This window comes from Saccostrea cucullata, unplaced genomic scaffold (assembly GCF_032062105.1).
Source record: "Saccostrea cucullata isolate Sc308-1 unplaced genomic scaffold, CSIRO_AGI_Scuc_v1 ctg220, whole genome shotgun sequence".
In the NCBI taxonomy this organism is placed as follows: Eukaryota; Metazoa; Mollusca; class Bivalvia; order Ostreida; family Ostreidae; genus Saccostrea; species Saccostrea cuccullata.
The window spans coordinates 347,785-419,873 of NW_026931323.1; the positions used below are offsets into that span (position 1 = coordinate 347,785).

The 72,089-nt window shown below is 35.0% G+C and overlaps 6 protein-coding genes across 7 annotated transcripts; 4 read left to right on the top strand and 2 right to left on the bottom strand.

The window, feature by feature from the left end:
• The first annotated feature begins 21,902 nt into the window (after positions 1-21,902).
• On the top strand, positions 21,903-26,103 carry LOC134232195 (solute carrier family 22 member 15-like). The gene is made up of 9 exons (XM_062714141.1): positions 21,903-22,245; positions 22,499-22,920; positions 23,032-23,262; positions 23,411-23,545; positions 23,765-23,847; positions 23,997-24,114; positions 24,935-25,007; positions 25,523-25,673; positions 26,013-26,103. The coding sequence occupies exons 1-9, from the start codon at positions 21,931-21,933 to the stop codon at positions 26,033-26,035; spliced, it is 1,551 nt and encodes a 516-aa protein (XP_062570125.1). The 5' UTR covers positions 21,903-21,930; the 3' UTR covers positions 26,036-26,103.
• Positions 26,104-27,035: 932 nt separating this feature from the next.
• Positions 27,036-30,526, bottom strand: LOC134232188 (solute carrier family 22 member 4-like). Its single transcript, XM_062714133.1, has 8 exons — positions 30,148-30,526; positions 29,562-29,983; positions 28,779-29,003; positions 28,332-28,466; positions 28,041-28,123; positions 27,661-27,778; positions 27,447-27,519; positions 27,036-27,315 (listed from the first exon to the last, which is right to left on the bottom strand). The coding sequence occupies exons 1-8, from the start codon at positions 30,463-30,465 to the stop codon at positions 27,118-27,120; spliced, it is 1,572 nt and encodes a 523-aa protein (XP_062570117.1). The 5' UTR covers positions 30,466-30,526; the 3' UTR covers positions 27,036-27,117.
• Positions 30,527-46,122: 15,596 nt separating this feature from the next.
• Positions 46,123-51,346, top strand: LOC134232196 (solute carrier family 22 member 4-like). 2 transcript variants are annotated; one of them, XM_062714142.1, is made up of 9 exons: positions 46,123-46,310; positions 46,702-47,024; positions 47,342-47,763; positions 48,344-48,571; positions 48,938-49,072; positions 49,697-49,779; positions 49,925-50,042; positions 50,808-50,880; positions 51,109-51,346. In XM_062714142.1, exons 2-9 carry the CDS (start codon positions 46,707-46,709, stop codon positions 51,280-51,282), a joined length of 1,551 nt encoding a protein of 516 aa, XP_062570126.1. In that variant the 5' UTR covers positions 46,123-46,310; positions 46,702-46,706; the 3' UTR covers positions 51,283-51,346. The 2 variants fall into 2 exon arrangements, with proteins under 2 accessions (XP_062570126.1, XP_062570127.1); XM_062714143.1 differs by lacking the exon at positions 46,123-46,310 and having other exon boundaries at positions 46,621-47,024.
• A 2,968-nt stretch (positions 51,347-54,314) lies between these two features.
• LOC134232189 (uncharacterized) lies at positions 54,315-57,892 on the bottom strand. Its single transcript, XM_062714134.1, has 2 exons — positions 57,789-57,892; positions 54,315-56,497 (listed from the first exon to the last, which is right to left on the bottom strand). Exon 2 carries the CDS (start codon positions 55,927-55,929, stop codon positions 54,418-54,420), a length of 1,512 nt encoding a protein of 503 aa, XP_062570118.1. The 5' UTR covers positions 55,930-56,497; positions 57,789-57,892; the 3' UTR covers positions 54,315-54,417.
• A 2,963-nt stretch (positions 57,893-60,855) lies between these two features.
• LOC134232190 (COP9 signalosome complex subunit 6-like) lies at positions 60,856-66,938 on the top strand. The gene is made up of 10 exons (XM_062714135.1): positions 60,856-61,155; positions 61,405-61,536; positions 61,928-62,016; positions 62,248-62,310; positions 64,132-64,179; positions 64,485-64,599; positions 64,923-65,015; positions 65,466-65,566; positions 66,037-66,105; positions 66,708-66,938. Exons 1-10 carry the CDS (start codon positions 60,999-61,001, stop codon positions 66,777-66,779), a joined length of 939 nt encoding a protein of 312 aa, XP_062570119.1. The 5' UTR covers positions 60,856-60,998; the 3' UTR covers positions 66,780-66,938.
• A 3,373-nt stretch (positions 66,939-70,311) lies between these two features.
• Positions 70,312-70,731, top strand: LOC134232177 (tripartite motif-containing protein 75-like). Its single transcript, XM_062714124.1, has one exon. The coding sequence runs from the start codon at positions 70,312-70,314 to the stop codon at positions 70,729-70,731; it is 420 nt and encodes a 139-aa protein (XP_062570108.1).
• Positions 70,732-72,089: the final 1,358 nt, after the last annotated feature.

The window sequence follows — 72,089 nt, forward strand, 5'->3', positions numbered from 1 at the left end:
AATATCATATAAACATGTATCTCTCAATTAGTACATTATACTTAAAACAAACATCACACTATATTGTAAAATATATGTTTTCATTTATTCTATAAAATCAATTTATATATGGACAATCATCATGAACAGTTGTAAGATTGTACAAAAGAGCAGGATGCATTTCTATTTACATACATCTCATATCTAATTATGTACAATACACAAATCACTTGAAATCCACTATAAACTTTAAATTCTGTCCATTTCATTTTAGATCTAAGTGGGAGATAATTTTAAAATGTATATATGTATGTCATCAATGGATTTGGCGCACATCATCACCACGGTTTTAATGCCACTGTCTGATTAACAGAAGTTCCTGGCTTGAATTTTTCACTATTTTAACAGATAGAATTTCATCAGCTGGATTTAGGTCCATAGAGAAGACCAGCATACTTTAAGGAGGAATTTCTGCTTTGTTTACTCTGTCATGGGCCTGAAAAATATGAAACAATAATTAGATTAATTTCAAAAAATGCCAAATATCAAAAAGCAATGCTATACATGTAATACAGTTTTAACTACAGTTGTTAACTTTATACAGTGAGTAATGTGTACATCACACAAATATACAAAATACAAACTTGAGGAGGAAATTATTTAATATTACACATTTAGAGCAATTAATTTTTTTTACAGGTAAAAGAAAATAAATTGTCACTGAATACTAAAACTTATGCTATGAAATAGGGGCACAATGACAATAAGTAACTTTACAACTTGAACATAGTTTGGCTATTTAATATCAAAGTAATGATCACAGTTTCAAACACTCATCTTTTCTCTTTTAACTCCAGTAAAATTTAAAAGGAGCCATTGAGGCTGAAATGATTAATCAATAATAAAGATTCTGTCTGAGGATTAAGTACACGTATATCAATATGTATGTAAAAATATTTAAATATCGCAAAAAGAATAAGGCATTTTTTTTTGTTTATACTTATTTTTTGTGTTAATAATATATTTACGATAAACATATTTAAATTCAAAATTTTTACATAAAAATACATACCAGTAATAATTCTCACCACTTATTATAGTATATAAAATAATTTTGTTTTACAGCGGATATACCATGTATACAGCTTATTCTTTTAAATCAAATGAAAATTATTCATAAATAATTGTGAAGAAATGGTTTGTTCTTAAAATTTTTATGCCCCCGGATCGATAGATCTGAGGCGTATATTGTTTATGTCCTGTCTGTTTATCTGTTCAGCTGTTTGTCCATCTATCTATTGTCAATTTGAACATTCGCCATAACTTTTTAACTCTGAGAGGTAGAGACTTGATATTTGGCATGCGTACTCAACTTAAAAAGTCCTTCCAAAAGACACCAACTTCAATGACCTTGTGACCTTGACTGTGATCTACATGCTTAAAATAGTTCTTTCGAAATTTTACCATAACTTTTGAATCAGAGGTGATGGAGACTTCATACTCGGTATGCATATTCCACTGATAAAGTTCTTTCAAACGACATTGAGATCTATGACCTTATGACCTAGACTGTGACCTATATGCTAAAACAGTTTTTTTTTAACTTTGTTACCGCCAGCCGCACAGTGTTTCAGAAACACATCTTGTTCAATACAAAAAAAAGACTTCCTGATCAACAAGACCAATTCAAATATTTGATACATATTGACATTGTATTGTAGCTCAAATATCACGATAGATACATATCTGCCTTCTGAAAAAATTATATATCTGTTTAAAGCCTTAAGTACAATCTAGATTCTACTCGTAAACTAGACACAGGACAGTACTTGATAGGGAACAGCCTAACTAAGACTGCAAAAATAAAATCCGTAACCATGCATACTATTGTTTAAGAGTTGACTTCTAGATTGGTTCAAAAGTTGAAATACATGTACTACGTTTGAGTGAAGTACATTTGACTGATGATTTGAGTGGACTTGGTTATTAGTCGGTCAGGTTATATGTACATTACCACACTGTTGTGAGCGTGAAGCTCTCCTGCTCATGGCTGCTTGATAAAAAAATTTCCTAATCTTTATCTTGATGCCTCAATCTTATTGTGACGTCATATGACATTGTAAGTGAACATGGGTTTCTTTCCATCCCAATTGAAATGAACAATTTACATTCATTCAACGGTGTTTCTTACACTGCGACTGGGTATCATGATCAAAGTAAAATATCTTACTTTGCTTTATTTGCAAATGGTCATTATTTTAATGAGCTACAAAATATTAATGATCGAGCTACAAAATATTCTTTCTCATTTGACCACGGTCAAAATGGGAGAAGGTTGTACATTTTGGCCGTAGTTGCAACAATGGGTTATGTATAATTTGACTTGATACTTTGTGGATTAAGTACAGAATACTGCATCTGCAGATTCTAAATTTTAAAAAAATCATTTATTTTTTACTCAATTGTAAAAATTGATCTTTAAAATCACATGGGTTTACCATGTTTAAATGCCTTAATCGCTCAGAATTTTGATTTTTTGTAGCACTAAATCTGTTTCACATGATCTTTACCATTTTTATATAATCTTGTTTAAAAAAAAAACATTGTTTACATACCCTCTGAGTGGTTGTAGTGACTGTACTGATGATGTATTGGTTCCTTGGATTACGACTTTTCCATTTAGGCTAAAGCATAATAATTTCGCTAAAATATTCACAGGACACGCAATAAATATTCATCTGGATTTGACATAAACTTCATCATGTTCATTGTCCATCACGTTTCCCTGCTTACACGTTGCACACACTAGGGCTATTTCACCTACTGAAATCGCATCACAAAAAGGATAAATCATCGCATTTTAGCTGCAATCAATATCAAATAACTATGTTACGATAACTTCGCAAGATGAAGATTTACTTCCAACTTCCACTATGTCGCCATTTTGTTTCTTTACGATTGCAATACGACAAAACGAAATTCGTTAAAAATCGCTAATTTTTTTGGTAAAAAGTGAAAACAGATAAAGGAAAGTCATTAAATACATATTACAAATAAAAATTACACAAAAAATAATTTTTAATGGCTTAAAATAGCGATGCTGTTTTTGAATTATCCACTTCCGGCAGGATAATCCTACTTCCGGTAGCATTACTAGCATTGACCTAGTTTCAAACCAGCATCAGGATAAGGATCAAACCAGGATCAGGATAAGGATAACTAGCATCAAAATCAGCAAGCAAAGGAAGCATCAAAATCAGCAAGCATAGGAAGCACCAAAATCAGCATTGATGCTGTGACAAAATTATTTCCCTGCACTGTAGCTCATAATTAAAGGCTAAAGTTTTTTGGTTCCTTATATAATTTTGCAATATTTTTACCAATACAGGTATTATACTTGGTAACAAATTCTGCTTTTCCTTTTAAGAGTTTGAACAATGAATGATCTTACTCAAGTTTACTCAAGTTGTTCATGGAGCCAAAAATATTGTTTGGAGTTAGTTGCCTATATGATGTTGGTAAAATATTGTCATTATATGGGTACACAAATCGTGTATGATTCAAATTTTCAATTGTTGAATCAAGATATAGTGTACGTGGGACCACATACACATTTATCACATAAACTGTGCAGGTCATAGGCACAGCTTGTACATGTATATAAGTAGAATGATTTACATGATTTAATGCTGATATAGTATTGTTGCTAAGGGTGCACACCATAGTTTCAGGTGACCTTTTACTGAGAATTAGTGTAGAAGTGAGGTCCACATACACTACTTATGTTTACCATGCAAACCCACCACTGATTTACACGTTATGTTGTATTTTATGATTGTGAAGGACCATATTCACATTCATTTCACTGACACATTTGGTTGACTCTTGTAGGAACATATACGCATATTTTGTGGACATGTGCAGAACAATATGCATATGTATTTTGTTGACTTGGACAAGACCACGTGCACATGTATTACCTTTTGACTCATGAAAGATTATATGCACATATCGACTGATGCAGAACCATACATAGTTATGCCAAATTGACATACATTATGTTTTGTTGACTTGTACTCAACCATATGCACATGTATTTTGTTGACTTAGTCACTTGTGCAGGACCATATGCATATGTATTTTGTTGACTTAGTCACTTGTGCAGGACAATATATGCACATGCAAGTTGTTGACTCATGCAGGTCCCTATGCACACATTTTTTGATGACTTGTGTAGGACCATATACACATGAATTTTGTTGAACTTTGCAGGGAAAAATGTGCAGGATCAGATGCACTTGTGTTTGTTGACTTGTGTAGGACCATATGCACATGTATTTTATTGGATTGTGCAGGACCATATGCACAGTAATGCACTTGTGTTTGTTGATTTGTGTAGGACCATATACACATGTATTTTATTGGATTGTGCAGGACCATATGCACAATAATGCACTTGTGTTTGTTGATTTGTGCAAGACCTGCATGGTAGTATATTATGACATGCAAATTTTGAAGTGCTTTTTTGGTAATATAATGTTATAATGAGAATAATTTATGCTGCATATATGTAGACATATTCTCATGTTGGAATTTACATAACCTGTTATTCCCTGTTGATTTATTGCAGCTGTGCAATACCCAAAGTAAAATAATTATGTCATTCTCTAAGAATTTATCTTGCATGTTCTGATTGTTCAGTTGTATAGGACATGGCTTAAAATATTGATTTAGATAAGAGCACTTGATTAGAAAAATGAATATCATATACTGGATAGTAGTTTACACTTTTATTTTTCCAGAGTTACCTATCCCACCAAATTAGAAACAGACACTATCCACACTGGGTAACACTTGCAGAAGCTATATAGGCCATGTGGAAACAACAGTCAGAAATCAGATATGCATGCACAGACAACACAACAGTGGACAAACAAGTGCCCATTACCAAGGACATTGCCTCAACATAGCAAAGTATTGTGGCAACAGCCACTTTAAGTTTGGGTGGTGTATTGGTTCATGTTTCTGGGAACTGCTCTGTCAACAAGTCCATTGAGTAAGATAATATCATGATCAAATGGTTTTTCACTTAATTCAATAGTTTCTGTAAAAAAAATATATATATATATATATATCCTAATTTTGAAATAATGATTTTTATACACTTCATGTCTTTTTTCAGTACATGAAGCAAACTTTAGTTTATTCTTCTGAAACAGGGGTTAGAGATATGCAGCAGGGCCCAAAATTTTAAATTCCAATCACTTTAACTCAATTGACCGACGCATTAAAAAAAAAAAAAAAAAAAAAACTTTAATCTAAAAACTAACCTCATTCAGGATAAAGAGATTCATTTGAATATTTCAAAGCTTTGATCAAGATCTAGTAAACTGAAAGTCATGTCAGAGGGATATTTACAAGTTTTATGTCAGTTGGTACTAAACTACCTAAAATAAACTTTCTAGAAATCAAAGAAGACTTAGGGTGATCATAGGATCATTAATATATATATTTTTAGATGGAAAAAGAAAGAAAATGGTAAAATCACAGGTCCTTTAAAAGATACACATTTTGTTGAAATCATATCTCCTATAATAGCTGTTCTACAAAATATGAAACAAAGGGTGAACAAAGTTCATGAATCATCTCTATAATCAATCTCTGCAGAGCTCAGTAGTCGTCGAGCGGGACCATACGTTTGACAAATGCAAATTACCGTAGCATAATGTTATCTTAATGAGGATTTACTGTCATGCAGGATAAAATAAATGCTTATTAACCTTGCAATTTCTATTGATGATGCTTTTAAACTTATGCATTCGATTGTTGTATGTAATGTTGTTTCACTATACATGGGACCATACATGTTAAGAAAGTTGCATCACTTGGTATACGGAATATCTCAGTTAACACAGGACCATATGTGTTAAGTTGTTGCATCATGTTGTATATGGAATATTTCTCTAAACACGGGACCATACGTGTTTAGAAAGTAAATGTTTTGTACATGAAATGTTTTACTAAACACAGGACCATATACATGTTTAGTAGGTTACATCATGTTGTAATAGATATTGGCTAAACACAAGACCATATGTATTTGAATAGTTAGATCATCTTGTACATGGAATGTTTCACTAAACACGGGACCATACGTGTTGAGTGGGTCACATGTTGTAAATGGAAGATTTTCTAAACACGGGACCATACGTGTTTAGTGGGTCACATGTTGTAAATGGAAGATTTTCCAAACACGGGACCATACGTGTTTAGTGGGTCACATGTTGTAAATGGAAGATTTTCTAAACACGGGACCATACGTGTTTAGTGGTTCACATGTTGTAAATGGAGGATTTTCTAAACACGGGACCATACGTATTTAGTGGGTCACATGTTGTAAATGGAAGACTTTCTAAACACGGGACCATACGTGTTTAATGGGTCACATGTTGTAAATGGAAGATTTTCTAAACACGGGACCATACGTGTTTAGTGGGTCACATGTTGTAAATGGAAGACTTTCTAAACACGGGACCATACGTGTTTAATGGGTCACATGTTGTAAATGGAAGATTTTCTAAACACGGGACCATACGTGTTTAGTGGGTCACATGTTGTAAATGGAAGACTTTCTAAACACGGGACCATACGTGTTTAATGGGTCACATGTTGTAAATAGAAGATTTTCTAAACACGGGACCATACGTGTTTAGTTGGTCACATGTTGTATATGGAAGACTTTCTAAACACGGGACCATACGTGTTTAATGGGTCACATGTTGTAAATGGAAGATTTTCTAAACACGGGACCATACGTGTTAAGGAATTTATACCACTTTGTTTATGCTATATGTCACAGAGCACTGGGCCATACGTGTTGAGGCAGTTTCATTACTTTAAATATACACAGTATTTATTAATTTATTTTAAATGTCTCTTGCTGACATCAGTTACCTATAGTTTATCAGAGCGTTATACCATATGTATGACATTATCTGTATTGTCAGATTCCGCCAAGCCAAGCCAGAAGTGGTCTGTTGGTTCCTTATACCTATCCTCACAAATTCAAACCCTCAGTTTGGTAATCTGTTTTTCCTCTCGAGTGGTCAGAAGTTGTCTGCAGTTAAGAGGAACATTTTTATAAGTTTGACATCTCGGTTGACTGGTCAGAAGTTGTCTGCAGTCATGTGACACATTTTATGCAGCATGGTGTATGTTTGACACCTTTGTTGACTGCTTCAGAAGTTAACTGTCTGCAGTCACGAGGCATATTTTTATGTCTATGCAGCATGGTGTATGTTTAGCAACTTTGTTGACTGAACAAAAGTTGCCTGCAGTTAAGAGGCACTTTAAGGCTGCATGGTGTTTGTTTGATACCTTTGTTGACTGGTTAGAAGTTGTCTGCAGTAAAGAGGCACATTTTGATGCAAAATGATGTAAGTTTAACAACTCTGTTGACTGCAGCATGGTATATGTTTGATACCTTTGTTGACTGTTCAGAAGTTGTCTGCAGTCAAGAGGCACATTTTGATGCAGAATGATGTAAGTTTAACAACTTTGTTGACTGGTCAGAAGTTGTCTGCAGTTGACAAGGTCATTGTCCATGATTATAAATTCCCATTTTGCTGTCTGGTTAATATTTACTACAGACAGGTGTTTTGTACACTTTTTAAAATTATTTGATGTTTTGCCCTTTGTAATGTTTTCACTCAGTCTTATTGGATGTTTCCTTTTCTTGTTCACAATAACTATTGTATTGTCTTTTGAACTGATTACATGTCAATTTAAAAAAAAAAAAAAAGATGTTTAAATGCTTTTGTATTAATCATCCTGTTGAGGAATTTTGCGTCTCCTGCCAAGACGCCTTTGGGTGGGTGGATCCAATCTCTGATTGGATTGTGGCTGTTTGTTATTTTGTTTTCCCACCTTTTTTGATGACAGGCAGCAGTTTAGAGCATTTTGTATATGTCTTCCAAACTTATGATGTTTATAAGGGGGTCAACTTAAAATGCATGTATATTGTACCTTGTGAAAGATTACAGGGTTGGAATTATTATTCTAGTCTGGTTGACCCCCTTTTGCCTATGTACATCATGTTACAATGTCATTATGGTGCTGGGGGTCAGATTGTGTAATATTTTGACTAAGATGTGTAATACTCTATTATTGAGTCCTCCTTTTTCTGACCCCCAATTTGTTAACTGTGTTTTACTTTTCCGTCATTTACTTTAATAAATGACATATTTCACTTCAGCATGATGTTATTTGTTTTTGCCTGTTTATCAAAAAACAAGCTCAGTCGTTTGGCAGGAGAACTAAGGAACATAAAATAGTTGCAAATAATTTCATTTATGTGACATGTTCTTGTTTTATTATGTTATTATAAAACAGTGTCTGTATTGGACATAGTTTTATACTAAGTAGCTATTCGGTTCCTTTTTTGAACTAATTTTACCCTTTTCCACGTGATCATTATTGATCCGTTTACCAAACGAGAAAGCATGGTTTATTGAACTGCTGAATTTTTTGAACCCACCATCCACCCCTTCTGCCACCAATGCTTGTAATTTCTTTCAGGTTGATATTTTTGTTGTTATGTTTTACCAATCCTTTTTGATAGTGTTTGAATGGGTTTAAAAGAGATTTATAGTACTTATTTCTACCGCAGGTTCTTAATGAACAAGTAAACTTTTTGTACATTGTAATAAATGGCAAATCCATGTATTAGGTTACTGAGAATGAGTCCGACAATTATTTTGTGTACCTCGCAATTTTGCTTATGTCTGCAGGTTTCCATATGATTTTTCAGCATAAAGCAGTGTGGCTTTTTATATATGGTTTTTCCTCGGCGGTGAGAGAAACATAGTTGTGTTCAATTTAATGCCTGCGCGATTGTATTGTTATTGGCTGTTTGTTATTTTGTTTTCCCACCTTTTTTGATGACAGGCAGCAGTTTAGAGCATTTTGTATATGTCTTCCAAACTTATGATGTTTATAAGGGGGTCAACTTAAAATGCATGTATATTGTACCTTGTGAAAGATTACAGGGTTGGAATTATTATTCTAGTCTGGTTGACCCCCCTTTTGCCTATGTACATCATGTTACAATGTCATTATGGTGCTGGGGGTCAGATTGTGTAATATTTTGACTAAGATGTGTAATACTCTATTATTGAGTCCTCCTTTTTCTGACCCCCAATTTGTTAACTGTGTTTTACTTTTCCGTCATTTACTTTAATAAATGACATATTTCACTTCAGCATGATGTTATTTGTTTTTGCCTGTTTATCAAAAAAAAAGCTCAGTCGTTTTGCAGGAGAACTAAGGAACATAAAGATTTTTTTGATATATGCTTCAAAAAGATAACTTTATTTGAGTGTTATGTGGTTGACAGAATAAGTCAATGGTATTTGACATATAGGCTAACCTGGCTTTTCTTGAAAATCAAAGATTATATAGTTCGTTGCGTTGATTACTTTTCTCTCCTCGTAAACAAAATATTGATTTAGATAAGAGCACTTGATTAGAAAAATGAATATCATATACTGGATAGTAGTTTACACTTTTATTTTTCCAGAGTTACCTATCCCACCAAATTAGAAACAGACACTATCCACACTGGGTAACACTTGCAGAAGCTATATAGGCCATGTGGAAACAACAGTCAGAAATCAGATATGCATGCACAGACAACACAACAGTGGACAAACAAGTGCCCATTACCAAGGACATTGCCTCAACATAGCAAAGTATTGTGGCAACAGCCACTTTAAGTTTGGGTGGTGTATTGGTTCATGTTTCTGGGAACTGCTCTGTCAACAAGTCCATTGAGTAAGATAATATCATGATCAAATGGTTTTTCACTTAATTCAATAGTTTCTGTAAAAAAAAATATATATATATATATATATATCCTAATTTTGAAATAATGATTTTTATACACTTCATGTCTTTTTTCAGTACATGAAGCAAACTTTAGTTTATTCTTCTGAAACAGGGGTTAGAGATATGCAGCAGGGCCCAAAATTTTAAATTCCAATCACTTTAACTCAATTGACCGACGCATTAAAAAAAAAAAAAAAAAAAAAAAAAACTTTAATCTAAAAACTAACCTCATTCAGGATAAAGAGATTCATTTGAATATTTCAAAGCTTTGATCAAGATCTAGTAAACTGAAAGTCATGTCAGAGGGATATTTACAAGTTTTATGTCAGTTGGTACTAAACTACCTAAAATAAACTTTCTAGAAATCAAAGAAGACTTAGGGTGATCATAGGATCATTAATATATATATTTTTAGATGGAAAAAGAAAGAAAATGGTAAAATCACAGGTCCTTTAAAAGATACACATTTTGTTGAAATCATATCTCCTATAATAGCTGTTCTACAAAATATGAAACAAAGGGTGAACAAAGTTCATGAATCATCTCTATAATCAATCTCTGCAGAGCTCAGTAGTCGTCGAGCGGGACCATACGTTTGACAAATGCAAATTACCGTAGCATAATGTTATCTTAATGAGGATTTACTGTCATGCAGGATAAAATAAATGCTTATTAACCTTGCAATTTCTATTGATGATGCTTTTAAACTTATGCATTCGATTGTTGTATGTAATGTTGTTTCACTATACATGGGACCATACATGTTAAGAAAGTTGCATCACTTGGTATACGGAATATCTCAGTTAACACAGGACCATATGTGTTAAGTTGTTGCATCATGTTGTATATGGAATATTTCTCTAAACACGGGACCATACGTGTTTAGAAAGTAAATGTTTTGTACATGAAATGTTTTACTAAACACAGGACCATATACATGTTTAGTAGGTTACATCATGTTGTAATAGATATTGGCTAAACACAAGACCATATGTATTTGAATAGTTAGATCATCTTGTACATGGAATGTTTCACTAAACACGGGACCATACGTGTTGAGTGGGTCACATGTTGTAAATGGAAGATTTTCTAAACACGGGACCATACGTGTTTAGTGGGTCACATGTTGTAAATGGAAGATTTTCCAAACACGGGACCATACGTGTTTAGTGGGTCACATGTTGTAAATGGAAGATTTTCTAAACACGGGACCATACGTGTTTAGTGGTTCACATGTTGTAAATGGAGGATTTTCTAAACACGGGACCATACGTATTTAGTGGGTCACATGTTGTAAATGGAAGACTTTCTAAACACGGGACCATACGTGTTTAATGGGTCACATGTTGTAAATGGAAGATTTTCTAAACACGGGACCATACGTGTTTAGTGGGTCACATGTTGTAAATGGAAGACTTTCTAAACACGGGACCATACGTGTTTAATGGGTCACATGTTGTAAATGGAAGATTTTCTAAACACGGGACCATACGTGTTTAGTGGGTCACATGTTGTAAATGGAAGACTTTCTAAACACGGGACCATACGTGTTTAATGGGTCACATGTTGTAAATAGAAGATTTTCTAAACACGGGACCATACGTGTTTAGTTGGTCACATGTTGTATATGGAAGACTTTCTAAACACGGGACCATACGTGTTTAATGGGTCACATGTTGTAAATGGAAGATTTTCTAAACACGGGACCATACGTGTTAAGGAATTTATACCACTTTGTTTATGCTATATGTCACAGAGCACTGGGCCATACGTGTTGAGGCAGTTTCATTACTTTAAATATACACAGTATTTATTAATTTATTTTAAATGTCTCTTGCTGACATCAGTTACCTATAGTTTATCAGAGCGTTATACCATATGTATGACATTATCTGTATTGTCAGATTCCGCCAAGCCAAGCCAGAAGTGGTCTGTTGGTTCCTTATACCTATCCTCACAAATTCAAACCCTCAGTTTGGTAATCTGTTTTTCCTCTCGAGTGGTCAGAAGTTGTCTGCAGTTAAGAGGAACATTTTTATAAGTTTGACATCTCGGTTGACTGGTCAGAAGTTGTCTGCAGTCATGTGACACATTTTATGCAGCATGGTGTATGTTTGACACCTTTGTTGACTGCTTCAGAAGTTAACTGTCTGCAGTCACGAGGCATATTTTTATGTCTATGCAGCATGGTGTATGTTTAGCAACTTTGTTGACTGAACAAAAGTTGCCTGCAGTTAAGAGGCACTTTAAGGCTGCATGGTGTTTGTTTGATACCTTTGTTGACTGGTTAGAAGTTGTCTGCAGTAAAGAGGCACATTTTGATGCAAAATGATGTAAGTTTAACAACTCTGTTGACTGCAGCATGGTATATGTTTGATACCTTTGTTGACTGTTCAGAAGTTGTCTGCAGTCAAGAGGCACATTTTGATGCAGAATGATGTAAGTTTAACAACTTTGTTGACTGGTCAGAAGTTGTCTGCAGTTGACAAGGTCATTGTCCATGATTATAAATTCCCATTTTGCTGTCTGGTTAATATTTACTACAGACAGGTGTTTTGTACACTTTTTAAAATTATTTGATGTTTTGCCCTTTGTAATGTTTTCACTCAGTCTTATTGGATGTTTCCTTTTCTTGTTCACAATAACTATTGTATTGTCTTTTGAACTGAGTATATGTCAATTTAAAAAAAAAAAAAAAAAAAAAAAGATGTTTAAATGCTTTTGTATTAATCATCCTGTTGAGGAATTTTGCGTCTCCTGCCAAGACGCCTTTGGGTGGGTGGATCCAATCTCTGATTGGATTGTGGCTGTTTGTTATTTTGTTTTCCCACCTTTTTTGATGACAGGCAGCAGTTTAGAGCATTTTGTATATGTCTTCCAAACTTATGATGTTTATAAGGGGGTCAACTTAAAATGCATGTATATTGTACCTTGTGAAAGATTACAGGGTTGGAATTATTATTCTAGTCTGGTTGACCCCCTTTTGCCTATGTACATCATGTTACAATGTCATTATGGTGCTGGGGGTCAGATTGTGTAATATTTTGACTAAGATGTGTAATACTCTATTATTGAGTCCTCCTTTTTCTGACCCCCAATTTGTTAACTGTGTTTTACTTTTCCGTCATTTACTTTAATAAATGACATATTTCACTTCAGCATGATGTTATTTGTTTTTGCCTGTTTATCAAAAAACAAGCTCAGTCGTTTGGCAGGAGAACTAAGGAACATAAAATAGTTGCAAATAATTTCATTTATGTGACATGTTCTTGTTTTATTATGTTATTATAAAACAGTGTCTGTATTGGACATAGTTTTATACTAAGTAGCTATTCGGTTCCTTTTTTGAACTAATTTTACCCTTTTCCACGTGATCATTATTGATCCGTTTACCAAACGAGAAAGCATGGTTTATTGAACTGCTGAATTTTTTGAACCCACCATCCACCCCTTCTGCCACCAATGCTTGTAATTTCTTTCAGGTTGATATTTTTGTTGTTATGTTTTACCAATCCTTTTTGATAGTGTTTGAATGGGTTTAAAAGAGATTTATAGTACTTATTTCTACCGCAGGTTCTTAATGAACAAGTAAACTTTTTGTACATTGTAATAAATGGCAAATCCATGTATTAGGTTACTGAGAATGAGTCCGACAATTATTTTGTGTACCTCGCAATTTTGCTTATGTCTGCAGGTTTCCATATGATTTTTCAGCATAAAGCAGTGTGGCTTTTTATATATGGTTTTTCCTCGGCGGTGAGAGAAACATAGTTGTGTTCAATTTAATGCCTGCGCGATTGTATTGTTATTGGCTGTTTGTTATTTTGTTTTCCCACCTTTTTTGATGACAGGCAGCAGTTTAGAGCATTTTGTATATGTCTTCCAAACTTATGATGTTTATAAGGGGGTCAACTTAAAATGCATGTATATTGTACCTTGTGAAAGATTACAGGGTTGGAATTATTATTCTAGTCTGGTTGACCCCCCTTTTGCCTATGTACATCATGTTACAATGTCATTATGGTGCTGGGGGTCAGATTGTGTAATATTTTGACTAAGATGTGTAATACTCTATTATTGAGTCCTCCTTTTTCTGACCCCCAATTTGTTAACTGTGTTTTACTTTTCCGTCATTTACTTTAATAAATGACATATTTCACTTCAGCATGATGTTATTTGTTTTTGCCTGTTTATCAAAAAAAAAGCTCAGTCGTTTTGCAGGAGAACTAAGGAACATAAAGATTTTTTTGATATATGCTTCAAAAAGATAACTTTATTTGAGTGTTATGTGGTTGACAGAATAAGTCAATGGTATTTGACATATAGGCTAACCTGGCTTTTCTTGAAAATCAAAGATTATATAGTTCGTTGCGTTGATTACTTTTCTCTCCTCGTAAACAACCAAAGGGAAGTAACTTTTAGAATTTCTAGTCCAAAAACGACTCCAACGATTTTGTTCAATATGTGCATTCCCAAAGTAGATAAAGTCATGTATCAAATACTCAGTATACTAAAATAGCGAAACGACGGGAAAATTTTGGGCGTGGGTGTGTTGTACATCCTAAAACGCTCTAACACCCATCCCACCCCCACCCTCTAAAACTTTAACGAGTTACAGGTTTAATATATCTCCAAAATTCAAACTCCAATTTTGTTAAACCCAAATTTCTAAATGGAGAAATGGAGAAACAAAATCAAGTAAATTGCTATGAGGAAAAAGGTTTGATAAACTAAGCTTATTTTTTAAGGAAAAATCACGAGACTTCATTAATCTTTATCTGACTGAATAAGAAAAATGTTAAGGGGCAAAAAAAAATTATTAAATAAATATTGAATAATTTTTTAAATAAGTAGATATAATAAGTATGTGATAAAATACATTTTGAGATTATAATGAGTATATTATGGATTTTTTCCCAGGTAAATACAATGAAATCTCGGGCCAGGACACTCGCTGTCGGTTCTCCTCCTGCTGACCCCCGACCCTACCCCTGTCGGTCACTTCAGTCTCCGTCCAGCGGAATTCTTCTGCGCAAGTGCCCTCAAAGCATCCGGTCTCAACTTAAACGATTTCCGGTCCTTCAATTCCTATTGGGCCAACTTCCGAAATCCCAACGTCTTTCTCACCAGACATGGAGCCAAGGACGCCGCCCATTCGATTTCCCGAACCTAGGACTCCACCTAGAGTTGATGTGCGCTTACGCTGAAATGACAATTGTGAGTCCCTTGCACCGGTGTTGTTCAAGGAAGTGCAGGAATTGCGAGAAACATTAGACACGGTGAGCGGAAAGCTGGACGAAGTCAACAAGAGACATGTGACTTTTGATTTTCAGTTGAAGGCAGTGCTGGCGAACACTAACGTGTTGATGGACCTCATGTGGAAGCTTGCAAGCGATGACGGTGAGGGCGCCATTTAACATCCGGAAGTGACGACACCCATTCAGACTCTGCAAGCAAGAATTTCCGGAAGATTCATCATAGATATTTTTATACATTTCTTTGATTTTTTAAAAGAAAACAGTTTTTGTGCGTATCTCTAAAATGGTAAATTATGTATAGACACTTTGTAAGCCAATGTCCAGTGGATATCACTGTTTATAAACGTTTTGTCTTGATTATGTCTTCTTCAACTTAGCTGCCAAAGGTTAAATAAAGAAGACTACCTAAAATTTTATTTTAACACTTAATAAAAAAATTGAAAAGTCTTCATTTGGTGGAAATCTTTTCCTTATAAAAATTTAAATACCAATAAACTGGTACTCGTAAAGCATTTATATGTTTACGTTTTTATTATAATGTAAATTATTGAAATGAAATTGAAAACAGCTGCCTGAAATTACATGATCTTTTTCAGTACTAGTGTCATTAATAAAGTTACACATATATGATTACTTAAATAAATATTACAACTTTGCGAAAGTCTTGTGCCACAGTCATGTTTGAAATGATGGAGAAACCTGAAAAACAAGATGTTGATGCCTCCATATGGCAGTTTATAGCAAGGTCTCTCTAATGTATGTTAAACTCCAAAGGCAAAGGTCAAAAGTGTTGGTACCCAAAGGAAGGTCTTGTTAACTTACAAAGAATAAACGTGTGAAATATGAAAGCCCTAATTCACAATAAATACAAATGTGAAGTATGAAAGCAGCTCCAACTGTTCAAAAGTTATGGGTCTGTGAGTTTTTTTTGTTTTTGTTTTTTTTTGAAAATGAGGTCAAACTCCAAGGTCAAGTGGTAAAACTTGATGGTACCCAGAGAAAGGTCTTATCACAAGGAATACACCTGTGAAATATTAAAGCCATAGCCCCACTCACTCAATAGTTAAGGACTAGGTTAAAACTGACAACAGGCAGACAGAGAGACAAACAAACAGATAAATTGACAGGCAGGACAAAAACAGTATACTCCCGGGATCTTTCGATCCCGGAAAATAAAAATCTTTACCAAAATTCCATCTTTTCTTGTTACTTGTCAAGATCACGGCATGTTACGGAATGCTTTAAATTTTACGAACAGTCGGAATCGGCAAGCCTATCGAAAATTTATTATTAATGAATTTGTGGGACATCGTTATAGGATGTTATAGATGCATCGTATAAAGTGGCGAAAAATAAATGCAGTCAAAACAGTAAAATGACCAAAAAAAAAAATACTAACACCCGTCGTTTATAGTGTTATGAGTTACGCAATGTGAAACTCCTAATACTCTGCGCGACGTCTATCTTTTCAAGTAGCCTATCGGAGTGCTGGAATTAGATTTTGTAACATTCCGGGGTAACTGCAATCAGTCTGTCAAAATGTCCTCCTCGGGTCAAGAATCTCCTGATCTCATTTTTAGTTATAAAACTGACTTTGAAATCGGCATTATACAAGTACACTGCCGAAAGGATAGAGTTCTTTCTCACAAAACAGTAAGTTATTAATAATATTGTCATACTAATAGTTTTCAAATTTTGTAAGGTAAAAATTAATCCAAAAAATAAAAAATAACGTTCTTACTTTATACTGCTAAATTAGATACTGTATAATAATTCAATTCACTTTCTCCTGGAAACACCAATCAAAAATTCTAATTAAAATATCACAGTTGATGAATAAGGGAATCCCCCCCCCCCTTAAAAAAAGTTGTCTTAGATCTTCGAAAGTCTACATGTATGTTTTGATTAAATCACAGGAGTTCGCGTACCTATCAATTTTACCGAAAATTTCAGGAAATAAAAAAGGTATTACGTATTTTTTTTTATTTCCTGAAATTTTCGGTAAAATTGATAGGTACGCGAACTCCTGTGATTAAATATTAGAATTACATATATACATGTATGTAATATATATTGCTTGATAAATAAAGTCAAAAAGTATCATTTAAACCTTAATTTAATGATAAGAAAATGACCAGACGTATTCCTTAACTCCCTGATACAATGATTAGTATTTGTTCCATGCAATCATTGTCTCTGTTTTGGGCACAGTAGTAAAACTAAGAATTGAATTTCAATGTTTTGTGTGTGAAAATCAATGATTTTTTTTTTAAATAAGCATTTTTGCACTTCAAAATATACAAGATTAATCAAGTTTCATTTAAATGTCGACTTGAAATATGATTCCCATCGAAATCAAAAAAGTTCACTAGAGCCTGCTACATCTGTCTCATAACTAGATGATTTCTAACGAAAGGTGAGGCGATGGGGGCAACTAAAACATGACAACGGAATGACTTAAAACTATGCGACATTTAAGTCCGTACAAGTCATTGTCCAGACTTTATACTACATATACCGTTTCTAAATGTGATGTCCGAAAACAAATAATAGCACTTATTTAGATTTTTTTATCAGTATCACAGGGTGTCATTTTGACCTCACAAACATGTCTATCTTTAAAGAAACGAAGTCCTAAAAGTTAGAATCCCATAGGAGAATGGTGGGAATTTCTAGTCCCATGTGAGAAAAAGTGCATAGGAGTCAGAACGGGGGGGGGGGGGGGGGGGGGGGGGGGGGGGGGGGGGGGGGGGGGGGGGGGGGGGGGGGGGGGGGGGGGGTTAAGCAGGCCTTGAACATTGTGGCGTAGGTTTAGCCTCCCCTTTAAACGGCGTGTTCCCATTTCGCCTTTACTGAAATACTTTTACGAACAAGATGTGTTTGTGAAACACTATGCGCCCGGCGGCAACAAAGATCGAAAAAGCTATTTTTAGCATATATGTCATAGTTAAAGTCAAAGGTCATTGACACTAGTTTCATTTGAAAGATTTTTATTAGCGAAATCTCTATTTATTTATTAATTAGTGAAGTCTCTATTTCCTATGGTTCAAAAATTATGGCGAAGGTACGAAAAAGCTATTTTTAGCCTATAAGTCAAGGTCACAAGGTCATTGACCTTGGTGTCATTTGAAAGAACTTAATTAGTGGAGTATGCAAACCAAATATGAAGTCTCTATCTTCTATGGTTCAAAAGTTATGGCGAAGGTTAAAGTTGACAACAGACAGAGAAACAGATAAACAGACAGACAGACAGACAAGACAAAAAAAATATACGTCCCGATCTATCGATCCGGGTGCATAAAAAGTTAAAAAGTTCTAAGGCGAAATGGGAATTTTAGTATTTGTAAATATTATTACTGGATTGATATAACGTTTAAATAAATAAATATTTTTTTTAGATTGAATTTAGCAGTTAATGGGAATTTATGAATACAGTGAATGAATTAATACATGTAATACTTGATGCTAAATATATTAAATCTCCATCACATTAATTCACCTGAGAGTTTACTAAGGCGAAATGGGAATGCTAAATTTTACAGTTAGGCGAGATGGGAACAAACCCTTTCAACAAGCACATTGCAGTTTAGGTCAAATTAAGGGTAATTATATTGTTTGTAAAAAAAAAAAAATTGGGAATTCAAGAAGTTCGACCCTAACCCCCATACCCCTCCCCCACGAAATGGGATTTTCGTGTTTCGACAATGGATGCATTTTTTTCTTTACCTTGTCCATTTATTTTGAATTTTTTTCCTGTTTAACTTATCCCTCTCACTTTCAGTTTGCTTCCGACGCCAATGAAGTGTCAGATGGGATATTTTCTCCCATTGGCATTTTTTCTCACACAAATTTGATTTTCTCACATACATTATTAAACATGGGATATATCCTATGTATTATGATAATGATAGCTCACTCATCATAATCTATGATTTTGCTGGAGAAAACAACTGTATTTTTTTTACAAAAATTCTTCTTTTTCTTTTCTTAATCTTTGTTTCGTTTTGAATTACCTTTAAATTGTAATTTTTTGTTTATAATTATTAAATTCCTTCAGTTATTACGAAATAACAAAAAAATCGTCAGAAAACATTACATGTGTATGTGCCGTGTACATGAATTGCCGTGATAATAATGCATTTATAAAAAAAAATATCGAGGGGTTATTATGGACCCTTGATGTACACCTACTTGTTCACTTATCCAAAATCAGACTTGACTCTTCCAAAGCACTGACTTGATATGCTTGTTTTTATCAGTAATATTTTTCATAACAACTTCTTGAAAAAAAAATATTGGGTTAATATGCATTGAGGTCGCGCAATGTTCTAATTTTTGTTCTAAATCTTGTTCTAAATTTTTATGGTTTAGCCATGTTCTAATTTCTGTTTTAATATTTTACACCCACACGAGTTATATCAATAACAAAATAAAACAGGTGATGCCTGCGCTCAAGTCACCTATTTCTAAACTATTATCAATATTTCAAGTGCTCGATAATTTGGTCAAACCACTTAAATATAGGTACAAGCAAGTTCTGACACTCTACATTAAAGTATGAAACAGTTCTTATAGATAAAAGTTTATATTGATTATATTTTTCCTCCAAGAAGTACTCTATTTTTCGGAAATAAGAACACGACGCATGTAATAATGTCAGACTTAAATAATCAAAGATGATAATTAATCATTTCTTTAAAAATCTGAAGTATGGTTTATAAAAGAAAAAAAACTCCCTGTGGTAGGTTGTATGGATCACCTGAATTACCTGATATATATCATACAATTATCATTGTGTTTCTAAAGTTTTTTCGTAGTCGGATCCAGTGAGTGGTGCAACAAGCATCAGCATGACAGTTTATATAAAACAGTCAAAACTATCCCAAAAAAGTATTCTAGTACGACAGCTTTCAAAGTGTATAGATTTTACAAAATCAATATTGATCATTCGGCTAAGTGGGTAATATTTTGAATTTTATTAAAAGCTTATGTGTTATCTCGACCATCCTTTCCAGAACAAATCGTTTTCCGTGGTAAAGTATTTCAAGCCTAGCAAACAGCGGGAATGATCGAGGATAAAATAATAACTTTTTTTAATAGCGAGATGGGAATTTATCGTAAGCAGTGGCGGATTTAAGAGGGGCGCATCCCATTTTTTTTATTTTACGGGATCTTTTTTCAAAAAAAAAAAAAAAAAAAAAGCATCCTGGGCACCAATAAAGCATACTAGTGTGATTATGCAGGTAAATTTTCAAGTTCAATTTAATTGTAAACCCTTGGCCTTTTTTAAATACATACAAAAATTTGCATTTATGTACAATAATTTAAAATTACTCTTATTTTTGGATAAAGTATGCATTTGTTAATGAAATCAACTCACTTTAAATTGCTGATTAAGCATCGACGGCATCAATTTTTTTTTTATAAAAGCTATTTTTAGCATATATGTAACAATACAGAACTTAATATTAAAGAAATTATAAAAGAAGATACCAAATATGAAGTCTCTATATCACTTGTGGTTCAAAAGTTATGGCAAAGGTACGAAAAAACTATTTTTAGCATAAAAGTCACAGTCAAGGTCACAAGGTGATCTTGGTGCAACAAGATTAATTATTGGGATATGCATGACAGTTTATATAAAACAGTCAAAACTATCCCAAGAAAAGTATTCTAGTACGACAGCTTTCAAAGTGTATAGATTTTACAAAATCAACAGTCTCATCATTGCGGTAGATTATAAAGTTCTAATATTTTGAATTTTATCAAAAGCTTGTGTGTTATCTCGACCATCCTTTCCAGAACAAATCGTTTTCCGTGGTAAAATATTTCAAGCCGAGCAAACAGCGGGAATGATCCGGGACAGCAAAGGTTGATCATCATTATCAGATATACTTGGTACTTTCTAGGCATCCTTGATCCATAGTGGAAGAATAAAAGAGGCGACTCAACTTTAGAGAGTTAGCATTTGTCATTTACCTTTCCGTAAGATAATAATCCCTTTTCTGGAAACCAGGTCGGGTTAAAAAAATGTAATTTAAAAGTGTAAAAGAGCACCAATAAAGCATACTAGTGTGATTATGCAGGTAAATTTTCAAGTTCAATTTAATTGTAAACATTTGCGTATTTTACTTGGCCTTTTTTAAATACCATACAAAAATATGTACATTTATGTACAATAATTTAAAATTACTCTTATTTTTGGATAAAGTATGCATTTGTTAATGAAATCAACTCACTTTAAATTGAATCAAGATGAATTGTTTATGGTAAAACAAGATGTGTTTGTGAAACACTTGGATTTATATTGCTTAAAGCAATATGAGCTGCAACTTTGATGTCGGAATTTTTTGTTGCAAAATTCATGAAATTGCAAATAACTCTTTCAATGACAGAAAAAAATTACGCTAATAAATATCTGTTGTCCATATTTGCGATGGATGAACTATTTATAAGCTTCGATGGAATCAAAATTACATTATTGTCGTCCTGTACAATAATGATTTCTTATATAAAACTGTATATTGGATTTGTCTATAAAAGTTTTTTTCTGCTTTATTTTAGACTGATTGATCATAAAGGTTTAAGTTACATACAAATTTATCAAAATAACACATTTTAACAGCAAAATAAAATTTTCAAAAAAACAGCTCATATTGCTTCAAGACGTGTTTCTTTAAAACCATAGTTCAGCTGTAGATAAATCACTCAACGTCGTCACGAAAAGAAGAATCAGAAACTTTTTTTTCTGGTGCATTTCCGCATTTGTTTCATTTTCAGGGGTTAGCCATTTTACACGTCTCGGAAGATGACGGATGTTGACGAGCGACTTGATGATATTCTTGAGAAAGTTCTAGAAGAGTCCGGGGGGTTGGGGAAGCTTCAATGGCTGCTGATCTTCGTCATTGTCGGAAGTAAACTCGCAATCACATGGAGCATGTTCATGATGACGTTTGCCGGAAGTACACCTGACTGGTGGTGCGTTTCGCAGAATGGAACTTCCGGTTTGAATGACAGTAGAATAGAATCACTCAGATCCTGCAGCCCCCCTCTCAACACTTCCGGTGGAGACTCCTGTTTATCAATACGCTTTAGCAATGAGAAAAATACAATTGTAAATGAAGTAAGCGAGTTACATTTACTCGAATAAAATTCATCTAAATTTCTTTTTAAGTACTGACTAATTCACGAAGCTCAAACTTAAGAATGTAATTAAGAGAATAAAATTAATGTGAGAGAGGGAAAAAAAATTATAGCATCTGTAATTCTATATTCGGCAAAATAAAAAAAATGATAGACAGGTTATCACATCAGATGGTAATGAGAAGTTTCATAAAAAATATCGAATCATGTCATGACTAGTACTTCGATTTCAGTGGTCCCTGATTTGTGAGGAGGAATGGATAACCTCTATCGTCACCACTATGCAGTTTGTGGGACTTCTGACCAGTGGCTTTATCGCGGGTCAAGTCGCTGACCTGATTGGTCGTAAGCCCACCTTACTCCTGTCTCTCACCCTCCTCGCCTCCAGTAACCTCGTCTGTGGATTCTCCACCTCTTGGGAGATGTTTGCCTTTGCGCGGTTCATGATTGGATTAGCCTGTGGGATGTACCTGACGGTGTTCTTTAACTTTGTGTTGGAGTTTATTCCCACTAAATACCGAGCGATGATAATGGCGATCGACACATGGCCTGTCAATGCAGCATTATTTGGTCTTGTTTCCTTCTGGTTAAAAGACTGGCAGTATCTACATTTTGCAACCTTTTTGATAACTATTCCATTCCTTTTAGGCACAATGTAAGTTATTCCTCCCGCGGGTGCAATGATTTTTTCGTTTTGAATTTTTTCGCTTTGAAAGCGCAAAACAAATCTAGTTTCTATATAATTTTTTTTTTTACTTGCTTTCAGTATGGTTCCTGAGAGCTTCAGATGGCTGGTTTCCCACTTCAAAACGGAAAAAGCTGAAAAAGTCATAGAAAGAATTGCTTTCATTAACGGTAAAGAGAAACCGGATGTGACGAAATTGATTGCAGTAACCCAGAAAGAGGCTGAAGCGGAGGAAAAGAAGAGTTATTCTATTTTAGATATATTTAGAGACGCCAAACTGACAAAGCATTCATTCTTGCTTTGGTTTATATGGTAAATGCTTTAAACTAACCTCTTTTGATTTAAAATTTTAGAACTATTAAAACACATTCAATTTTTAGATCATTTTTATGTTTATCTTTCTATTGAACAGAATGGGGGGATGAACCAATTTTTATCATTCATTTTTGAATTCCCCCAGGCTTTCTAGCGGCTATTCTTACTATGCCATTTCATTTGGTGTGGAAGAACTTTCGGGAGACCTCTACCTTAATATAATCCTCCTAAGTGCAGTGGAAATCCCGGCACAAGTAGTCACTTGGTACTTTAATAACTGGTGAGTATTAGTAAATAACTCGACATTGAGTAGGTCAACCAGAAACGCACAAAACTTGTATTGACTTTTTTGGACTTGATAGATGGACTTAGTAACGTTGTTTATACGGTTTAGGAATGATAAAGTTGTCAGAAAATTTTGTTTTTCATTATTGGCAGACGTTGGACGTACTTTATGTTTTATATGATCGCCCGTTTTTTTTTTTTTTTTTTTTTTTAGTATTGGCAGACGCTGGACGTGCTTTGTGTTTTATATGATCGCCGCTGGTGGTGGATTAGCAGTCGGGATCGTGCAGATATTTGGTAATTAAATTTAGACCCACATTACTAAGGATTTAATAACTATATGTCTTGTATAAGGATGCAAAGCCAGGGACCATCGACAACTCAAAAATTATGAAAGTCAATCATTGATAAATTCAAAACGAAATTTATATCTTTTGATATTACAGATCCTGTAAACAGCCGTGTCGTCATTAACGTGTGTGCTATGGTGGCTAAGTTGGGAGTGGCGGCAGCGTGGGCCGCCGTCAAGACGTTTACCACGGAGACATATCCCACGGTCGTCAGGTGACGTATTACACGATTTATGTAATCTTCATATCTCATTATATCGTTTTTTAGTGGGGGTGACTGGGTGGGCGTCAAGAACCACATTAATCAAATTACAAATAACTTCTCGAGTAATAAACAGATTTATGAGTAGGTTAATTAATTAAAGAGTAACTTACTTCAACAAAGAAACGATGGTAGTTATTCTAAATGACCTATGCGGGAAAACCATTTTTGTCACTTGAAGGTTCTTTTCTGGAAATAATCTTGAAATTCTTCATATGTATATCGCGTTTCATGTGTAGGATAATCTGCTCCACACTTATTCACAATTTATTTGCATGTACACAGTACATGTATTTCAGAGGCGTAGTCACAAACTTAAAAGTGGGGGGGCTCAAGTCCAGAAATTCTTTGACAAGCAAAAAAATAAAAAAAATAAAAAAAAAAAATTAAAAGTGGGGGGCTCAACTCCAGAAATTCTTTGACAAGCAAAAAAAAAAAAAAAAAAAAAAAAAAAAAGGAAAGTTCCCCAAACACGAAAATCCAATTTCGGGGGGGGGGGGGGGGGGGGGGGGGTAGAGGCCAACTTTTTCAAAGGCAAGTTACTTTCAATTCCAATTTACAAGGTTCAAAAAGTTCCATTCAATGAATATTTCCTATAGTAAAGGTAATGTTGGGGAAAAATAGCTGTGATTTTGTTCTTCTTTAAAAAGTGGGGGGGCACAGACATACTCTTGCCCCCCCAGATCTGAAAGTGGGGGGGCTAGTGCCCCCGCTGCCCCCCCTGTGACTACGCCTATGTATTTTTAATTTAACCAGATTATTTTTATTACAGAAACATTGGATACGGTTGCGCAAACTCCATTTCCGGTGTTGGCGCTATGGTGGCTCCTCAGATTGTTCAAATGGTAACGACTGGTTTTGTACTATTGTGTAAATTCATTGTTAAAACTTAATTTACAGATATTTCCGTTCACACAAAAGAAAAGAAAATGATCAATTTTAAATATAAGTTCTATAACGTCCCTTGTATTTGTGTGAAAAATTAAATTAAAGTTTAAACAAGGTGTGTTTGTGTAACACTGATGCACCCGTATGGCGGTTTATGGCGAGAGTTGAACATGTTTGATAAACTCAAAAGTCAAGGCCAAGAGGCCATTTATATTTAGTGTTACCAAATTTAAGAGAATGGTCTTGTCACATGGAATGCACCTGTGAAATATAAACGCCCTAGCCCCACCTACTCAAAAGTTTTTGACAAGGTTAAAGATTTTTGGAGGACAGGACAAAAAATATATATCCCCGAATCTTCGATTACGGTGGCAAAAAAGTAAATAATGGCCTACTGACTTAGAAGCGTTTCAATTTATATGTTAGTGTTTCTTTGTTCAATTTCATTCCATTACGTGTTTTTTTTCTTCAGAGTAAATCATTTCCGGGTATGATGTACTTCCTGTGCGGTACACTGACGTTTTTGTCCGCCATATCTGCGGTTCTTGTTCCCGACACGAAAGGGAAAATCATGGAAAATCAAATTCGGTCAAGAAAATCGGAAATCTTTACAATATCCGTTGGTAAGTTAATATTGATTTCACACACAACATTAGCTTAAACTTTTAATGTTTATAATTATTATGTAAACAAAAATTGTATAGTTTATATAAATAAAAAAGAATTAGATAACTATTTTACCTAGAAAATAATTATTTTTTTCATTTTCAACGATTTTTTCCACAAATATATTTCGCGACATAAATTTTCTATATACATGTAAAATATGAAGTGTATGCTGTCGAGGTTCCCTAATGTATTTTAAATATTTTATATGACATTTAAAAGAAAAAGAATTGAAGTTGTATGCGTATCATTTTTCTCTATCAAAATATACTAATTTAATAATTGTATTTATAAAGAGGCAGATTGTGTGTCAGACTGAAACATCGCAGCAGTATATTCCAGCGGGAGAAGTCATTATTTACCAACATATTTCGCGCGAAGGAGTCATTGCAGCATAATTCGTTTTTACATCTACATTTATATCCCTTTTGTCTACACGTATACTCTGGCAGTATTAATGTGGTCTTGTTCTTATTGTTTTTGTTGTTGTTAATGAATAAATCGTGAAAAATATTCTACTTTTCATGTTTAAAAAGTCTTATTGCCTATGTACTTGTTAATGTATGAACGACTTTCTTTTCTTTTATTTAAAGTTATCTAAAAGCTGGATTTCAAAATTAGCTCCGGCTGGAGTATAAAAAATCTGATCCCACTAGTGCAATTTGAGATGGATCTGTGTAAAAACTTGGTTCATTTATTTTCCTTTGATATTTCTGTGGTGATATATTCCATATCATATGCGATGATACTTTCCATTCCCTTCACCTTTCACTGCACGAGACACTTCTCGCATTAAAAATTAAAACGTAAAAAGCCTAAAAAATATGACTAAACTGAAATGCTACTCAAGTCGAATCGCCAGCGTGGCGCAGTGCTTAAAGCGTCTGCACTACAGATATGATGCTTACGACGCGGACTCCAAATCCACTGTGGGACGTGGAGACCAGACCTGGGGGCCATAAAAGTTAGACGAGCTCACTTTTGATCTCAGTCTCACTTTTTTCAAAGGAATATATAGCGGAAAAGTGAGACTGAGATCAAAAGTGAGCTCGTCTAACTTTTATGGCCCCCGGGCCAGTTCTTCGGACGAGACCGTACAAACCAAGGTCCATTGTCGTAGTAGGCACATGCATGAACGAAAAAGATGCCTCATTGCTAAAAGGCCCTACATTTACTGTAAGTATCCAGTATGGGTAAAAAATTTGCAGCTCACCACCGGCAGGAGGTGGCGTCTCCATGATTCTCGAGAGGAACCTCTTAATATACATGTATATATAAATCTAATTTAATATTTTTCTTCATGACAAGATACAGGTACAGTCATTTTCTTCTTTTATGAACACAATTCACATTTTCTCTATAAAACAATAAATACTCTAGTATACTTTTTTAATTAACTTTCTATTTTTTGTCAGCAGCATTGTCATTTGTAATTTGTATTCCACTATCGGTCACTTTGAGAGACACTTCTATTTGATCCACGCCTATTAGGTCCTCTAGCGCGCGGTCTTTGGTCTCGTGGATGCAGAAAATAGACAAACCGGAAATACACGTCACAACTCCACAAGTGAAGTACAGGAAGCCTTTGTAGGTGGCGCTCTAATAAAAAAACAACATATTTTGGGCGGTTACTAGTATATTGAATGTTACTACTAAGTACTTATAATAACTTATTGGCTGTATAAATTTTGAACAAAATTCAAATCGATAATCATCATACATGTACTAACTGTGCTGAGAGCCAGTGGTGCCAAAATAGGACCAATCCTACACAAGGAGCTGGCCAATCCGTACCCAGTGGTCCTAAAATAAAAATAATGATAATATAGGCCTACATGTCATATCACACAAAATAATGTTTAGGAAACTTCTGTCCTGATTAAACGTCGTTCTGTAGAGTTGCATGGATTTCGCCTGTTGTAACATTTAAGTATTATTTCTTGCCTTAGTACAGTTGGATAGCATTCCGTGGTGATGATAAACATACAGGACCAAGCCGCCGAACAACCCAGCTTAGCCACAAAGGCAAAACCATTAATAACAGCCGAACTGTTGTTAAAATCTACAAATAAAAATATTTTTTAAAAAGTAGAAATTAGGGCCTACAAATTGTTCAGATTTTGTTGTTCATCATGTGGTGTTGTTGTTTTGAAATTGTATTTATATCGGTGACTTTCTAAAAATTCAAAGTTGAAGGCATCTCTAAAGGTTGAAGACTGAGAATTCTAAGGATAAAAAAATTCCTCATAATGATATCAATTTAATAACTACCGAAAATTAAAACTTCTAGAAATTAGAGAATTGATCAGGGTTTTATTTCATACCGAAATTTTTTGCCAATCCAACGGCGATGCCCCCGGCTGCTGACAGTAAACTAAATATCATGTAGGACCACCTCCGCCCTATCCTGGGATAAATTCGAATATTTTATTAATGAAAGCATTAAAATAAAGCCATATCGTGCTTAAATGTCACGGTTAGGTTAAGGAACAAATAAATCATGTTTTGTATGATCATGTACTGTGTAGTTATGATATCACGTTGAGTTCATCAGGATGCTAGATAATTATATACATGTTAAACTTGGCATGGCTTGAAAGAAATTAGATAATTACCTTTTCATGAAATACCATGCGAGAAAAGACCCAGGAATTTCCAAAAAGCTCAGAACAAATATGTTGACATAAAGACTACCAGACAATTTGTCCACACCAAAAGAAATCCCATAATACGTATAAGCCATCGCCATCCTTTCAGGGGAAAAATATATTAAATTAATCTCTAAAATATCTTGAGTTAAAGATCATTACATATTTTCTTGTCATTGAAAGTCCGCTCCTAATAGCATCCAAATGCTACACTACTTCATCGTCAAGATCTCTTGATGCTGAGTTTCAATAGACATGTAACTAGGTTTAAGGATATAATTTTTTTTATACAGATAGGTTATGTAACTATATGATAATTAAGTTTAAATTTAATTTGGTTAATGTTCCATTTTGATTAAAAACAAAAAGAATTAAAGTTAATGTCATTTTTAGTAAATACGAGATAAACTTTACCATGCAAAAGACACGATTACCGCCCTTTTCAGCAAGTACCCGTGTTTACAAATATCGACCACAGTATACTTCCGGTTCATGATATTAGACTTTTGCAGAGCGCCCTCTACTTCCTGCAGACTAGGAGACGATACTTTGTTAAATTTGGAGATTCTATCTATGACCACTTTTGCCTCGTCCATCTTTTTGTGGGAGACTAACCAGCGGAAACTTTCTGGAACAATGCTGAATTAAAACAAAAGTTTTTAAGTAGTAAACATCATACGAACATTTATTGACTAGAACAAGTTGCTGTCCTTAAAAAAAAAAAAAACCACAATACGTGGTCCAGATGCATGTGTTTCTGACCGAAATTCAATTAAAGAACATTTCTAAGTTAAGTAAATATTTATGAAGGTTCGTTCACATTTTCCATTACGATCTGCCTACTTTGACTGGTAGTACAGTACTTTCATAGCAACATTGTTAAATACCTTAACAATAAACATATTTTCAGCTTGGACCTGATATACACAAATGGGTAAAATTATTCTAATGATAATAAAAAAAATATAAATAACTTTCTTTTTTCATTAAACCTGTTTGGGCGATTTCCAAATTTTTGCTGTTTCCGCTATTATAAATTTCTCAAAGTATATTACATTTATAAACAAAGATGCTGCTCGTAAACATAAGACTCAAATGGTGAATAGCTATTCACATTCAACAATGCACTCGAGTGAGAGATCATTCATAGATAGTTAGGTATTATTGTAGGGGGGTTATTGTTCATAGCATACTCACAACCAACATGCGAGAAAAGGCACAGATACGGCGCCCGTTACAATCTGCATATATCGCCAGTCAGGAAGCAGCCAGGCCAGAAGTCCATACAGAGCGGCCGCCAGAGACCACGAGGGAATAGCCTGGATCATGGGCCGGGACTTCATGGGCGTGAACTCAATGATGAAGGTCAAATAAATAGCCAAGTATAAACCGGAGGATATGCCGATAACGAATCTAAGGCTGGCAAACATCTGCCACGAGGTGGAGAAAGCGGCTACGATATTAGCCACTGCGTTTAGAAGAATTGATATGAAGAGGATTAGTTTTCTTCCGAACATGTCTGAGAGCTGACCCGACAGGTACCCGCTGATGAACAGCCCCGCCATCTGAATACTTATAATGATTCCAGGCACCCAGCTCTCCCCGCAGACAAGTCCCCACTACAAAACAAGATTGCATCCTTCTTAAAGAGGATTTCGCTCCCCCTCTCTCTCATTCTCTGAGAAATGCACATTAATAAATCGGAAAATTACGTTCATCTTTACCAATAGCAAAACAGACAAAATTATTATACAAAAATCGTTTCAAACAAATTTCAGATTACCTCGCTAATAACCGTATTCATACCGGGATCGAAATGCACTACACTGCAAGTACTAGAACCGTTCACGTTGCACTCTTTGAAAAGCAATGTAACACCAGATTCATTTCTAGCATCCTTATTTTCCTCCAATATTGAAGAGTTTCTATGATCGTCACACCACCAATCAGGAGAAGCGGCCCCAAACGTCATCATCAACACAGACCACGTGATCGGAAACTTAACAAGGTTCATAACGGTAATAATGAGAAACTGGAAGCGCCCCAAACCCCCAGTGTCCAGGAGAATGTTTTCTAAAAGATGATTCAGTTCACCAGACATTATTCTGTTGTCAAATTTTCACGAAATCCCTTGTCAGTTGATAAAATTTTCGTCCGTGTGAGTTTGCATTAATGAAGTCAATTCAAGCTCGTACCTCATTTAGGTTTTGTATGTTTAATTTTAAATTCTAGTATTCATAAACATGGCTTTATTAATGTTTTCTTACAGTTCACCTACTGGGCAGATATTTCTAGAATTTTTTTCGCTATTTATTGGATAAGAAAGCTCAAAATTGTTCAAGTGTAGTTTTTAATCTTCAATTACACATTATTTTTATTCTGGAATATTTACCATCATTTTTTTTTATTTTTTTAAATACTTTTCATTCATTTCTGTCTATTTCAGAAGGAAAATCACGACAATACACTCTATTCTGTATACTTATTTATTATCCCCACTCCAGTATACATAAAAAAAATTCATTTCGTTGTTTACTTGATAAATATATTCATAGACCACGTGACTAGGTAAACTATGTAGTAGTTACCCCATATCATACTGATGGTTATGTGTAGATACCCAATGGGCGTGGTCATAATGACACGAGGGAGCGTAGCTCCCGAGTTGTCATTATGACCACGCCCATCGGGTATCTACACATAATCAACAGTGTGATATGGGGTAAATGACTTGTACCACAGTTTTCAAAAATCATTCATATGTAAGTCAGCTTAGGACTCGGTCGGACTGGTTCGTGTGATTGAAACATTAAGTGTTTTGTTTCAAAGATGCATTTGGATTTTATATGATTTTACGCTTCTTCGTGTCCTTCTGACCACGTCCATCGAATATAGGGTAAGTGATTTGTATACAATACTTTGCAAATTTTGCTACAAATTTTGCCCTATACGCGGCACTCAGGGTCATTAAACAGTGAGGGATTTTCCTGTCAACACTTTCTGCGACACGGTACCTCTTTTTATACTTTATAGGTCTCCACGTCCCACAGTGGGATTCAACTCCTTATTTCATGGCTCTAGGGCAAGTGCTTTAAACACTTGGCCACGCAAGCGACATAAAAATTAAACATATCTAGGCCCGTTTAAAAAGTTTGATTAATGTAATTGAAAAAATAATGAGTTTGGTTTCAATGATAGATGTTAATACGATATGATTTTTTTTTCTCGTAAATTTCAATAGTCAAAAACTCAAAATTACATGCTAGTAATTTAAATTTATTATGAACTTGGTTTGGCTTAAATTTTTGTAAACGTGATACAAACTTTGCCGTGCACAGTTGTACGTTGATTGAAATGTTTGTTAGGGGTTATGTATATTTCATTTTAATGAAAATTAGATCTTTGATCGGCTAGATCCGCAATCGAAAATGTTATTTAAGTACAGTAGTGTACACTTGCTTTCACGTCAAGTATGTACCGTGTTACCTTTGTTGGTTATCAAAAGAACTATATATTAGAATCTACTTAGCTAACGTCACCCTGGTCATTACACTATTAAAAAAATGTTTTAAAAAATCAAGCGATATACTTTTAACTACATTATGTAAAGTATTAATGGTCGTTTTTAACTGTTATTTATTATAAAATGCTGTATACAATTGAAAATTTTTACTCCTTAAAAACTCTCCTAAATTCGGTATAACAAGCCCTAGTCCGAATAATCTGACGTTTTCCTGGCTTTTTTACGATTTTGATATTTTACATGCCAGGAAAACGTCAGAACCGGCGCCATTACGAAAACTGGGAATTCGCCGCCTCCAACCGGAGGCGGCATTCTCAGGTTGATTTTCGATACTTGCAAACCGAATTAAATGCTGAATTCACATTTTATCAATAGTACAATACCTTTAGTACTCATCAACATCGTTTTAACGGTTCGTTTATGAAATAATATAATCCATTAAAAACATTTTATCTGACTGTCGAGATTTATTTTCATTTCGTGCGTTTTAAAATCTTGCAACTTCTGATCGGAATATGGAGTGGTAAATTCTTTTCATCGATATTGGTGAGTTCAAGGAGCATTGTGCCATTCAGAAATTGTGATTTCTGCATCTAATTCGGTTCCCAAGTATAGAAAATCAACTTCGGGTGGAGACGGTGAAATTCCCAGTTTTCGTAATGGCGCCGGTTCTGACGTTTTCCTGGCATATAAATATCAAAATTGTCAAAAAACCAGGAAAACGTCAGACTTTTCGGACTAAACAAGCCCGTGTGATTGTTTCATTTAAAAACCGTGCATGATCGTTTTATAAATAGTTCTTTTGTCCTGACTCGATGGGCGGAGTTATAGAAAAGTGTGGGTTATGTACAGAAAACCCACTCTTTTAACAAAAGAAATCACACCTAACTATGGTACAAAAATACATCGGGTCATACGCATTCTTTATCGACTCTCGCTATAACCTCGATACACGTTAAATCGAGAATCATGAGCATGGAAACGGACCGACTGGAAGAAGAAATGTTGCAAGAAAATATAGACGAAACAGATATGTCTACAGCAGATGCCGTTTCACTATTTAACTCGTCATTAAACAAAAATTTGAATTTAAACAAGAAGGAACTAAAATTCAATTTAACTTTTGTTAAAGTCTGAAAATAAAGAAGATATTGAATCTGTTATTAAATCTGAGATTATGACCATTTACCAGCGCAATAAGATTCTCAAAATAACGGACCGCCATGGCTGGGATACGGTCCAAGAGTACTGTAAAATCACATATTTTCGTCGGTTTAAATTTTCGTGGTTTGAGTAAAAACTCTTGGTTCGTGGGGATTTGAATTCGTTGATGAAGAATTGTTGAGTAGTTATGTATGTAACATTTTACATTTCGTGGTGGACATGAATTCGTGGGTCTCTTCATACCTCAAAAACAACGAAAATTAAACCCCCACGAAAATTTGTGATTTCACAGTATTTGGATGACCCTTTAGCTGACAACGGTGTGGATGCTACAAAATTGCGTTCAGCGGTCATAAGGGCATCCAGAAAGAGGGCTAATTTCAACAAGCCTTACAGCAGAGGAACAACGAGAGGAGGATTTTTAATCCCAGGGCGTTTTTTCGTGGCTTCAGCCAAAATTTTAGACAGAGAACCGACATATGTACACTCAAAACACAGCCCAGAACACCACGCAGAACAACGACGGGTTGTGTTTCTATTGCAAGAGGCCAGGGCACATCGCAAAATTCTGTCCATTTAAACCCATTCTCTCAAGAGGAAAACCTAACACTCCAGCAACAGCCACCAGTACCAGTGCAGAATAGCAACATGGAGACAGAGCAAGTTGAGTATTTGGGCAAAAATTATGAATTCATGAATAAAGATAAAGTTGTAAAGAACAGATTGAAAAATAATTCACAAATTTGGGAAAATACATAAAATCCATCAGAATTAGTTTAAAGTACAGTAGAGTATGGTTATATTATTCCTTTTATACAAGATCCTACCTCTGTATGTCTTAAGAGTAACAAATCAGCCCTTGACAACTCTGACTTTGTAGAAAAAGCTGTGAGGGAATTACTTGATAGCAAGTGTATTTCAAAGGTTTCAGAAAGGCCATATGTTGTCAACCCACTGACAGTATCGGTAAGTGATTCTAGAAAACAAAGATTAGTTCTAGATCTAAGGCATGTGAATGAATATGTCTTAAAACAGAGAATAAAATTTGAGGGAGTTAAGGAAGCGAAACAATATGCTAAGAAGGGTTATTATATGTTCAAATTTGATTTACGTTCCGGATATCATCATGTTAAGGGGGCTCTCTACAACGTCACAACATGGCATACTTCCGTTGAAACGCCATTTTGATCACAAATGATCTGATTCAAATTCACTTAACACCGATAAATCACTGAGTATAACACAACATGCGATATTGTGGATGGAATGTACATTGTATCACCTCAATTAATACAGTGTATTGCCCAATACGTTTCCTATCTTTAAAAATGAATTGTTTGTCAATTTATTCAATTTTTACTTATTTGATTATTAAATATTATATTTCCAAACTTACTAGAATAAGATTTTTAGGTGAGAAAAAATGATATAAAAACATGGCTTGTCCATATGTAATTCATCATTACGTGTCAAAACGCTATACACTCAGAAATTTCTTTTTTCTTCAATAAACATATATGCTTTCCAGCAAAAAATATCCCTCAAAAATGCAAATTTGATAAGATAAGACATATGTATTATCTTCCCATCGATTAGAGGATACTCTTGTTCACGATTTGTATACACCCGAATGAATGGTTATTCCCGGTGAAATTTAAACTCTTCATGAAATCACCAAACCGTTTGGACAGTAAGTGGAATTTTGCATGACCCAAACGTTTGATCAACATTGATTATCAGCTGTTTGTATGGGAAACATGCAGGTTTTAGACGAAGTGTGAATTTGGTTATAGGGATTTCTTTTACCCGCTTTTGCCCATTTACCATGTTTTCATGTTTTGTTATATCTAGCACTGGATAACACATGCAAGTTGGATAAAAACGGCAAGTAAATCTACCTTTCTCAATACCATGAATTCACTAAAGACGTGTCTTTGTCATTGACTGGAAACGTGATGGTTTTCGCTTACACTAGTTTGAAAAACAATACATGTACAATACGAACTTCTTTCAATGTCCTTGCTTGAAATTTTTTTTCAATACTCGTGCAAGTTTTAGTAGAGTTTATTTGAAGTTTATAAAAAAAAAAAAAAACAGTACCAAGATATTTGAGCCCACTCTTGAAGCGGATCTCTCACATTTGAATTTTTGTGATGTTTGAAATTTTTGACAGTTTTCAATTTTGTTCAATTTCTTTTTTTTTTCATTGTTTTTACCCTTTGATATTATATATCTTTTCAGATATTGGAGAAGATCCAACCAGCTATTCTCAAGAAAATGCTGTTTTAGTTTTTTCTTTTGTCTATTTTTGTAAATTTAAATAAAAATTATGTTGATTTAATTTTTAACTTTGTTGGTTATTATTTCAATATTTTATAACATTAAAATTTGGAGAGAAATTTAAAGCACTGGGCTTTTGAAAATATAGATAGGAAGGGTTTTAACAAAATAAATAAAATATTTAAATATTTCTAAAATAATAAATAGAAATACTTTGGAACCTTATTTTATCGGATATCGAGCCTATTATTAGAAACAAATGCATGCTACAAAAATCAGTTATACTTCATAGGTGTAGAGATCCTCCTTAAATCGAGAATCATGAGCATGGAAACGGACCGGCTTGAAGAAGAAATGTTGCAAGAAAATATAGACGAAACAGAAATGTCTACAGCAGATGCCGTTTCACTATTCAACTCGTCATTAAACAAAGCTCTTGAGCATGAACGTCAAAAAGCTGAAATACTGGGAGAATTACGAAAAGGTACAGAATCTTTAGCAAGTACTTATGTGAGTACAACTCCCTAAAATGGTTCAAATGAATATACACGAGCTTGCCAACCTTCAAAATTTAAATTTAAACAAGAAGGAACTAAAATTCAATTTAACTTTAATTCTGACCGCGTTGCTGCTTTACAAAAAATTGAACTTTTGTTAAAGTCTGAAAATAAAGAAGATATTGAATCTGTTATTAAATCTGAGATTATTACCATTAACCAGCGCAATAAGATTCTCAAAATAACGGACCGCCATGGCTGGGATACGGGCCAAGAGTACTGTAAAATCACATATTTTCGTCGGTTTAAATTTTCGTGGTTTGAGTAAAAACTCTTGGTTCCTGGGGATTTGAATTCGTTGATGAAGAATTGTTGAGTAGTTATGTATGTAACATTTTACATTTCGCGGTGGACATGAATTCGTGGGTCTCTTCATACCTCGAAAACAACGAAAATTAACCCCCCCACGAAAATTTGTGATTTCACAGTATTTGGATGACCCTTTAGCTGACAACGGTGTGGATGCTACAAAATTGCGTTCAGCGGTCATAAGGGCATCCAGAAAGAGGGCTCATTTCAACAAGCCTTACAGCAGAGGAACAACGAGAGGAGGATTTTATCCCAGGGCGTGTTTTCGTGGCTTCAGCCAAAATTTTGGACAGAGAACCGACATGTACACTCAAAACACAGCCCAGAACACCACGCAGAACAACGACGGGTTGTGTTTCTATTGCAAGAGGCCAGGGCACATCGCAAAACTCTGTCCATTTAAACCCATTCTCTCAAGAGGAAAACCTAACACCTCAGCAACAGCCACCAGTACCAATGCAGAATAGCAACATGGAGACACAACAAGTTGAGTATTTGGGCAAAAATTATGAATTCATGAATAAAGATAAAGTTGTAAAGAACAGATTGAACTAGAACTGTCCAAACGGGACAAAATACCCCCCGCTAGGTTATTTCAGAAGTAAGTTTTTCCATAATAAAGATATGTATCAAACATGAATTATGAAATTTTTCTTCCAGTGACCTTGAAGTTCCACAAATGACCTTGGGTCAAGGTCATGACACACCCTTGGGTCATGGGCAATCTTTGTGTGAAATGACAACCAACCAAGTTTATCCATATGAAAGATATTGACCGGACATGAATTAGGAAATTTTTCTTCCAGTGACCTGGAACTTCCCCAAATGACCTTAGGTCAAGGTCCTGACACACCCTTGGATCATGGGCAATCTTTGTGTGAAATGACAACCTACCAAGTTTATCCATAAGAAAGATATGGACCGGACACGAATTATGAAATTTTTCTTCCAGTGACCTTGAAGTTCCCCAAATGACCTTGAGTCAGGTCAAGACACACCCTTGGGTCATGGGCAATCTTTTTGTGAAATGAGAACTTACCAATTTTATTCATAAGAAAGATATGGACCGGACACGAATTATGAAATTTTTCTTCCAGTGACCTTGAAGTTCCCCAAATACCTTGGGTCAAGGTCATGAAACACCCTTAAGTCATTGGCAATCTTTATGTAGAGTAGTAGATTCTAATGTCCCTCTGTAAGAAAGATATGGACCGGACACGATTGCACAGACGGACAAACGGACAGACGGACAGACAGACAGCTAGACAGACAGACGGACAAGGTGATTCCTATATATATAAATAATTATTTTGGGAAAATACATAAAATCCATCAGAATTATATGTGGTTTTAAGTACAGTAGAGTATGGTTATGTTATTCCTTTTATACAAGATCCTACCTCTGTATGTCTTAAGAATAACAAATCAGCCCTTGACAACTCTGAGTTTGTAGAAAAAGCTGTAAGGGAATTACTTGATAGCAAGTGTATTTCAAAGGTTTCAGAAAGGCCATATGTTGTCAACCCACTGACAGTATCGGTAAGTGATCCTAGAAAACATAGATTAGTTTTAGATCTAAGGCACGTGAATGAATATGTCTTAAAACAGAGAATAAAATTTGAGGGTGTTAAGGAAGCGAAACAATAGGCTAAGAAGGGTTATTATATGTTCAAATTTGATTTACGTTCTGGATATCATCCAATCTAATTAAAATTAGATGTTCCGAATCCGCTATCGCTTCTCAAACGAAGCGATAGCGGATTCGGAACATCTAATTTTAATTAGATTGGTTTTCTTCCAAATAATGAAAAATCTGTGTTTTCTCCATCACAGATATTGGACTGGTTAGGTTTTACATGGAATTTAGAATCTGGTGTGATCCAGGTGCCAACAAGTAAGATAGAAAAAACCGTAAGTAAGATAAATGCAGTTTTAGTTCTGAAGCGTACGACAGCACGAAATCTTGCATCAATGCTAGGTAAGATCATATCACTAATGCCAGCATTAGGGAACATCTGTCAATTGATGTCGAGAAAAATATGTATGATGATTTGTCATAGGAGAACTTGGGATGCATTTTTTGAAATTTCTACAGATGTAAAATCAGAATTAGAATTTTGGTATATAAATTGTAAAACGTTGCCAAATTTACGAGGGCCGTTCAAAAATTACACGGACTGTGCTATTATTTACTCTTACAGACGTCATACAGTTATGAAATTTAATAAAAATATGTATCTTAAAGATTCGACTATATTTTGGGCAAAAATTCTGTATTTTAAGAAAAATTCTACTAAAATTATCGGTATGTTGATATCGCTGATGGAGAGATACGGAGCACGACAAAAACATTGAAGCAAAAGAATGCGGAATCCAAAATTTAACTCATTAATTTTCTATATTTCGCGATATTTTTCGACAATTTTCTCAAATGTATTTTTAAATTGTTCTATTATGTATTTAGATTTCTAACGTGATATTTGAAGTACTAACAGAAATATACTGATTTTTCTCTGATGCGATCCCCGTGAAAACGACTGTGAAAATGACGTCTCCTGGATTGACGGCGCACCACACTTTTGTTAAATTATGTGTAATGCTTGAGATATCACCAACATAGATCCAAAATATGCATAATAAAACATGTAGTAAACTAGGGTATTCGTGACATTCGTCCACAAATAGCAAATTGAAATTTAAGACCGTTAGACCTCTGTAAAAAGGCTATACGGGAGGACGGGAAGAAGATTATCTACGAAAACTTTATCCGGACTGTAAAGAACGTGGTTGAGAATCACCAATGTCACACTATATTTTATAAATACCTGCAGTTTTTGGTTTTAAAACAAAAAAGAATATTCTTTACTTGTTTAATAGATTTTAAGCTTAGCAAGAATTGGTGTTGGGATGTTGAGTAGATAAGGTAACTCAAACTGTACAGGTACCCTTGGGAAATGTTGAGAAAATGAAAGCTTAACAACATATTTTTTTATAATGCCTGTGACGTCGAAGATTTTGCTGCTTCGTGACTTAATATGTCCTGAAAAATCACTCAAAATTGATACCAATTTACAACATTTTGATATGAAATTTTGAAGACCATATAAGTAAAGATTCTTTTATATTATGTGTGACATTTTGCCCGATTATGTCGTCAAATATTTTTTCTGTGCAACAAGTCCGCGTAATTTTTGAACGGCCCTCGTAGTTTTGAATTCTGTACAGAAAACACCAGAGCGAATAATATTTTCTGACGCAAGTACATATGCAAGCGCAGGTTTTGTAGAGAGAAATATTTTAGATATCGTGCATGATATGTTCACAGAGTAAGAAAGATGTAAGAGTTCCACATGGAGAGAATTAAAATCAGTAGAATTAATACTGGACAGTTTAAAAAAGCAAATAAGCGGTAAGATGGTGAAAAACAATCAGAATGTGGTACATATATGTCAAGTAGGTAGCATGAATTAAGAGTTGCAAAATCTTGCCATGAATATTTATCAAATATGTTTAAATAATTGCATTGTAATTGAACTGGAATGGATACCGAGATCTCTAAATATACAAGCAGACTATCTAGACGACTGGTCAGTTTCAGACTGTATATTTGAGTTGTGTGACAAGAAATGGGGACCGATAACATTCGACAGATTTGCAAATAATAAAAACCCAAAAAAAATGGATAAGTTTAATTCCAGATTTTGTTTTCCAGGAACGCATGGAGTAGATGCCTTTGCATTTGATTGGTCAACTGAAAATAAATGGATTGTGCCTCCTGTATATTTGATTCCCACAGTATTAAATCATATGTACATTTGTAGAGCAAAAAGTATATTTGATTGCACCAAAATGGAAATCTGCATTATTTTGGCCAATGGTTTGGGATTTTTGTGAACAGAAATTTAGCCAATTCGTGAAAGATGTAATAGAATTTAAACATCCAAGCAAGTTTTTCGTGAGCGGTTCTGATAAAGAAAGTGTTTTTGCTCAGTCACCATTCATAAGTAATGTGCTAATATTAAGCATTGATTATTCGGATTACGGTTAAAAACAGACGGACGGAATTAACGATTACTATATACCCTCCCGCTTTTCAAGCGGGGGGTATAAAAAGCAGATTAGTTGTTTGTGAACAGAGTGTTGTTCCAGCAGTTCCAGTTAATGGTTCCTGTGGTTCCAGAATGTTTAAGAGAATAAGAGGTGATGTGTATGTTAATGTCTAAAAAATACAAGAAAATGAATACGTATTTGTCACAGAGCAGTGCAGTATGAGCAGAAAAAATCATTGATTTCACGGTGTTGCGGTGATACACGTATATTTAGACACATATGCAATTTAAGATATTTGTAGAAAAAGTAGAAAGGTGATTTAATTAGGGATATAATAGGAATTAAAAAACAGAAAATATTTATGTTAATTTAAAGATTTGTTTTTCTCATTTTAGAAAGGTACTTCTTGGACTGATGTTCATCAATTTACAGAACTGAATAAAAAGTTCGAAGGCAGCAGTCAGCATATCCTGAATATCGTTAATAGCAGCAAATCTACATCTACAAGTAAGAAGTATGAAGTGTATTTTATAAAAATTAGAGAATGGTGTATTAAAAATGAGTGTTCTTATCTTCCAGCATCAGTGCCTTCCGTAGCAGTATATTTAAGTGGTTTTGTTCATCAAAGTGTGTCTTTTTCTGTATTTTGTGCACATCTCTACAGTATCAAGTGGTTCCATAAATTTAATTTAAAGAAAAATCCGTGTGATGATAAACTGATTCAAATGATGGCAGAAGGAGCAAAGAGAATACTCGGAAAACCAACTACGAACAAGATGTGTTTGTGAAACACTATGCGCCCGGCGCAACAAAGTTAAAAAACATATTTTAAGCATATAGGTCACAATCAAGGTCTCAAGGTCATTGATCTTGATGTCATTTGAAAGAACTTAATTAGTGGAGTATGCATACTAAATATGAAGTCTCTATCTTTCATTGTTCAAAAGTTATGGTGAATGTTCAAAAAAGCTATTTTTAGCATATAGGACACAGTCAAGGTCACAAGGTCATTGACCTTGATGACATTTGAAAGAACTGAATTAGTGGAGTAAGCATACTAAATATGAAGTCTCTATCTTTCATTGTTCAAAAGTTATGGTGAATGTTCAAAAAAGCTATTTGTAGCATAAAGGACAGGGTCAAGGTCACAAGGTCATTGACCTTGATGTCATTTGAAAGAACTGAATTAGTGGAGTATGCATACTAAATATGAAGTCTCTATCTTTCATTGTTCAAAAGTTATGGTGAATGTTCAAAAAAGCTATTTTTAGCATATAGGACACAGTCAACGTCACAAGATCATTCACCTTGATGTCATTTGAAAGAGCTTAATTAGTGGAGTTTTCATACTAAATATGAAGTCTCTATCTTTTATTATTCAAAAGTTATAGCGAAGGTTAAAGTTTGCAGAAAAAACTATTTTTAGCATATAGGTCACAGTCAAGGTCACAAGGTCACTGATCTTGGTGTCATTTGAAAGAACTGAATTAGTGGAGTATGCATACTAAATATGAAGTCTCTATCTTTCATTGTTCAAAAGTTATGGTGAATGTTCAAAAAAGCTATTTTTAGCATATAGGACACAGTCAAGGTCACAAGGTCATTGACCTTGATGACATTTGAAAGAACAGAATTAGTGGAGTATGCATACTAAATATGAAGTCTCTATCTTTCATTGTTCAAAAGTTATGGTGAATGTTCAAAAAAGCTATTTGTAGCATAAAGGACAGGGTCAAGGTCACAAGGTCATTGACCTTGATGTCATTTGAAAGAACTGAATTAGTGGAGTATGCATACTAAATATGAAGTCTCTATCTTTCATTGTTCAAAAGTTATGGTGAATGTTCAAAAAAGCTATTTGTAGCATAAAGGACAGGGTCAAGGTCACAAGGTCATTGACCTTGATGACATTTGAAAGAACTGAATTAGTGGAGTATGCATACTAAATATGAAGTCTCTATCTTTCATTGTTCAAAAGTTATGGTGAATGTTCAAAAAAGCTATTTTTAGCATATAGGACACAGTCAACGTCACAAGATCATTCACCTTGATGTCATTTGAAAGAGCTTAATTAGTGGAGTTTTCATACTAAATATGAAGTCTCTATCTTTTATTATTCAAAAGTTATAGCGAAGGTTAAAGTTTGCAGAAAAAACTATTTTTAGCATATAGGTCACAGTCAAGGTCACAAGGTCACTGATCTTGGTGTCATTTGAAAGAACTGAATTAGTGGAGTATGCATACTAAATATGAAGTCTCTATCTTTCATTGTTCAAAAGTTATGGTGAATGTTCAAAAAAGCTATTTTTAGCATATAGGACACAGTCAAGGTCACAAGGTCATTGACCTTGATGACATTTGAAAGAACAGAATTAGTGGAGTATGCATACTAAATATGAAGTCTCTATCTTTCATTGTTCAAAAGTTATGGTGAATGTTCAAAAAAGCTATTTGTAGCATAAAGGACAGGGTCAAGGTCACAAGGTCATTGACCTTGATGTCATTTGAAAGAACTGAATTAGTGGAGTATGCATACTAAATATGAAGTCTCTATCTTTCATTGTTCAAAAGTTATGGTGAATGTTCAAAAAAGCTATTTGTAGCATAAAGGACAGGGTCAAGGTCACAAGGTCATTCACCTTGATGACATTTGAAAGAACTGAATTAGTGGAGTATGCATACTAAATATGAAGTCTTTATCTTTCATTGTTCAAAAGTTATGGTGAATGTTCAAAAAAGCTATTTGTAGCATATAGGACACAGTCAAGGTCACAAGATCATTGACCTTGATGTCATTTGAAAGAGCTTAATTAGTGGAGTTTTCATACTAAATATGAAGTCTCTATCTTTTATTATTCAAAAGTTATAGCGAAGGCTAAAGTTTGCAGAAAAAACTATTTTTAGCATATAGGTCACAGTCAAGGTCACAAGGTCACTGATCTTGGTGTCATTTGAAAGAACTGAATTAGTGGAGTAGGCATACCAAATATGAAGTCTCTATCTTTCATTGTTCAAAAGTTATGGTGAATGTTCAAAAAAAGCTATTTTTAGCATATAGGACACAGTCAAGGTCACAAGGTCATTGAGCTTGATGTCATTTGAAAGAGCTTAATTAATGGAGCATGCATACCAAATATGAAGTCTCTATCTTTTATTATTCAGAAGTTATAGCGAAGGTTAAAGTTTGCAGAAAAAAAACTATTTTTAGCATATAGGTCATAGTCAAGGTCACAAGGTCACTGACCTTGGTGTCATTTGAAAGAACTTAATTAGTGGAGTATGCATACCAAATATGAAGTCTCAACCATTCATGGTTCAAAAGTTATAGCGAAGGTTAAAGTTTGCAGACAAACAGATAAACAAACAGACAGACAGACAGGACAAAAACAATATACGCCTCGGATCTTCGATCCGGGCGCATAAAAAAGAGCCTATAACAGTAGCACATTTACAGCAGATTGTGAAGAAATTTGGTGCAGATCTTTCAAACCTATTCAATGTCAAGATTTGTGCAATGGTGTTATTGTGTTTTGCGGGTTTTCTGCAGTACAGTGAGCTTGCTTATTTAAGAATGTCAAATATAAAATTTGACGACACGTATATCATATTGAACATTAAATGTGGAAAGACCGATGTTTATAGAAGAGGCAACAATGTTACTGTTTCAAAGACAGGTTCATCAACTTGTCCAGTGAAATGGCTTTTAAACTATATTGACTTGGCAAGTTTGAGTTTTGATTCTAATGAATACGTTTTTAGATCTGTCAGATATTTTAAATCACAAGAAAAGTACAAGTTAGTTTCTTAAAATCGTCCATTGTCGTATACCAGAGCCAGGGAAATTTTTCTAGAAGCATTATCACAGATTGGCTTGGACAGTAAAGCATTTTGTTTACACAGTTTGAGGAGTGGGGGTTGATAAAAGAGCACGGCAGATGGCGTACCGATTTTGCCAAAGACGAATATATTAAGGATAGTGTTAAAACACAAACTTCTGTATCTCTAAATTTGGGAATACAGTGTTTATTAATGTATACTGTGTAAATATACATGTATGTGATTAAAATAAATAAATGATCACACCTTTCATAAAAACATGACTTTCCCTTTGTCTCGAGGTTATAGCGAGTAGCACTCTTAACTTGGTCTTTTTCTTGTTATTACTTAGAATAGAATTAATTTATATTCGGACGAACGAAGTGAGGGATATATGTACATGTACGTACAGTTATGAAAGACCGGTCGGCATGGGATGCTCACTCCTCCATGGCACCACCTCTGATGTTTTGGAGGTCCGTGTTTGCTCTGCTCTTATTTTTTGTTGTTTTATGGACTTTTGATCTCGAATACTGTACGTTATCTCCATATGTTTCATTCATTATAGGCGACAACTTTCTTGTTAATTTACCAAGAAAAATATACTACTATCAACGGAAGAAACTAATTTTATTCCCGGAAACTAACAGATTAAAAATATTTTGGGTGAAACCTGACATTTTCCCGGAAGACAAGAACTAAGAGCTAGAGGAATTAAACGCCAGATGGAAGAAAGCTGTCCCACTACAGGAAGAAATGACATGTCTTAGTAGGCTGACGGATGTCAAAAACTTTTGTTGTTTCTAGCATTCATATCATTTTAGATCACTCGTGTTAATATTTTTCAAACGTTGTTTTGTATATCTCAATAAAATTTTTATCTATTTAATACCCGTGTCAATTTATGGACAGAAAAAAGAAGAAAAACATAATAATCATAGGATTTTATTTGATTTCTCATGTTTTAAAAAAACTCCTTCAAGGAGGGAATCTTAACAAAATTCGGTGAATAAGTTCCTGTACATGAAATACGAAAGAACAAACTGGGAACGGAAGAATTCGACCCCAAATTTAAACGCATTCAATAAACATTCCATTGTTTACTTACTAACAACGGTCAAGAAAAAAACAAACATGGAGGAATATCTTGTCCATTCCTTATCTCTGGTCTGTACTAACTTTACTGTCAGAACGGAAACCCAAACCTAACGGAACATGCAGTTAAGAAAATCATTACAAGTTATATTTTTTATGTTTCAAAGTACCAAATGAAACTTTAAAATATGAGCCAACGGATCAATGATCCAGGATATTATCCAAGGGTAGCTGCAAACCCCATTCGTCACTGGATTCGCGCCTGGATAAAACCACATATAATTACACGAATTATTTGATGTTTTTCAAGAAGAATTTGGTTCTGTAAATGGGAAAGGAGTGTTATCCTTTTTCCCTGAACACAGAAACTGATTTCGCTGGAATCATTTAATCCTTAGATACCAGACACGTAGCAACAGGGATGGGGGGTGCCCCCCCCACCTTTTTTTCCCCAACATTACTTTTACTATTGAAAATATTCATTAAAATTGTTGCCCCCCCCTGTTAAATATAGTAAATAGTAAAATGATATCATGAAATTATAGTATTGTGTGCAAAAACTTGGAAGAAGTTGGCCTCTAACAACCCCCCCCCCCAAACACACACACACACACACACACACACACACACACACAAGAAATAGGTTTTTCGTGTTTGGGCAATTTTTCTTTCTTTTTTTTTTTTTTTTTTTTTTGTTTTTTTGTTTTTTTGTCTTTTTTTTTTTTTTTGCTTGTCAACTTTTTTCAGGTTAGTAAAAAATATTCTCTGGCTGCCCCCCCCCCCCCAACTTTCAAAAACGATGCTACGTCACTGATACATGTATACACTAAGTTATCAAAAATAAAAGTGTTTTGTTGCCTCTGGTTAGGACAAAGACTATTTTTCGCATTTAGGAGCCATCTACTTATATCAGAATTTGACTTTCCTGGCTTATCGTAAATGACAGCAAATTCGGTCTTTGCAATGTGACCTTCATTTCATACAGCACCGAGCTTCCGTACCTGAAATAGAATACCCTGGTTATCTTTGGAATAAGGATTCTTAATGTCCAGTGCTGTTCCCTCCTGATTTTATGTACAATTTATTCAAGTTACAGCAGTCAATTAGGTGAATTAACAGCACCAAATTTAGAATCGACAAAATTAATTTCAGGTAAGTCATCACAGAATACAGTAATATTTCCTATTGTATAACATATCTAATTATAGAACTTGACGTTGTCAGAAACTTTCCACTGATTTTGATTTTAGTTTGTACTTATTATCTCTAGACATTCCTGGTACACTCTCCATTGCCTCGTCAGTTTAATAAAATACGGGGTACCTTTATCGGAAGAAATGCCCAACTCCTTTTGTGAAATTATTTTTTTCAAACTTTTTGTCAAAAAATAAAAGTATTTTAACACTATTACACAGCAATTGAATTCGATTTTCATTTATCACAGATAGCAACATATAATTGTTAGGTAATGAACTCGGCCTTATACACTGATCTCTGTCTGTTAAGCGTCAACAATTCTTAACATTAATTTTAAATTTTTAAGAGAAAATGACGTCACTGAATGTGCTACTTGAAGACGTCATAGATAAATGTGGAGGATTTGGGAGGTTCCAATGGACAGTGGTGTCCCTCGCCATGCTCAGCAAAGTGGCCTGCGCGTGGGGAATTCTGATGATGCAGTTTGGCGGGGCTATTCCTGATTGGTGGTGTCAATGGTCCAATCAAACGTTGTTTTCTTTAAAATACACCAATCACAGCTCCTCTTTTGAATCTTACAAAGTGTGCTCACCTCCTCAGAATGAATCCAGTTTTTCTTTTTGTTCCAACTTCCGATTTTCTACTGACATGAACACAGCTGTTAATGAGGTAATATTTTTATAGCTTTATACGTAAATGAAAATACTTCCACTGAATATTTGCCTATACAATTTGAGCGATGAGATTTAAGTTTGCGAAGTTGGGGTCTGTTTTTTCTCAAGCAAAACATAGCCAGATTATCATTTGGTTACGTTTACATTTGAGATTTCTTTTTTTTTTTTTTTGGCTTGTCAAAATTCATCATTGAACTACATATCCATTTTTAAAATTCATGGATCCGCCACTGAACTCCAAGTAGGTTCGGAACATTATAATTAGATCTGTAACAACTACTCAGTATTTACATATTTGTTTGTCTTCATCAGTGGGAGTTGATCTGTGATAACGACTGGGTGACGTCCCTTATTACAACGATCCAGATGGCGGGGCTGCTAGTGAGTGGTCTTTTGGCGGGTCAACTCTCGGACACCTTCGGAAGAAAACCCACTTTTGCCCTGTCCCTGATCATAATGGTAGTATCGAATTTAGTGGCAGCTTTTTCGATTTCCTGGGAAATGTTTGCTGTGATGCGATTTTTGATAGGGCTCGGCAGTGGAATATACCTAGCAACGATGTATATTTACATGATAGAGTTTATTCCCAAGAAGTATCGTCCAATGATCACCGCTTTTCCTGCATTTCCGGTTTTTGCGGCCGTGTTCGGTTTTATGTCCTGGTGGCTCCGAGATTGGAAGAACCTCCATTACGCAACGTCTATCGTCACTTCTATTACACTACTTAGTATTTTGTGAGTGTGTACATTTTTTAACTTTTGAAAAATATTAAAGCTGAACACGACTCGTAAATAGGCATACGCCATTATCGATATAATTATCTAAGATACATCAACATCAGGATATGCTCTTCAGATTTGTCACACCTGACTGCTTTATTGTCACGGGTATCGGCGTGGAAGGGCGACCCGTGTTCGTGCTGGTTATCTTGCATTACTTTTGCTAACATTTTCATGCATTTACATGTATCTATGTTTGTATACTGACCTGTTCAACTATAATTGTAAGTTTCTTTGGTATCTTACTTTCCTGCATTAGACGAAGTATTACGCTATTATTGTCGCTACTGAGTGTTGTATAGCATATGTCCGTCTACACTGGTGTCGACTGATTACAATGAACAGTAACAAAGTCCTGCCCTATATATAGGGGTCTGCGGATATAGCGAGAATCCGAACAAAGTTTGCGGACACATTGCTTTTACGAATCGTGTTCAGCTTTAAGGTTAAAGACTAATACGGTGCAGCGAGTACTTTTTTTTAATATATCCGAAGATTTAGGGGCCTAATTCAAATATTTTTGTCTTTCTTACAGCATTATTCCAGAGAGTTTCCGATGGCTAGCTTCTCGGCACAAACTGGACAGAGCTGTCAGTGTGATAAAGAAAGTGGCCAGAACTAATGGCAGACAGGTGCCCGATCTGACGTCACTACAGGATGTTGTTAATGAGTCATCAAAGGACTCTGACCGGAAGTTTACAATTATTGACATGTTCCTTCACAGGAGCTTCCTTAAAACATCCTGTCTTTTAGTGTTTTGTTGGTATGTACAGTAAATTACAACTGCTGCAAGCACGCTTAATCATACATAAATTGATTATGAATTTATTATATAAACAAGTTTGTTCATTTTTGCGATTTAAAACTTAATAGGTCTTGCATTGACTATTTGAGCTCTCTTGGATAATCCAAATCCACATGTACAAAAATTTTGGGAAGGTTATTTTGTGTATAATCCTTATACACTAACATGTGCATACATATAACAAAGATACCGCTTTTTTCTTGTGGATAGGCCTAATCCACAGTTACACGTATATAGCATACATAACATATAGGTCTTTTTAAGGATATTCTTTTTCCACCTTTAAAGGTTGTCCTTTTATCACCTTTATGATACATTAAATAGGTTGTCCTGTGGATATTCATACTACGCCATTACCTTTGCCGTGGACCAGTTATCGGGAAGCCTCTACCTTAACATGTTTCTCCTGAGTCTTGTGGAGATCCCAGGGACACTCAGCTCCTGGTACTTCAACAACAGGTCAGATTGATTAATTGATTGTATATTGTTTAACTTCCCTCTCGAGAATTTTTCACTCAAATGGAGACGACACCACTTGCTGGTAGAGAGCTGCAAATTTTGTTCTATACTCGGCACTCAGGGCCATTGAGCAGGGAGGGATCTTTTCCGTGTCAGCAGCTACTGCAACAGGGGACCTCAGATAATACGGTCTCATCCGAAGGACCTGTCTCCACATCCCACTTCGGGATTCGAACCCGCGACGTAGGGATCAACTCCTTACTTCGCTATTCTAGAGCAGACGTCTAACCACTGCGACACGCGGGCAACCAACAGGTCACATGTCGCTATCCTTTTTCGGTGTCAAATTGTTCACGTATCTTTTTAATCTTCAGAAAAGCATGAGGATGTAGCTTTGTGGGGACAGGTGTCCAAAGAAATCCATAAATAATATTAATCTCTCAAATGACACCCCACAGTCAGTATTCATTTGTAAAAAAAAAAAAATACATATAAAACACCACCCCCTCAATGATAATTATACTCACCAATCAATTGTTTGCAAGAATATATTGAATAACATAAAAGTTGCATTCCATCTTAAATTACGATCGTTTACATACAGTTGGTCTGGGATTTTGACAGAATCGGTCGTCGATGGACGTGTTTTATGTTGTTCATGATAGCGGCAGTGGCAGGGCTTATCGTAGCCATTTTACAAGTGGTAGGTGAGTAAGTATGTCTAACTTATTACTTGCCTTTAAAAGCAATAAAAACTTTTGTGATTCACTAGATATAGAAATTAGGTACATGTCTTTCCTTTTGAGTTTCCTCCAAGTGGACTCCTCTGAATACTTTTTGGCATTGTTCCAGATGTCCCTGAAAAGGCGGGGTTGATCAATGGGTTTGCTCTGGCGGCTAAGTTGGGAGTATCCGCAGCGTGGCCGGCCCTGATGACGTTCACAACAGAACTGTACCCTACAGTTATCAGGTAATTAGCGTTTGTCCCGGTGGATAAGCTGGGTATATTTTTGCCCAAATAACAATCATAACAGGTCTGTACTTAAGTTTTTAATTTTTGAATGAATTGATTGGTTGATTGTATGTTATGTTTTAAGTCCCAATCGAGAATACTTCAATCATATAGAGACGTCACCCTATACTGATCAAGGATTTCAAATTTAGACCTTTTCTTGGCACTCATGGCCATTGATCAATGACGGATTGTTATCGTCTCAGTGGCGAGTGCTATTCCGAATGACCCAAAACTTTCACTTCAAAGTTTTGAGTGCACGGCTAAGGAACAGTTGCCTAATTTTTATCGACTAAGGTCAGCTGCAGCCGAGATTCGAACTCACGACCTTCCGATCACGGAGGAGCGACGATCTACCAACTGAGATACAAGTATGCATATTGACCGCTTCTTCAATATACCGGTATTGTATTCAACTGCTAGTAGTCAAAGGGGGGATTATGTTTTCCTTTTAGCTGAACGTATCTAAATACTAATCTAACGTAATTTTTCTACTTTGCAAGGTAAACTTTGATCTTAAAATTGAATCGACATCGGTTCACACAGAACATTTGACTATGAACAGACAGTCAGACAAAAAGGCAAATAAACATTTGTGAAAATTTAATTTAGCCCCCTTCCTATTTTAATATTAAGTTATAGATGCTGGAAGGTTTGTGGATATTAGTAGTTCGTTGTCTAGAGGTATAATTAACCGAACAAAAATTTTGTTCTACATTGTAGAAATATTTCTTACGGATTTCTCAGCTCTGTGTCACGTGTTGGAGCAATGGTAGCCCCTCAACTTGTTCACGTGGTGAGTAGAACAACTTTCTCATGAACTTAGTAAAGTAGGCTACCGAGTTCACTGGTTATAGTTAGAAAAACAATATGTTCACATGGTGAGTAGGATAAAATGTTCACTTGGATTATATCAGTTTATGCACATGAAACACGTTATTTTTGTTTGCATGACTACTTTGTGTTTCTTTTTCTATTTGAGACATACCATGCAAAGGTTTAATATTTTCCTTACCCCTTCTAGAACACAACCATTCCCGGGCTGTTGTATTTTCTGTTCGGAGGATCGATGCTTTTATCTGCAGTTATCTCCCTTCTATTTCCGGAGACGAGGGGTAAGAATTTGGAGGATCAAATCCAGACGATAGAGGTCGCAGTGAAGGAAGAGACTAAGACGGAAAAGTTTACCAAGTTCTGAAGGAAATGCTAGATCCGGAATAGGAATTTACAAGAGTTTGAAGCAAAGTTCATGAGTGACGGGCATTTACGAGGGAATTATTTGAATTTCAATGTGATACATTTTCTTACTTTAGATAAATATTTATTTATCCCCTTTAAAAATGCATTTTGCTTCAGTTTAGTGACAAAGTTGTTTATTCCATACTTTTGTTTCGATTTAACTCCTCAAATTGTTAATACATAAAATGATGCATTATGATATATTTCTAGCTAAATCATGTAATTTTGATTTTTTTTTTTTTTTTCAATAAAGGTTAGTACATTATCTACAACGTAATTTATTTTATATTGTTCTTTTCTCTACAGACAAAGAAGTATTTACTGTGTTTAAAACACATGGTGGAGCCATGCATTTTGAGAGATCGAGTATTTTCTGCACATACAGTAGTACTTCAATCCTTTTTTTTTTTTTGACATTTTATTTTTTTTTTACGCAATAAGATATTACCCAAGCATCCTCTTAATCACTGAATAAACTTTATAAACGGTACATTAAACGATAGATATGCACCGATGTACCTGGCTAGAGATAATTGTGGGGTGTTAGATCAGCTTGATGTGATTGCACTTAAAACAGGGTTATCTCTGAAATCCCACCGCATGTGTAGACATTACATTAGATTTATCAATATAATATAAAAGTCCTATATACGTAATGTCTCAGAGCAACAACAATTCATATACAAATTACACCTGTATTAAAGAATAATCTTGGACCTCCAGGGGTTAATTTTTATTAGCTCTACTGGTCAGAGACCAGAAGAGCTTATGCGATAGTAATGCGTCCGTCGTCCGTCTGTCTGTAAACAATTTTTCAAAATGCTACTCCTCCTACAGTTTTGGTCTGATTTCAATATAACTTGGCACACAAGTAGACTACACTAAGATACACAATTCTGTGTATCGGTTTTTGATTTTGATGAACGGTGTTGCCGTGGTTACTAAAAATAGAAATTTCTGTGAAATTCTTTCAAAATGCTACTCCTCCTACAGTTTTAGTCTGATTTCAATATAACTTGGCACACAAGTAGACTACACTAAGATACACAATTATGTGTATCGGTTTATGATTTCGATGAACGGTGTTGCCGTGGTTACTAAAAATAGAAATTTCTGTGAAATTCTTTCAAAATGCTACTCCTCCTACAGTTTTAGTCTGATTTCAATATAACTTGGCACACAAGTAGACTACACTAAGATACACAATTCTGTGTATCGGTTTTTGATTTTGATGAACGGTGTTGCCGTGGTTACTAAAAATAGAAATTTCTGTGAAATTCTTTCAAAATGCTACTCATTCTACAGTTTTAGTCTGATTTCAATATAACTTGGCACACAAGAAGACTACAATAAGATACATAATTCTGTATATCAGTTTTTGATTTCGATAAACGGTGTTGCCGTGGTTACTAAAAATAGAAATTTCTGTGAAATTCTTTCAAAATGCTACTCCTTCTACAGTTTTAGTCTGATTTCAATATAACTTGGCACACAAGTAGACTACACTAAGATACATAATTCTGTGTATCGGTTTTTGATTTCGATGAACGGTGTTGCCGTGGTTACTAAAAATAGAAATTTCTGTGAAATTCTTTCAAAATGCTACTCCTTCTACAGTTTTAGTCTGATTTATATAACTTGGCACACAAGAAGACTACAATAAGATACATAATTCTATATATCGGTTTATGATTTCGATGAATGGTGTTGCCGTGGTTACTAAAAATAGAAATTTCTGTGAAATTCTTTCAAAATGCTACTCCAAATACAATTTTAGTCTGATTATAATATAAATGTGGCATGCAAGTAGACTGCACTAAGAACATAAAGAGACTTAATCAAGGATCATTATTCTATTTATTGCTGTTGAAAAGTTTCAATTTCCAACTGCTTAAGTAATTTTCTCTTCCTTTGCTATAAGTACGAACCAGTAGAGCTTCAGTCTCGACAGAGACTTCTGGTTAAAGAGTGTTTTACATACGAAAATATATTGATTTTAGTACTACAAACGTTTTACTTTTTAAAAAAAATAAGAGCAATTTTACTTGTGAAATACAGACACACTTTTTTTTTCGAAGATGTCAGTAGTTATAAACATTCATCCTTTCTACATGATAGAATACGGTCCATAATGACAAAAAATAATTCGCCAAAGGTTCTTTTTCTTCCTATAAAGCCAGTCCTGTGAAATTTAAGTTTCAGAGAAAAAAGTCTTGCTGATTAATGTGGTATTTCTTCTTGTGGCATTCGTCAATTCGGAATAAACAAAAAAAAATTTTTTTACTCTTATCAACAATTAAAGCTTATTGTCTTTGATAACATGCACCATGGAAATGTCTAAATCATACAAATATTTTTTTGTTACGGATGTTATATTATCCGTAGTGGGGTCCATCCAAAGTTCAATAGTCAAATTATTTATAATCAGTCCGAAAGATTGTTGTGCCGTGTGATGCGCCATTAAAAGACGACCAAAGATCATTGAACACATTTATTCAAAATTTAATCTGTATCTATATAAGGAGGAATGCATGGGCTTTACCAATTGATGAATCCACCATGCATCTGCTGCATCAACAATTTACACTTTCTAATACTCGTATCATCCAAATTTTGCTTTTTTATTCATAGAAAACTGATTATTCTACAATTCGACAAGGATATGAACCGATGCATTCCACGATCCCAATTTTAATATGAACATATATAGATTTATACCACTTTAAGCCTTTGAACCTACATGTATTGTCTTTCGATTAAAATCCAGCATTTCACGATCCAGTTTTTACTATGAACCGATGTATTCCACAATCCAGACTTTACTATGAACCGATGTATTCCACAATCTAGTCTTTACTATGAACCTATGTATTCCACAATCCAGATTTTACTATGAACCGATGTATTCGATGATCCATATTTTACAATGAACCGATGTATCCCACGATCCAGATTTTACTATGAACCGATGTTTTCCACGATCCAGTTTTATCTATGAACCGATGTATTCCACGATCCAGATTTTACTATGAACCGATGTATTCCACGATCCAGACTTTACTATGAACCGATGTACTCCACGATCCAGACTTTATTATGAGCCTATGTATTCCACGATCCAGATTTTACTGGACAATGTCCCCACCCACAGATTCTTTTTCTCGTCCACGTCGAGTCCCCAGGGTGAGTAGAGACCGTCCTCCAGCGTGAGTATATATTGCAGGAAGAAACCATCTTTGTCCACGAGATGAATCCGGAAATGACTGTTGTCGCCAATGAGGAGGTTTCCGAAGGAATCGTAAGTGACGTAAAATGGCGAAAACGTGTCGCCCTCCAACCCACGGTAAACGAATCGTAGACATCCGGATTTATCTACAACTATGACGCTGTTTTCGGCAGAGTCCGACACAGAGATATCACCGTTACGCGAACTCTCGGAAACTTTTGTCGGACTTCGAAACAAAGGTTTTCCACTGGCATCGAATTGAATTTTTTGCAATGATTTTCCACAGCTATTCAAGCGAAGAATTTTCCCTTCATCCCTTTTTGCCAGGCATATGAGGATTTCGTTTTCGTTTGTTTTGCATATTCCCTGAGAGTAAAATGGTGCAGCGTTAAAAAAGTCGGATATTTCACCATTTCTTATTGCTTTGATTAATTGTCCATTAGAAAGAAGTAGTGTGTCGTTGAGTATTGCAAGATTATACGGATAAAAATCTAAAAATACTTCATTTAGTACCTCCCCCTTAGCGTCCACTAATCTTACCGACTGTGCACCTGTGCCAACCCACGCGTGACCGTTTGGAAGTGTTCGAATGCAATATGCTGCATCATTATTCGCCAGTGTCAAATTTGTCACGTGACCAATGACTACTTTGACGTGACTGGCCGGAAGTTGCAAATTCTGAAAATTTTTCTCCTTCTCCTGATAAGTTGTTGAATTCTCCTGTTGTAGATACCCGTAAAGTTTCTCGATTGCACTTCTATTAATAGAATCACTTGAAACGAAAGTAGGAGGACAAATCGGCTTAAATGACTTGGTAGGTTGTACGCTGGTTAACTTAGAGATGGCCTCCTGAGCAAACATTATAAAAAGTTCGTCTTTTTTACTTTTGATTTCTAAGTCAGAAGCAGTCAATAGATCAGCTGTGTGTTCCAGTTCGTCCCTTACAGCTGTGGCTGATTTCTCTAGCGACTTCATATCGGCATCCTCTCGTTCATTTAAATCGGATAAAATCGCTTCACATATTAAATCTAGTTGTGATTTTAAATGTTTTGTTCTATCTGTAATTTCTAGTCGCAAATACGCACCATGTTTCATATATTCCTCTCGATTTATTCGGATCTCTTCAGCCATTTTCCTCAGATTGGGTAAGGTTGTCTTTCGAGCAAAATTGACCCTCTGCGCCAGCTGAATTCGGAGTTCATCGGCTTTTTTCTTCGGGTCCGTGTGCTCATGGCCGCAATGTTTCTCTTTCCAGCAAATTTTACAAGTGAGTATTTCACATTCACGACAGAACATAGTGAGTTGCTGATCTCCGTGTAGCAGACACAGAGCCTCGTTTTCGTTCTCCTTTGACGGAGGGGCCCAGCGATCGCTATACATGTTTTTTCTCTCGATGTTTTGTGGAATACTGCACAAAAGCCTCTTTTTGGAGACCCTCGAAGTTTCCAAAATTGTTACAAGTTTCCAAGTGGTTACTCTTTGTCCTGTTGCGAAGACATTTTATAGCGTCCACGTATTCGAATGGATCACACACACAACTAAATGACTGGAAATTTTTTCCCTTAATTTGGACAGGCCTACAATGTTTAATTATCCGTGATTTCGCCTAACTACCTTTAATGTTTCTGCGGTGGGAGATGTCTCCGTTTGCGCTGGTCGCTGTCCGATTAGTCTCCGTGTTATCTCTGAAGACGACGCATATAAACAAGGAGACAAAGTCGAGCATTGATAATGAAGATGTTATTCATCAGTTTAACATTTGTTATCTCTTCGTTATAAAATAAATTGCTGCGTTCAATTCTAGTGTGGAGTTTAATTAAGAAGAATCTGCAGGATTAGAAATTGGCGTTTCATTATTTCGTCCGATGGGAAATTCAGTTGAGCATGCGCAGCTGATGTCCGCAGTTGTAGAATGTTAAATCAATATGAAAACACATCCTTGAATCAGCTGAAAAAGAATTATTAAGAATTTTTTTATTTTTTTGTTGTTTCATCTTTTTTTTAAATAAACTTTTTACATTTGTACTGTGTACCTTCTTTATCCCCATCGTGATTTTAATTAAAAAACTGACATACATGTATATTTCTAATTAAGCTTCTCCCATTACTAACTGTAAATAATAAACCAAAACTATAATAAAAAATTAAAAACTTACTCAAATAAAGGCACATGTATATGGTGGGAAAAAATATAAAGTTAACAACAGCCTCAAGGATTGTAATAATTTTCTGAAGTGAGGTGGCCGATATATTCAAAAATATTTAATAGCGTAGTTTTATTTTTCTCTCTTGGGGGGATAAATAAAATATATCTTATTTTCCAGAGAAGAATTAAATTTAAAAACCATCGCGGGTAATTGTAACATGTAAAACCTTTTCCGCTGAGAAAGATTTTAGTCGTCAAGATTTTTTCTTTGAAATTGCCAGAGTTTATCATAAATTTCTCGGCTGGATACGGGATCAAGATTCAATTATTGGTGATTGATCCCTGGCTAAAGCCCCAATAATCTCTTTTTCTAATACAAAACAGAAGCGTGTTTAAATTGAAGAGGGATCGTTCACGCGAGTTTTGATTTAAGAAATCCGAGGTAAAAAAAAAAAAAGCTTACAAACATTACAAATGGTTTATGATTGAAGTGCTGCGGAGTTGTTGTTGTTGTTGAAAGAACACATAAAAAGATTGTTCGTGTATACTTATAGTCGAAGAGGCAACGGATGCCATATGATTTAGTGGTCTTATTCCTTATTGGATACAATAATTTCATTTTTAAGTTGCAAGTAAGCTTTAATCATGTTAATAGATGAACTCCCTAGAAATTGTGGTCATTTTCTTGTCTTAGTCCGCACTAGTAACTTTACAATATATTTCCATGGCGAAAAGGAATTAATATTTACTCCCCCCCCCCCCTCCGCCCCAATACCCCAAACCGTATCGACCAAATTAAAGCTTAAGTAAATGATGAAAAAGAAACTTGCTCTAAAACTTCCAAAGCTTCCAACTTAACAAGATCAGTAAGCATGTGGTATTTTTTCATAGATTCAATAATGTTATAAAAAAGTTGACAGGGTTTTATAGACATGTTTTTTTGGGACATTCTGACTCTACAGTGTATATATCATTTCCTGAATGTATACAAATGATACTGAATGTACACGCGTGTATGCATTTTCCCTGAGAGAGAGAGAGAGGAGAGATTGTTGTATGAAGAGGGAGGGGGAGATTTTAACGATACACGTACCTTATTTTGTGATAACATGCAGTCCATAAAATTATTCAATGATTTTTTTCTTCTGTGTGTAAGTAGTTAAGATACAGAAAATATGTATGCTATCCTGACAAAAAAGAAATAAATTATGCACATGCTCTAAATTCCACTTCCGCATAACTTAATCAAAATCCCTTTTAAAAACTTTGAACTTTGAAAGATAAGTTATAGCTTGCTATAGTAAAATTGTCATTTGAGTTTAAATCTCTCTCTCTCTCTCTCTCTTTGTCTCTTTATCTCTCTCCTTCTCTCCCACCCCTTCTCTCTCTCTCCCGGCCTCTCTCTCTCTCCCGGCCTCTCTCTCTCAGACTTGCTTATATTCTTATATATTCTTGTATGCTATATACCTGATATCGATAATGTTACCCCTTTGTCTCCGTAAGCTATCTTTTTTATGCATCAGTCGAAAACAATGTATTTAATTAATAAAAATAGCTTATTGAGACAAAAGGGTTACAATATTGATATCAGGTAGTGCATATATATAAAATGGGAGAAAAGACCTCAGGTGTAAAAAGAAAAAAAAAATGAAAAGTGGGGGTGGTGGGTTTCAGTCCCAAGTGCCTGTGGTTTTACTTTATATAGAGCATATATAATTCTGCTTACCTTTCTTTTCGTCCCGTCTTTTCTCACCATAAGGACTTTCTAATCTTTCATGGGGGGAAATCCTTATCCCCCACAATTTATCAATCGTCAAAAAAAAAAAAAATGAAAACGCAGAAAGGGTTTAGTGGTAGAAAGACATCTCTCTGCAGTGAACTAACATTTATCTTATAATTTATAAAATCAATACCAGGTCGGGTCTTCATTTGTCAAATTAATGCTCATTTAACGTATAAATATTGACAAATCGCTTCTCAACACAAAAGGGGGAATGAAACTTTGCTACACTACTCAGTAAGTGGGATATTTGAAAAGAACTTTAACCGGGGAATCATGAAAGCAAACAACTATTTCGTCGGATTTATTTACGCTAGAATTGTTAAATTACCGTTTTGCTTGCTCATGTACACTTTGGAGTTCGATAGCCTAATCGCTTGACATTAATATCTTACTTATCAAAAACTTTACGAGTGCTCATAAGTGCGATGATGCACTATGGGCGGATCCAGTGAGTGGCGTAAGGCTCTACCTAGGACGTATTTATCACAGGTACCTATATACAGGAACCCCCACCCACCCCTGAGTATACTCTCTTTTATAATATCGCGGATATGACTTTTAACAAAACGATAATTTTGGATTTTTCATATGGAATACATTGTAAATATGTACTAGAAGAATAATATATGTAGGAAAAAATTTCCGACCGAGGTGTATACTCGGGGAGGGGCGGGTGGGTGTCCTGTCCGCAAGTACCTGTGGTATTTATACTTCATGTTTCATTATGGGAGGCAACTGCTTTAGAAACCCGTTTTCATATAAATCTTCTTTTACATAAGTAAAAATTTGAAGAATGAATATACTTGAAAATTTGAAAAAATAATGTTAATAATAACTATCCACTTTTATAGAATGACAAACAGAGAAGATACTAATGATCCATTACTCTAAGAAAAAACCCAAGTTTTTAGGAATTATCTGACAGTAAAAATATCAATATGTGGGTTTTTAAACCCCATGATTAAGAAACGTGGGAGAAAAAAAACCACGTGACAATATAAGCAACATATGGGTTTAAAAAACCTACATTGATTTTTATGGGTATATTTCCGCCATTGGATAAATTTTAAATCCCATGGGGTTTGTGTGGGGTTTTCCATGGGGTAATTTTAAGTACATGTTTCCCCATGGGGTTTTTATTTTCGTCACTAAATATCTCAAAATCTAGCAGAAAATGTTGCATTTTTTTAATTTCAGAAATGCATTTAGGTAGAAAAACCCCACCATTTCAAAAAATACCAAGAGGATAGCTTTAAAGGAAAAGGGTGCGCAAGTTCGGAAGAATGTCCATTCCGAAGTTGTCCGTTCGACTGTTAGGTCCGTCTACCTCGGATTTCTTTATGTCCAAAATAAAATGACACTGAATTTTAAACTCAAACCGAGATCTGTACATGACCCTTATGTCTGTTGGTGTGTCAGAATCGAGTCAGAGGTCAAGGTAATTTTAACTTATTAAGGAGATGTACATGTAGAACTTAACATGATACAAATTTTGATTTATCGTCACATGGGAAATTAACATATTCCATTAGAATGTAAGTAATTTCTAATGCAAGTGGAACTTTCAAACAATACGAACTGAAACATTTTGAAATGCCAATATTGTAATTAACATTACAAAAAAGATTTAGAATTTATAATTATAATAAGTCAAAACCGATGAGAAACAATTTTTTAAACGTATAGAACATAAGCATACATGTAAGGTTCCATGTTACATTGTACATGTTATGGCACATGTTCGAACATTTAGCTCCATGGTTACATATGTTATGGCACCTGTTACGGTATTTAGTTCCATAATAAGTTACATGTTGGGCACCTGTTCGGGCATTAAGTTCCATAATAAGTTACATGTTGGGCACCTGTTAGGGTATTTAGTTCCATAGTTACATGTACATGAAGGGCGCCTTTTAGGGCATTTAGTTCACAGTAACATGTAGGGTATCGGTTATGGCATCAGGTCCTATAGCTACTTATAAGGTTATTTAGGCTCCGTGATTGGGGCACTAATGCAGGATCCATAGTGTTGAAAGAACGGGAGTATTGTAGAAAGAATAGCATACACTGTACAAGTACATTATAATAATTATAATGAGAATTATTGGATTATTCAATAATTTTGAAATGAAAATTAAAAAAAAAAATCACAGGTGGTGCGATTTTTTTTTTCTCAATTAAAAAAAAAACCTAAACTTTTTCATTTGTTTTACATTTGTTATAATTTTAATCATCTTTAACATACAATTTCGTTGATTTTTTTTCTTATCAAATATAAGTCGATAAGCTGTCTATTAATGTGCAAATGTCGAGGTCCGAATTGTCCGAGTAAGTTATAGTCCGACATCTCTAGTTCCCGCACAGCTATTTCAGATCGGGATCGAGATTCGAAAAATACAGAACACTGGAAAACAACGAAAAAGTGAAATACTCAAAATATATATTTAAGTACTCGCTGAAAAATAGACTGTTGTCGAGCGTTTACCTGAGTAGGGAGCGTTTGCCATCTTCTGCTGAGAAATGGCCGGTAAAATGGAAGTGGACGGACCAAGTGGAGGCGTGATGGCGTCCACAAGTTGCCCCGGGAGCGTGTCTGTATCGCTGCACCCATTGGTCATCATGAACATATCAGAACACTGGACTCGTGTGCGAGCACAAGAAGGCAAACCAACCCAAGGTAATTCAGGTGTAAATAAGATGTAGAAAATGTTTCAAGGTAGATCGCATAGCTTAAAAAATCTTATTTCAATTACTTATTTAGTTAGAATGGGCATAATATGCCAAACCCATAGTGATACTATTACTTGTATCCTTTTACATGTATAAATAATTCATGGTAATTAAAAACTTAAATGAGTTTACTTATGTACATTTATATCTGTTAGCAGTGTTAACTCTATAATGCAAGGACATACATCTGTTGTAGTTCTAGGTGCAGTGATCGGTAAACAAAAGGGACGGAACATTGAGGTGATGAACTCGTTTGAGCTGCTGTTTGATTTGATAGAAGGGGAGATAATCCTGAACATGGAGTACTACAACACAAAGGAGGAACAGTGTATGTACAACACACACAACTGGCTCACACATCATCAAACAGTATACCGTATAAACTTGCCTATAAGTATAAGTTGGATTTTTAGGAGGTAAACTTTGGTCCAAAACTCTATGTCAGACTTACAGGCGAGTTATAAAAAAGGCTGGTATTTTAGATGGTTAATCCCTCTAATCCCTCTAATATAAGCTTCAAAAATACAACCGACTTATAGGCAGACTGACTTACAGGCGGGTATATACAGTAATATTTTATTTCATAACATGCACAACACTCACTCAGAAAATCACACAACATGAACAGTGATAAAAACAATATTAAGTGCAACACTTATTTCGCAGTAACAATGGAATTCCTAATGATATAGCCACTGTAATATATATTTCATTCACAGTTAAACAGGTGTTCAGTGACATGGATTTCCTCGGCTGGTACTCAACTGGAGACACGCCCACTTTCTCTGACATAAAAATTCACAAACAGGTGAGAGGTCATAGGTCAAGGTTGATGATATAAAATAAGAAATTTGAAATAAAAATTAAATCAAAGTAAAGAAACCATTAATAGATTAAGAATTTATTATTCTTTAGCATAGAAAATCACTGAGGAATCTTTTTAGGACATTCAATCCATTTTTAAGGATTAAAATATGCAATCTATGAAGTTCCTTATCATGTCTGCCAGAATTTTAAGATGACAATTTTTTATTCACAGATCTGTCAGATCAATGAGAGTCCTATATTTGTGAGATTGAATCCCCTCGCTCGACAGTCAGATGTAAGTGTCCTCTGTTTTACTTGATTTGATGTCTATTGGATTGTGGTATTGAGTTACACATTATTATATATTATTATACTTTCATGTTAAATACTAAAATCTGATTGGTTTAGACGCAGGTAACAATCCGTTCGATTACCCTGAGCCTTAGCAACACACGTGACAACGGGTAACACAACGGTAATGCCACATGCGTGGAAATTATGCGCGTACGGTTCACCGTAGAATTCTCAAAACGTCAGTTGCGCGTTTGAAAGAACCGGAATTAGGCGTAACAAAAAATTATGTTTGTTTACGGTTACCCGACCGACCCTAATTTTCATGGCCGACCCAAACTTTTTTTTCGGACGTCATAAAAATCCAGAAGTTATTGACCGGTCAGTTTAACTTTTACATTCATCTTTCGAAATTGAAAGTACAAAAAACAAAACCAGCGAGTTCAATATTTATACACCAACGAGTTCGTTGTAATTTGCTAACCATTGCGTGGCAGTTCCAGGGGTGTGCAACTAGCATCATCTGATACCCGGTGCTACCGGTTTTTGGGTAGTAAAAATTAAAATTAAGCATATAGTACATGAGAAATACAAACGGTATTTTCACTCATTGTTTTGCTATTTAATTTCCAACTAATGAAAATTTTCCAGGCAGCGTGCTCCAACTGTTCTTAAATTACTTTAACCTTATCCATTTTGAAGTACTACCTGACTTATTTACTTCAAAAAACGATCGTTTTTTTCCTAATCCGAATTTCCTCCATCCCTCTGTTAATGGTAAATTGACATGCAGATATCTCTTTCCATTATTTACGGTCCCCTAATCAACTAATAGCAAAGTGTTATGTGGTTAAACTTTAATATATATCAATTGTATTTAATGGCTTGAAATGAAAATAAAATAATTTTGCTTCATTTTAGGTAAGTTACAATAGTATAATATGTTCAGAAAAGAAAAGATATACATAATTTCTTAAAATTTTTAAACTTCAAATTTAAAAGGGATGGCTTAGGACTCTGACTTTCTCAACAATGAACTTTTTACGATATTTGTTTTTACAATTTTTTGCCCCTATATTTGGACTGCTCAGTTTTAACTTCGGGCTAGTAACTTTATTGCTGTTACAAGCCTGTGGGCTAGTACTTGATTTTTTTTAATTGCACACCCCTGAGTCGTAAGGCAGTTGGCAAGAAACCACCTATATTTCAAGCCAAACAAAAGTAAGGCACCATACAATGGTAAAACTGTTTTGTAATATAACCAACTCATGTGAATTTGTGTATAAAAAAATTCAATAAAATAAAAAAAAATTCCTACCTACCGACCCTATTTTATTTCAGCATGTAACAGTAAACAAAGATATTTTTTTGTTTGGCCTTAACTTGACGTCAATAAAAGCTTGCGTCCGATATAGCTTACTTGAAAACAACAAACGACAGACGATACATGCTTGCGAGTGTAGGAAACATGCTTGCGAGCCAGAAATAACGAAAATTTATATGATAAATGACTCGAATTCGAGTATCAAACAAACAATAAGGAGATTAGTGAACTGGTGAGTGTGAAAGCTTTCTATACATGAACGTAAAGACGATCAACGGTTTTTTTTTTTTTGGCTGACGTCCTAAATCAATAAGACATTCAGTATAATAAAATAAATGGTGCCTGTTTTGTAGGGTAACATTTGAAATTGACACCCCTCGGAAAACCATTGTCAACCTCCGCTGACGCGTCGGTTGACAATGGTTTTCCTTGGGGTGTCAATTTCAAATGTTACCCTACAAAACAGGCACCATTTATATATTCTCACCTTGTCTATTACAGCTCCCAGTGACAATCTATGAGTCAGTTATCGATCTTGTTAACAATGAAGTAAGTATATTTATACCTGATCAACAAATATCGGAATTCGTGTTGAAAGAGATCAATAATTATAACCTACAGGGTATACTCTATTTCTCAACAGGGGCTGACAATTACATTTTTAGGCACTTGTCCAAGGACACCTTAAATTCACCAGCCCCGGGTATCGGGCAATGGGAGTTGTCAGCCCTTGCTCTGTCTCCTTGTGACATATCCCTAGTATTCATGGCTTTAATCAGAAGTTCAAATATAGCTATTTTTAAAGAACATGAGTTTGGGTCAATGATAAATTGATTATATTTTTTTTCTGACAGGCCACCATGTTATTTGTGGAGTTACAGTACACTCTGGCCACTGAGGAAGCAGAGAGAATAGGAGTGGATCACGTGGCACGGATGTCTACCTCAGATACCGGAGAAGGGTCATCAGGTATATTGTCTCTTCTGGAATTAATGGTAGACCTGTGTTTCAGACAAAGTAGTACTTGTATAATCAATCAGTGCAATCATTTTGAAATGTCTTTTCTCACACTGTTGTAGTGCGCATTAAGTTATTATTTAAAATTGTGAGAAAGTTGCGAATTAATAAATGTCTTGAAATCAAGGAGTATCTACTTATGTGCTTTAATTTGATTTATTAATGACCTTCTTATTGCGATCTGTACACTGTTTTACATAGAGGAGCTAAATTCTAAAAGCCTGGGGTTGTATCAATGTCTCTTTTATGATAAAATGTTTTTCTCTTTATTGTAGTTGCTGAACACCTTATTGCCCAACACAGCTCTATCAAGATGTTACACAGTCGGGTCAAGCTCATTCTGGAGTACATTAAGGCCGTACAGGCTGGTATGTAAGATAGATTACTCTTATACTGTAGTATGTAAGATAGATGACTCTTATATTGTAGTATATTAAGGTGTAAAGGCTGGTATGTAAGATAGATGACTATTGTACTGAAGCATACTAAAGCTGTACCGTCTGGTTTGTAAGACAGATAACTCTTTAAATGTTTGTTGATGCTGTTTAGAGTGGTATGTAAGATTGATAACTCTTGTACTGAAGTATATTAAGGAGTAACTGCTTGGGGGGATTTATTTTCATCACAGTTTTTTCAGTATTGATTCAAACTTTTGAAGTATATTATTCAATAGGAAAGCTTTATAATGAAAAGGATACACAAATTGTAACCACATATATGTATATTTTGTTTATAACAAGACAATTCTTAACAATATTTTACATTTTATGAACATTTCGCTTAATATTTTATTTATACGTGTGTATTGTGTTAAACAGGAGAGGTGCCTAAGAACCACGATATTCTACGTGAGGCCTACAGTCTTTGTTACAGACTCCCTGTTCTTAACACGCCCAAGTTCAAAGAGGACTTCTATAATGTAAGGAAGATAAACCGTGTATAAGTTATAAAAGGATAAGGTTTAGTCTTGTTTGACTTATTGCTGAAATGTTACATATACTTGTCAAGGGAAAGGGAAAATGATGGGAAAATTGTAAGTGTTTTGAAGGTTGTTGATTTTATATGACATTGTGTAGAATTTCATCAAAGGGCAGTAACTCTATTACCTTTGTCTTCTCCAGGATCAGTCTGAATGTTGATTATGTAATACAAAGAATGTTTCTGAGAAGATAAAACCTATTCATGATGTCATGAAGCTTGTCTTGATTGTTAATGTGTACAGCACTTTGTCAATTACTGTAGAATTCATATACTATGGAAAAAGTTGTCTTTTTATGTTTACATTACATAAATATGATTTCTTATAGATATACATGCCTTAATTCACAATTCTTTTATTGAGTTTTTGATATATTGTCATTAATGTATATAATCTGTTACTTATTACAGCAATGTAATGATGTTTGTTTGATGGCATACCTGGGAACAATAACAAAGGGCTGCAACACAATTAACCAGGTCAGTGTTAACTAGGTATTGTGTCATTTTCATGAAAGTCCAGAAGAAGTGAGCATATATAATTTTTTTTCCAGGTTTGATTTAAGTTAAACCATCATAGTAGCTCCGTAGGTTGAGGGCTCGCTCTGTGATTAGAAGATCTTGAGTTTGAATTTCCATGACAAACCTAAGTCAAGAAGTAATGGGAAGCAACTGCTTCTTTGCTATGCACTTGACACAATGAGGTAAAAGTTGCGGGTCATTTGGATGAGACCTTAGAAACTGAATGGCAGAAGATGCTGATAAAAATCCCTCACTGCTCAATGCCTCTGAGTGCCAGTAAAGGTCAAAATTTTAGCCCTTCACTGGGTTATGTGGTGGCTCATTATGAGTGAAAAAAATCTTGAATGGGGCCTAAAACAATATACAATTGCCATTATTGGTTCACTGTGAATGTTGTCATTTTCTGGACTATTTGTTATAAACAGACTTCGCTATATACACTGAATTTGTCAAAAAATTTTGTGTAAGTGGAGGACAGTTTCAGCCCACTCTCTTGTCCCTCTATCTACTCTACGCTTTCATCCAGAATGTGTAATACTGAATCTGTCCTTGTTTTTCAGTTTGTGAACAAGTTTAATGTGATGTACGACAGACAAGGCATGGGTCGTAGGATGCGGGGACTGTTCTTTTGAGGGCTGAGAACTAACTTAATTCATTGTTTGAGAACCAGTCCAGGCTGTGATTTTTAGATGTTCAGATTTTCGACAGGAATCTGTGTATAGTGCTCCATGAAGAATGAATGTATGATGTATGTTGTTGGAAGTGAGTCGAAAATAAATGTTGAATATGTAGTGTGTTTTTTCTGCTCTTCATCAAAGATACCTGTATTTAGAAATAACTCATTTCTTACTCTTCCAGTGGCTATGACTCAGGATGGCATAAGTCTGACATTAGACAGTTACATGCATGCACTGTTGGTTATACATGTGATTGTTTCCAATACTTACTGTGTTTTGTAATGGACAGATTTCTAAGAAAAAGAAATATTTAAAAGATAAAGTCTTGAAATTTGTCGTGGCTGTTGGTAAAATTGATCTCCCATCAAATATTTACATCCATGACAGACTGTAAAAAATATTGATTCATTGTGAGGTACTAGTATTCTTAGCAAATAATCGTCTGAACTGAGGGAAATTCCTTTAAAGGGATTGAACAAGAACAATTATTAATTGTAACATTACATATACGTACTGAAGTTTAAACAAGCAATCCGTGCAGGGGTATAGAGTATATATAGATTTTACATACCACTAATTTGCCAGACCTCCTCTCAGATTCCAATGCTTGTTTCCCTGATCAAGAAACTGGATGTTGAAATTTTTATATCAGTCAAAAACAAAAGGCATTACACAGTTGATAAGAAATACAAAACTAGGGACCATTTCAAATATAATTGCTGCTACCAAAAATGACAACTGAATGTTGAAAGTAATGGTATTCAATTAATGTAAATGTACATGTAATTATATGTTGAATTTGAACTGTGTTTAATCTTGCAATATCATAACGGAAACAAGAGGCCCAGGGGCCACAGCGCTCACCTGAGCACATTGAGCTTGAATTTAACCCCCCCCCTCCCCAGGCGTTCATTATTTGAACAAACTAGAATCTACACTACCTGAGGATTATTCCATATAAATAACACTAATCATAGTTTTGAAGTACTTGAAAAGAAGATTTTAAAAGGTTTCCCTATATATCCTTATGTAAAACTTGGGTGGGCCATTTTGGCCCCACCCTAGCCCCAGGGGTCATGTTTTGAACAATCTTGAATCTACACTACCTGAGGATGATTCCACATGAGTTTCATCTTTCCTGACCCAGTGGTTCTGGAGAAGAAGATTTTTCAAGATTTTTTCCTATATATTCCTATGTAAAACTTGGGTCGGCCATTTTGGCCCCACCCTAGTCCCAGGGGTCATCATTTGAACAAACTTGAATCTACACTACCTGAGGATGATTCCACATGAGTTTCATCTTTCCTGGCCCAGTGATTCTTGAGAAGAAGATTTTTAAAGATTTTTCCTATATATTCCTATGTAAAACTTGGGTCGGCCATTTTGGCCCCACCTTGCCCCGGGGGTCATCATTTGAACAAACTTGAATCTACATTACCTGAGGATGATTCCACATGATTTTCGTCTTTCCTGGCCCAATGGTTCTGGAGAAGAAGATTTTAAAAGATTTTTCCTATATATTCCTATGTAAAACTTGGGTCGGCCATTTTGGCCCCACCCTTGCCCCGGGGGTCATGATTTGAACAAACTTGAATCTACACTACCTGAGGATGATTCCACATGAGTTTCACCTTTCCTGGCCCAGTGGTTCTGGAGAAGAAGATTTTTAAAGATTTTTCATATATATTCCTATGTAAAACTTGGGTCGGCCATTTTGGCCCCACCCTTGCCCCGGGGGTTATGATTTGAACAAATTTGAATCTACACTACCAGAGGATGATTCCACATAAGTTTCACCTTTTCTGGCCCAGTGATTCTTGAGAAGATTTTTTAAAATGCCATTAATTTTTCTCTAATTCATAATTACCTCCCCTTGGAAAAGGGCGTGGCCCTTCATTTGAACGAACTTGATTCCCCTTCACCCAAGGATACTTTGTGCCAAGTTTGGTTAATATTGGCCCAGTGGTTCTTGAGAAGAAGATGAAAATGTGAAAAGTTTACGACGACAACGACTACGACAACGACAGACAACGGACAAATTTTGATCAGAAAAGCTCACTTGAGCCTTCGGCTCAGGTGGGCTAACAATATAATGGTTTCTGAATCGTGACAGGAATAAACAGGGTACAGTATGTAAATCAAATTTCGATACTAAAAAACATGAACTCGCAAAATTTTACCAAAATCAATAACATCAAAACTGACGTCTTTTCACCTTTAGATACAGCCATTCCCTACGCGAATTAAAGTCCAGGCTTTGTGACATCATTCTCATCTGCTTTTTCATTAAACGTGGAACTCGTAAAGAAGGTATGGGAACAAGGCGGACTGAATACCTATAGCTTCGGATATTTCGAAATCATATTCAATATGTCAATTCAGTATTTAAGTTAACTTCACATTATTAAAATTTATGAAATTATGAGGGAAAAAACTTTTCTGAAAGAAAGAATATCTCGTAAAATGAATTTCTTTTATAAAATGTAAGCTGATATTCGTGGAATTCGAATCCTAGCAATAAAAATCCGACGCATCTGCTTTGAGACTAACGCGCTAACTACTATTCTAAATGGCTTATGATGATTTTGGGCGTTTACTGTTTAAATCATGTTTGTGATATAACAGTTGACTCAATGGACTTCAAGTATTTCTCGGAAAGATGCGAATGCTTTGTCATAAAAGTGTACTTTTAAGGTATAAAGGGTCTTCGCTCGACACATTTGTTTCATACTTGGATATTTTACTTGAAAAAGACCTTAATGGTAATCTAACAACCAAGCTATATAATAAACGTGATGACTTTAACTTTTCTATCGTCAACTTCCCTTATTTATGCAGCAATATACCTTCATCACCTGCATACGGAGTATATATATCTCAGTTGATTCGAAACGCAAGAGCATGTTCTACATATGAACATTTTCTAACACGAGGTAAATTATTGACAAGCAAGTTGATGAAACAAGAATATCAGCAGTCTCGTTTAAAGTCATCATTTCGTAAGTTCTATGGTCAAAATTCATTTTGGCTCTATAGAATATTAAAAATATTTAAAACTGACATATGATTTTGAAGAATTTCTTCCTCAGAAAGGGAAGTATGAGTATAAGTATTACCACTTGTAGAATTAAATCCAAGTTCTTCTAAAATACAATTTGTATAATGATTTTTTGAGACCAGGTCTTCCGACAATCTATTGGCAGGGAATGCTTACTCTTCCATGACACCTGATCATACCTCTGATGTTTGGGGGTCCGTGTTTGCTCTGTTCCCATTTTGTATTGTTGAAGCTTAATTTTCTCATAAAATATGAAGCTAACGAACAGACTTAAAGCTCAAAATCCATTGAAACAATGCAAATAATTTACATTTCATTGCACATCTATGTGTCGTATTGAATAAATTTAAAATCCAACTTCACAGTCTTGGTGGATATCTAATATGCAGAGTAAAAATAGGTCATTCAGAAAGGCTACATCTGACAAACATGGCTGTCAGTAGTTCAACAAAATATCCACTGGGCTCTCCTCAAGAGCACATTTTAATGTGTGAATCCCATGAATTACCTATTGATGTTATTTGTGAGGACTGTGATGAATTTATTTGTGGTGATTGTGCGAAATCAAATCATAGAGATCATAACTGGAAAACTTTGACCACTGCAGCCAAGAAAAGGAGGAGAGGTCTACTTAAATTCCTGGAGAAGATAGAGGAAGAGGATCTGCCTGGGATTGAAGAGAACATAGCGAAGGCTTCAAAAAAGATTATAGAAAATAAAGAAGAATGTGACTCTGGGATTAAAAAGCTACAAAAGCATTTTGATGTGATAATGGCCAAGCTGTTAGAAATCAAAAAACGCCATGAAGAAACACTGAGAGACAATTTGGTAAAAAGAATGATCAACTGAACCTTATAAAATCTGAGCTAGAGAAGAAGAAAAAAGGAATTGTTGACACAGTGAAATTCATGGAGGAGAACAACAGCACCATGTCAGATTACAGCTTGATTGACAACCACAGAGAACTGACAAAAATGCTGCCTGAATTGGAGGTTCATATGACAAACTGTGAACTTTCAGTGAGGTTCACTAGAGGTGAAATCAATGATAACTTTCTCGAATCTTTATTTGGAAAAACTATAGATTTAGAAGACATCATTGTAAACTCATTTCAATAATCAAATAACAAAATAATTTTGTTGGAGACATTCAGAGAAGATCAATGTTACATCCAAGATAATGACTCAGAATATATAGAAAAGGTGAATCATCAAGGTGCAAAACAACAAAAATTTAGTATCGATCCTAATGTTATGTGTGTTACTGATAATGGTGATGTTTATTTCACTGATAGTTATAATGATTCCATTAGCTGTCTATCAACATCGGGATCTGTCTCTACAGTCATCAGATCAAACCCACTGATACCAATAGGAATCTGTCAGTCAGTGGACGGTGGACTACTGGTCACCTTGAGAGACTTGAAATCAGATCGCCGCAAATTAGAGTCACACAGCAGGCATCTGGTTAGACACATCACAGTGACAGGTGACGTCATCCATGAGTATGAATACCAGGAGGACGGTCAGACCAGACTGTTTACATTGCCATACAAAGTCACACAGAACAGTAACAGTGATATCTGTGTTGTGAACAGTACAAGTCTTCACACAGGAGAACTAGTGATTATGTCTTCCTCTGGTCGTATGAACTGTATCTACCGTGGACAAAACTTGACAGAGGTCTTTGATCCATTTGATGTAGTGTGTGATTCCCTCTGTAACATCCTTGTTACTGACCCGAACAACAAACATATTCATCTGCTGAGTCTTGGCGGGGAGTTTCTGAAGTTCTTACTGACAGACAATGAAGTGAGCCAACCATGCTCTTTGTCCCTATACAAGTCTACACCGTGGGTTGGATACATGGACGGACTTGTCAATGTGTTTCAATACACACTATTAAACAATTAAAATATACTTAAGATAGCATAATAGCTCTTTTTCTATGGATTGCCATTTGCATGATACAGAGTGAGTTGCCTGCCCAATTTTTTCCGAGTCAGATTACACATTTATTACATTACACAGTATTTGATTTCATGTCGGTGAAGTACAATAAGATTAAGGACAGATTATTTCTTTCCTTCTTCATTAAAAATGTCACAGAAGCAAAAACAAGAGAAAGAGAGAAAGGGGGAGAGAGAGGTAATCTAGTCCAAAACTGTAATTGGGGTGGGGGGTTATACTAGCCAAAGACAGATTATT

What these genes read in the sequence shown, in the direction of transcription:
- LOC134232195 (XM_062714141.1), top strand. Translation starts at nt 21,931, where the DNA reads ATGACGGATGTTGACGAGCGACTTGATGATATTCTTGAGAAAGTTCTA. An exon ending in CCATTCCTTTTAGGCACAAT is followed by an intron (nt 22,921 to 23,031) that starts GTAAGTTATTCC and finishes ACTTGCTTTCAG; the next exon opens with TATGGTTCCTGAGAGCTTCA. An exon ending in ACTTGGTACTTTAATAACTG is followed by an intron (nt 23,546 to 23,764) that starts GTGAGTATTAGT and finishes TTTTTTTTTTAG; the next exon opens with TATTGGCAGACGCTGGACGT.
- LOC134232188 (XM_062714133.1), bottom strand. Translation starts at nt 30,465, where the DNA reads ATGTCTGGTGAACTGAATCATCTTTTAGAAAACATTCTCCTGGACACT. An exon ending in CCTTTTCTCGCATGTTGGTT is followed by an intron (nt 29,004 to 29,561) that starts GTGAGTATGCTA and finishes GTTTTAATTCAG; the next exon opens with CATTGTTCCAGAAAGTTTCC. An exon ending in GTAATCGTGTCTTTTGCATG is followed by an intron (nt 28,467 to 28,778) that starts GTAAAGTTTATC and finishes TTCCCCTGAAAG; the next exon opens with GATGGCGATGGCTTATACGT.
- LOC134232196 (XM_062714142.1), top strand. Translation starts at nt 46,707, where the DNA reads ATGACGTCACTGAATGTGCTACTTGAAGACGTCATAGATAAATGTGGA. An exon ending in TGAACACAGCTGTTAATGAG is followed by an intron (nt 47,025 to 47,341) that starts GTAATATTTTTA and finishes TGTCTTCATCAG; the next exon opens with TGGGAGTTGATCTGTGATAA. An exon ending in TCCTGGTACTTCAACAACAG is followed by an intron (nt 49,073 to 49,696) that starts GTCAGATTGATT and finishes GGATTTTGACAG; the next exon opens with AATCGGTCGTCGATGGACGT.
- LOC134232189 (XM_062714134.1), bottom strand. Translation starts at nt 55,929, where the DNA reads ATGTATAGCGATCGCTGGGCCCCTCCGTCAAAGGAGAACGAAAACGAG.
- LOC134232190 (XM_062714135.1), top strand. Translation starts at nt 60,999, where the DNA reads ATGGCCGGTAAAATGGAAGTGGACGGACCAAGTGGAGGCGTGATGGCG. An exon ending in CCCTCGCTCGACAGTCAGAT is followed by an intron (nt 62,311 to 64,131) that starts GTAAGTGTCCTC and finishes TGTCTATTACAG; the next exon opens with CTCCCAGTGACAATCTATGA. An exon ending in TCGATCTTGTTAACAATGAA is followed by an intron (nt 64,180 to 64,484) that starts GTAAGTATATTT and finishes TTTTTCTGACAG; the next exon opens with GCCACCATGTTATTTGTGGA.
- LOC134232177 (XM_062714124.1), top strand. Translation starts at nt 70,312, where the DNA reads ATGGCTGTCAGTAGTTCAACAAAATATCCACTGGGCTCTCCTCAAGAG.